This window comes from Centroberyx affinis, unplaced genomic scaffold (genome assembly GCF_046629955.1).
Source record: "Centroberyx affinis isolate AG114_WGS23_722 - 3 ecotype Tasmania unplaced genomic scaffold, CSIRO-AGI_Caff_v1 ptg002151l_1, whole genome shotgun sequence".
NCBI lineage: Eukaryota > Metazoa > Chordata > Actinopteri > Beryciformes > Berycidae > Centroberyx > Centroberyx affinis.
In genome coordinates, this window is record NW_027280468.1 from 572,867 (window position 1) to 644,955 (window position 72,089).

The following is a 72,089-nucleotide window of genomic DNA, read 5'->3' on the forward strand; positions in this document are numbered from 1 at the left end:
CCTGTGTAAGTAATATTATGACAGATCTGTGTAAAATATATATTGAATCAGTTTGATTTGATTTCTATGTTTATTTGCAGGTGATTGAGGACTGGAAGTATGTAGCCATGGTGGTGGACCGTATGTTCCTGTGGATCTTTGTGATAGTGTGTGTGGTGGGCACATTGGGCCTGTTCCTCCAGCCTCTCTTCCAGAATCAGATTGTCCCCAACCAGCAGCCCAGCTCAGAGACTCCACGCATCTGATCTGCAGCCAGCAGGACTGGACAAGATTAGGTTTTTCATAAACATTTTAGTTGTTAAGATAAACTTTGTTATATTATGAGCAGATCCTGCTTGTAGTACCAGATGGGTGGGGTTTACCACATCAGAAACACTCAGATAGTGGCCAGTAGGTTGTCAATCCAGTTTATTGTCCTATGTGCCAAATCCCACCAGTATGGCACTCGAGTGGACTAAAGCAAACTATAAAAAGTATTTGCAAACACTATGACGCCCAGGTCATTTTGTAAGTCAGTGGAACAAAGAGGGTCCTATTGAGGACATGCATTGGGAAACGGAGCATGGATAAATTGAACCTATTAATTAAAGCCACGTGGCCTACAGCAATACAAACCTCTTTGACTCTCGATGCTTTGAGGGAATGGTACAATGGCATCTATTTCTATAAAGCTGCAGGCTTGATCTGTTTTCTCGAGGTTGAAGTATGCATACATGGAGCATGTTGCACCGGCGAAGGAATAAACCAAAAATGTCAGAGATATGAGGGACATTTGTCTGCCGTCAGATGGTGTTTGACTCCTTATCTGTGTCCCAGTTATATCACCATGTTGTTGAAATGTGATGTGTTATTAAAGAATGTATAAATGTATCAAAAGGTCAATCTGTGTCTCCTTTCAGTTTGATTAAATGTATTAAAAACCCCAATAAAGTCTTAAAATGGTAGGGAGACTTGCCAAAAGTGCTTAGTAAATCTATGTTCGTGGTGATAAAATTCCTCCTCAGAGTCAATACATTTGCTGAAGATGTGCCAATTTGAACATTTCATCACATAGATAAGACAGCTGTTCGGTTGAAATGTGCAACTATGTGACCAGGCAGAATTCATGCAATAAACCTTTCCTGTTTGAAATGGTGCTGATTGTGGTTATACGTTTTCTTTTTAAAAAGCCCAATCCTCAAGACATATTAGCAAAAATATTAGCCCCGCCACAGAAAGCTGACATCTTCAAGACTCTATGCATACAAACCCATAAGTGAAGTACTCCCAAAAAATCCATAGTAAGGAAAAATATGAAACTCTTACATGATATTTCAGACATTGCCATCTACTGGCCAGTTTATGCCTGAACTGACAGAGTATGGCCATAGGTGCTTATTTGTACCCACACAGACATGCAAGTACAGACACACACATACACTGGAACTTGACTGCACACACACTGAACCTTTACTGCACACACACAACATTTACTGCTCAATAAACAGTGCTGAGTAGACTCATTAGAGATTCTGCAGACTGTTGGTTCTTTTGTGCAAGCTTAATTTAAATCAAGAGATAGGCTATCAGCATCCATGGTAATGCCGGGACTTGTTTTCCTTTAGTCTTTGTTTACAATTTACAAGATCATTCATTGCTTTTTCATTCACCTGTTGACTTCCTTTCATAAGTGAAGACAGATACCACAGCACACCACAACATAACCATCAATAATTAATCATCTATTTCCATCCAAACAAAGCTCAGGGGGTTTTCATTCTGGAGGATCCCATTAATCACCAGCCTTATGTCAGCAGTGAATTAGACTCTAATAAGAGATGCATGAAAACATTGTTCTGAGCATTGCCTTGCCACTTAGGCAACCATTCCTTTGATCAATGGCTGTACTAGTCAATCGTTTTCACAATCTGCTACCTGATCTGTTTCCAGCAAGGCTTTACCATATAGCCATTAAACATGTGAAGCTTTAACATTAAATACATTTTCACACATGCATATAATTGAGTTGCATTCTACCCCAGATTTAACAATGCAACCATAAATCAACAACAATATATAACAATATATTCAACATTTAACATTAATCCAAAAGTGATGATTCTTACATAAACAGGGTAACTTTTCCAAGATGAGAAGTTTGGAAGCTGTTTGTCATAGAAGGGAGACAGTCATGAGAAATGACCCAAGCCTTGCTGAGCTGAAAGTCTTCTGTGTGTAGGCGTACCGAGCAAACATCCTCAATGAGAGTTTCTGATAGAAAGAAAACTTTGCCAAGGTCAACTTAGCATTTGTACTTTCTGTTTTAATATAATGTAATACTTTATTGATCCCCATGGGGCAATTCTCTTTTCAATAAAGAGTAGATAAGAGTGCAGGGTTAGCTACAAAACAGCACCCCTGGTGCAGGTAGGGATTTATATTGACTTGCTCAAGAATACTTCAGCAGGGCGGTGGTTGGACAGGAGAGGGAGGTTGGGGGGTTTGGCTTGGACCCAGGTCATCTGGTTGAAGGACGGGCTGTCTAACCACGATTCCACCTTACTGGCCAAAGAGAAGAATATAACACTCTTAACAGTTTAATACAACAAGGAAAATTCAGAAAAAAGGAAAACACAGAGCAAAAATACATAGCTGTAATGCAAAGTGGCTAAACATATCACTAGCTAGATCCTGTACCTAGACAAAAAATAACAAGAATAAAAGAACAAGAAAAAAATGTTCTCAACATTTTCTATAAGCTTTGACTTTCTATTTGAAAAACAGGAGGACATTGTAGCAAAAAATCAATAAAGAGAAATACCTCAAGAGTTCAATTACGCCCCTCACCCTAAACCCCACCCCAGCCCAACCCAATGGCACAGAGTGGCCACAGCAGGCTATTGATCTTGTTTGATGAACTGAAGGCTAGCCATACAAGGGAGTCTATATGAGAAAAACAAATCTAATATGTAAACACCATTGTGAAAGGACAGAGGGTGCAGAATCACATGACAGTCAGGCCACTGTAGGTGGGGTGATAACTACAGTGGATAAAAACTCTCATAAGAACTGTCATCCTTACATATTCTCACATTGTGCTACTAATGAGTGAAATTAAGTTAGGCTTACCCCATTGGCAGATTTTTCCCCTTGTTTTAAGAACAGACTGAAATACGGGATGAAGGTGAACATTTTTTGCAGTGCAGCGTCCATCCTCAGTGATTGACTGCCTCCCTCTCCCTCCCCCTTCCTCCTCTCTCTCTCTCTCCCCCTCCCTCTCCCTCTCCCTCTCCCACACTGGGCTCCCCGGCAGCTGCGGACGCGCTTTCACTATTCCCACTTTCTCTCTGCCTATCTGCTCCACGTAGCACCTTGCACTGAATGATCGTGGATTAATTTTGCATTTGCCTTTTCAACCAGCCAGGATGAAAGCCCAGTTTTTATTCATTTTGCCCACCTGTTCCTTCCTTCTCTTTCTTCTGTCGGGTGAGTAGTTTATTATGAGATCTTGGTACTTGTTGCGTTACAGTAGCTGTATTTCCTAGTAATGCCAGGCTGAAGGAAATAGTGACAAATTTGACATCCCAACTGTGTGGAAAAAAAACAATAAATTGCTGGAAGAAGGTAATATGAATTGATTTAAATTTAACATCTCTGCCAGTCAGGGTTCTGTGCCTTAATAAAAAAATGGCAATTTATACAAGAAAGCTTTTGTTAAGTTGTTATTGACAGGTTGCTTATGTTTACATTCAAATGATTAATTTAATATAGTTCTAATATCTGCGATTTCTGAAACATCAAGATAGTAAATTATGATATTTTGATGAATGATGACTAATGGGTGTTAGTCTCATACCTTATGATAAAGCACAGCATGCAATTGCCATTCACCTTTGAACATCTTGTGAATGTAATATGTTTTTCTTGACTGTCCTGCTGCCCTTTCTGTTGTTATTCTTTACATTGCTAACCTTCAAAGTAAATCAAATCAACACTACAGGACAACTTGAGGGGAAAACTCTCAGGTGAAAAAGTAATCCAATCTGTGATTTACTGAATGGGAAAAATCTGGAGTCATACACTGCATCCCTATATTGATGAAAACTAACATGAGTCATCTGGATATTAGTCATACTGAAAACAAAAATAGTCATAACCAGCTAAAACAATCATTGCAGTGGCATGTATAATTTTCTAACCCTCTTTGCTGTGATTCAGGAGGCACCTGTTCAGAGGCAGAGCACAAGCTTTTCACTGTGATATTCTCCAGCTACAACCAGTACATACGGCCAGTGGAAAATGTGTCTGACCCAGTCATTGTGCAATTTGAGGTGTCCATGTCTCAGCTGGTGAAAGTGGTAAGTAGTCTATTCTACTTTGCCATTTGAGTGTCGCTAGGACAAATGCCCCCACTCTCCTATTTCCACTGGTTAGTGTCTATAGTATCTGTGATGCATGGGGCTGCTACGCTGCTACTTCACCACAGCTTAACATATATCACCTACCTCAATGAGCAGCCACGACCTGAGAGGACGACACAATGCATAACATAAATGAAGTACTGAGTGTGGAGACTCTGAGCATTCTCATAAAGGAATGTGCATCGGTTCATGGAAAAGCTCTCAAGAAATATGCTTGTGTGTCGATGGACCTGGGAAAAATAAGTAAGACAAATCTTAGCTATGGCTGTGTCTCATGATCTTTAATGATAAAATTAAGTGAAGAGGTGGGAGTGGTTGGGGTACCATCCGACACACCTGAGAGTCTCCCTGCCAATGCACAGTAGCTCTGTAAAGCTGAGCTTAAGTCAAAATGAGCTCGACATAGAGAGGGGCTGCGTGGGCGTTTGATTGGCCAAGACAAGATGGGAAATGTCAGCTGTCTGAGTACCACGCTCTTCCCCTCTCAGTTAAGGCAGCCCCCATCGCTCAATCACTGCCACTTCAGATGAGCACCCCTGGATGTAACGGCGTGTTTTGGCTGGAGCTGGCTGAGTGGAGATTGGCTGAGCGGAGAGACGGCTCTCTCACTTGACTCGGACAGCTCCAGAGCAAATGGAGATAATTAAACAAAAAGGCTGGCTTTGGACAGGGAGGACGGCTCCATTCACATAATGAACAGCCTTATTATGGCAAATATAATGACAGCCACTTACATGAGGTGGGTCAGTGTGCCAGGTTAAGTTATATCACATCAGTCCCTGTGCTTTTTATTCAGTCCCCCAGCTTTTGTATTTTTGGGCATTGTACCCTTTTCATTTGCATATCATTGTGCATATTATTGCCAAAGCAGCTGCCTTTATAAATATTATGCAGTGTCAGTCAAATTAATTTACATTATTTCTAGTATTCTATAAGCAGAGGAAAAATATGTTATTAAACTTCCACGGCTAATAGTATAGTATTTCACTATGTAAGCAGTAGTACCCACAAGGTGTATTCTAGACAATTTGAATGGCCCATGTGGGGTCAGAGTGACACCTTGCATTTCATCAGAATCTAATGTTTTCCTTGGCATAGTATAAGCAATCTTGAAAAAGAGCTTGGTAAGTATCCAAGACTCGTCTGGGTCTGAAGATGACACAGAGATAGAGAATATCTTATGTTCCCCTGAACTCAGCTGATCTCGGTGGCTCGCAGTGCTGATGGATGACCATTATTTCCTCCTCCAACCCAGATTCAATTGGTATGGCTCAGCCTGCGTCGATTACAGCAGGGCTATATGAGCTCATTTAGAACATCAATAGCTTATCAGCTGGGTTGGATCAGCCAACATCTCACAATTAGGAATTGTGGGGAGGGCCATAGGCTCTCTGGGCTCTGTGAGGTGATCAAAAGGGGGTGTCAGTGTGGCCTGGTGGTTATAGAGCCCGTCCCATAGGGGACAGGTTTGATCCCTACGACAGCCAATGTATCCATCCTTGTTGGAGTGTCCTTGAGCAAGACACTGCTGTAAGGTGCTGCTCCTGGCTGCCCCTGCGTTGCTGACGGTCTACAAAATCATGCTCAAACAACCTGAGGAGGAGGTGCTACCTTAAATGAAGTGCGATGGAGGGAAGACAACACTCTCGGTGAAAAAAAATTGTCCAAGCTTTAATTGTACATCATATTAAAATGCTTGGATGCTTTGGTCCAACTGGACCGTCACCAGATCTGAACCAAAACACCAGGTTTTCCTATTTTTATATGATGACAATTAAAAAATGATTGACAGTTTTTTTCAGTGTTGTGCCTTGTCTTCCCTCCATGCCCCTGCACTCCAACCCATTTGGGGAAATGAGTCTATGTGTGGCTCAGAGGGTTACGCGAGGCAACAAATTCCTAATTAGGCTGTGTCTAATGTGATTACTGTAGTGCTATAAAATTCCCACTCCCCCCAAAAGAGAATCCACAACAGGCTGTCCTGTGGCTTTCTGCCCACCTGTGCTTACCGGTAACTCTCCAGGAGACTGAACGGTCACATGAATGGTTAATGTTATGCTCTGAGTCATGAGATTGGTTCACTCACGGTCCAAGTCACACAAACCTGACCCTTCCCCACGCTTTCTCTCCCTGCTCCCATCCCTCTGCTCCAGCTTTACCGCTGAGTTGTAAGTATAAAAGTTAAGGCTGACTGGCTGGAGCTGGAACAGCCCCCTGGCTCCAACTGTCATGTGTGGTATGTTTCAGGGTTGGAGGACTCAGGTGTTCCTCTCTGAATCCTCTCATCCAGGAAACAGAGGTCGGACCCTGCATCCAATCCTCGATGGAGGATTGGATGATCGCCTGTGACAGCATTCCCCTTGTTCTGTCTAACTCAAAAACCTTAATTCAATCCTTGTAATTTGGTAAAACATTTTCATTAAGGATCAATTCTTCTTTATTCTCAGGATGAAATCAACCAAATCATGGAGACAAATCTATGGCTGAGACATGTGAGTTTACCACCCATCCATCACTGAGCATGCCTGTGCAAATAGACCTTACAAGGTCACCAACTATGGATCCAGCCTTCTGTCATACATGATTCTTCTGGGCTAGACTGATAGGTTGAATTATTCATGTGAGGAAGCTTTTTAAACACATTGATCTTTGTGGCCCTAGTTTGTTTTTTTTTGTTTTTTTCTCAAACATTATATGAACCAAATGCACATAGAATGCATGGTCAATTTTGCATTGTTTGTGAAATAAATCAGACAGTGGTCTAAAGAACATCATACTTGTCCAAATGGCTATAAAAGCCTCTAAGCGTCTCCTACAATATACTGACATAATATCAGCAGTACTTTGAGTGATCCAGATTCTCCCTGAATGAACCTCATTTTTATTTCATAATCACATTGCACGGGGCTACAAGGAAAATAAACTAGTGCCTATACCATTGCATGGCTTGATGGTTTTGTCACTTAGTTGGTCCCACATGGTGCCTCTACTGCCATGATGCATGGCACAGTGAGCCCATTCTGAATCAAATGAGGCAGGGCAGCTCTCCAGGCCCATATTACAAGCACTGAGCAAACACTCACATCTGTGCTGGAGCCACCATCATCTTTGATAACATAATCATCTTTTTTGTTTTTATATACATATCTTTTTGGACATCATCATCTCTTTGCTAAAGGCCCAATCTGTAATTGCACTTTAGTGCTGACCATTGAAACACTGTTTCACCCTGCTACTGCTTTGATTACAGAGTGATTTAGACATTTCCTGATTAAGATATTTTTTACTCTAAATTTTATGGTCCAAACTTTGGATTCAGAGACTGTAGCATGTAAAATTTTTCACCAAATGGTGTATCTTAGCATGTGACAGGTAAATACAGTATGAGTATGACAGTAAAACTTTTGTTCACATTTGTAATGTTTGTAAATAAGGGAGTAAAACAGATATTTTGACTTTGTTACGAAAGTTCCAAAAATATTTTCCCTCTACAATTCAAACTCTCCAACAACATAATTAAATACACCCAAAATTTAGATGATCATAGAAATTCAGCATGCTTACAAGGGCATGGCCAGTGAAGACATTGCCTCCAACAAAATCAAATTAACATTTTAACATTTTAAGTATCAAGTCACATACGTGATTAATGTAACTCAAATTAAATATTTATGATCATGGCTACTTTATGACCAGAAGAGAGTGCAACCTGTCTGCTATACAGACAAAAGCTACTTTTCCCCCTGAGATTTGCATCCCTCACTGGCCATCCAAATCGTACAGTGTACTGTAGACACTTCCTGTTTCTTAATTAAGTGAAATTTTTACAACTCTCTGAGGTAGCTCTACTATTGTTGTTTTATGAGCCTCATGAGGATCAATGGCTGCCCTGAGGAGAGGGTCAAAAATAGTGGCCAACAAGTCCATAAAACACACTATAAACTATGGTCTATTATATCTCCTCACAGACATATAAACTGTGTTGAGTGTGGTCACACGGTACTAGATGACTTGTTCTCACTGTTTTTATGGAGGACATTTTAGATGAGAAAGTGTTTAAAATGAGTCAAAGTAGTTTTTTTAATACTAAAAGATAATCACCAGGAGGAAACAACTAGTACACTCTTGGTTTTATATCTGGTTTTATGTCCACTGTAGCTCTGTAAAGCACTTTGTGACAAATGCATTGTTTAACCATTTATGGCTAACTGTGGGAGTTAACGGGGTGGGCACAATTTCAAGTTGATTGAGATTTATAAAGGGAAACTGGTGCACTGGAGGGCATGCGTAACTTTTATACATTACGAAGCCTTTTAGTGTGGAATCCACACAATGTTTTATACATGAGGCCCCTGATCTATTAGCTCAATGGTCAACTGGTCCATTTTGACTAAAGAAATGCACCCCATGTCCTAATGTGCCATGTCCATGCCCTAGAATTAATCAGGGCAAATTCTCAACACAGTGGTTTCAAAGTAGAATGTGAGATGTTGTATTGGAACCAACTGTTAAAATGATAGGCAGGTGAATATTAAGCCTTGTGAGCTCATCACCTGCAGGGTAGGGGTCAGGTTCAATGCCTGTTAGGCAAAGGTCAGGGGTGGAGTAGACCTAGGAATTGTGGACCTTGGCAACAGAAACTGTCTCTTGGCACATGGAACGTAACCTCTCTGGAGGGTAAGGAGTCTGAGAGCTAACAATTAAATATAGTGGGGCTCATCTGATGAGTCCCTGGCTGGCTGCTGCAAAGTTGTAGTTTGTCTGTAGTAACTCTGTAGTTTGTCTGCAGTCATATCAGATTGGTCACTTCAATGCGACTAAGACTTGGGGAGAACAAAACAGCCTAAAACAGCAGTTTGGTACTCGGCCTTCCAAGAGATGGTGAGAGAGGCGCTTGTGGAGGCTACACCCGCCAACTCCATAGTCCTACTAGAAGATTTCAACCTGATTTATAGACCCAGTGGCTGATGTATAGACCTGATGTATAGACTGTTCATGCAATGTCCCACTGGTTAGATTTAAATACCAGCCATCAAACTGTAGTTACACATTTCGATTGTGACCAGCATTCAAATTCAATTTTGTACTGTACTGTACAAAACAGTGAATGAGCGCAACTTTTTAGATTCAACATTTTGGTCGTGTATGCAGAATGTAGGGACCTTCATTTTCATTTTCTTCATTTTTAGTTTTACCAATTGAGGTGATAGATTTTCTCATACTTTGAAAGGGTTTTATTGCCAATCATTAAATAAAACACTTTATGAGTAGTGAAATGTCATTGAATGGAACAGAAAGTGAAGTAAAACAAACTATGAATAATATTAGCAAATAATATTTTGTCCAAAATGCTAAAAACAAGATGTTTGCAATACTGTCAAATATAAATAAATCACTCTGCCTTGTTTTCAGATCTGGAATGACTACAAACTCAGATGGGATCCCAAAGATTTTGGAGGCGTAGAGTTTATCCGAGTGCCATCCAACAGGATATGGAAGCCAGACATTGTGCTGTACAACAAGTGAGTTCAACAAGAAATTCAAAAGCCTGGCTCAACAACTTTATTGGTCGTTGGTTGCAATTACAACAAAGATTTGAACACTGAGTATAGGGATTGCTACACAGTGACAAGCTATCATACCAGTCTCCATTGACATGTTCGTTTTATGTGCAAATCCATGGGTTATTTATGTTCTACATATTCTTAATGGAGTGCACGTGAGGAACATCAGAAAGTGCAATTTGATGATGAAGCCACAAGGCATCTTTTTTGATTAATGTCACTGTGACACAATAGTCAATTGTTTATATCCTTCAATCTAATCTTCAATGACTCATCTGTCTGCCAACCTCCTTCCATCACCCCACTCTCTCTCTCTCTCTCTCTCTCTCTCTCTCTCTCTCTCTCTACTGTCATTCCACAGTGCAGTCGGAGACTTCCAGGTGGATGACAAAACTAAGGCCCTGCTTCGTTACAATGGTGATGTGACCTGGATCCCTCCAGCCATATTCAAGAGCTCCTGCAAGATCGACGTCACTTACTTCCCCTTCGACTACCAAAACTGCACCATGAAGTTTGGCTCCTGGACCTACGACAAAGCCAAGATTGATCTGGTGCTGATTGGCTCGACCATCAACCTCAGGGACTTCTGGGAGAGCGGCGAATGGTCAATCATTGATGCCCCTGGTTACAAACATGACATTAAGTACAACTGCTGCGAGGAAATCTACACGGACATCACCTACTCTTTGTACATCCGCCGCCTGCCTCTTTTCTACACCATCAACATGATTATCCCCTGCCTCCTCATCTCCTTCCTCACTGTGCTGGTGTTCTACTTGCCCTCAGATTGTGGAGAGAAAATCACGCTGTGTATCTCGGTCCTGCTCTCTCTAACTGTGTTCCTGCTGGTCATTACAGAGACCATCCCCTCCACCTCGCTGGTCATCCCCCTGATTGGGGAGTACCTCCTCTTCACCATGATTTTTGTCACTCTCTCCATTGTCATCACTGTTTTCGTGCTGAACGTCCACTACCGCACGCCAAAGACCCATACTATGCCCTGCTGGGTGCGTAGTGTGTTCCTGGGACTGCTGCCCAGGGTGATGTTCATGACCAGGCCGGAGAGAGACCCGGAGGGGGTGGCAGTGGCCGATGCTGGTCAGTCGCTGCATTCTAGGCCCTGTGCCATCCATTCATCAGGTACTCTGCAAAAGCAGCATAAACCTCAGGCCCTGGCCTCCAGCGTGGTGTCCAGCCTGGCTCACCGCCAACGGCTTTTCATCAGCACAGAGCTCTCCAACCTCAACAACTTGAGTGGAGACCCGGCCAAAGCTCCCGGCTCTGGGTTCCTGTGCCGCGAGGGCCGTTGCAACTGCTGCTGGCACCAGAGGTCCACCAAGCTACCTGCAGACTCCGGGGGAGGGAGTGGAGGGCTGGGCAGCCTGGGGGCCTCCTGTGGAGGCGGTGCTGTTGGGGTTGGAGGGGCCGGTGGAGGGGGAAGCCCATGCTCCAGCTCAGAGTCTCTGGATGGAGGACTAATGTCCCTGTCGTCCCTCTCACCAGAGGTCAGGGAGGCTATTGAGAGTGTCAAGTACATAGCAGAGAACATGAGACTACAGAATGAAGCAAAGGAGGTAAGTACATTCAAACAAGCAGGGGGGCATTTTACAGGGGACAAACGAGGAAGGAATCCCATGGGTTAGTACTAAAGGGATCCACTTTTTACTATTGCTTCTAAGGCATTATAGCAACTGTAGCAATAGAAAATGGAGTTCCATGTCAAAAACTCAATATTACAGCATTGAAAATGTGTTTTCACTTTGATCCTCTCACAGGTTCAGGATGACTGGAAGTATGTTGCCATGGTGATCGACAGGATTTTCCTGTGGGTTTTTGTCCTAGTGTGTATCCTGGGAACAGCTGGCCTCTTCCTCCAGCCTCTCTTACTTGGGGAGGACATTTGACTCAGTTTGACAAAATTAAGACTCCAGACTCTTTGAACTACGCAGCATTATACATTACAAATGCATTCTCTCCATGATTCAGACAGTGAAATTGCAGATTCAATCCAAAGCCAAGAGGAAAAGATAATTGTATCTGGCAAAGGTTGATGCCAGTGGTTCAGCGTCTGTTTTCCGTAGCTGGATGTTTTTGTTTGCCTCCCCTATGCTGAGGACATGGCCAACAAAAAATGGCAAAGACTAAGACCATTATTTTACTGTGTACAAGATAGTTTTACAGTAAATGGCAATACGTGCAGTTTCAAGGCTCCACTTAAATAATTGGATGAAAGGGTCTATACAAGGATACAAACAAGCAGCCTAAGAAACATCTGCAGGCTAAAAGATTATAATGTTTGTGTTGATAAATAATTGATTTATACATTGATTCATTTTATTGAAAGTTTTGAAAACAAACATGTACATAATTCCACACTGGGCAAAGACATTCATAAACGCAACAATTATGCTGCAAAAAAGTTCAATATTTCAAGTTTGTAATGGCCATTATAAACATGTAAATTCCATGTATTTCTTCTTTTTTTAAAAATGTATGCGCCACTTGATGTGCCAAGTCATGCTACAGTGAACCAGAATGTCATGGGAAAAAGGAAAATGTATTATTGAAAGATGCTGTATCCTGTATTGCCACATTTCTGAGAATATATGAACAATGCAATGATGCTGACTGTGTTCAAAGGGTGACATCATGTGGTCATTTAGTGCTACTACAAATGAAAAAAAGGCTTTCTGACAGTTGTAAAGGAATATATCACACATTTTTCATCAGTCTATATTGTTGCTGTTTCTGTGTTTTGTTTTTGTTTTTTTCAGTTACTCACAGCTAACAGTTAACTTCCCTACAGCAACTCAATATGCTAACACATCCCTAGTTGTAAAATTATATGAAATAGCAGACATTACTTTAAATGGATCAAGTGTATAAAGACAGTTGCCTTTTGATATTGAGACCATTACCTGCCCCAAAGTGCAGTGTCTAACAATGAAGATATCATCCAGAACTTATTTGACCATATAAATTGTGGGGATATTCACATGTGTTCTGAAAGCGTTTGATGTGTAAACGGAAATTCACACATAATCACAAAAATTACAAGTTTGTTTTACTCCAGTATTTATGTATTAAATCTTCAAAATATGTGTATAAAATGTTTGCATCCAAAGATCAGACAATGAATGACAAAAAATAAATGTACCATGGATTGGAACCTTAAATATATAATCAGTGTGGAAACCACTGGATGTCAACATCAATCTAGCAAGGTGTCCTAATGGCAAAGGCATTTTATGTTCTTGCTGTCCTTTGACCTCTAAAGAACTCAATTTGTTAAGTGATAATTTCTTTGAAGAACCAATACATCTCTCCTGATAAACGGAAGCAGCAGCAGCAGGATGTAGACATAATTACAAGGGGGCCACTGAGGGTCTGTGTGTATTACACTGTTCCACATCTCCTGTCCCCCCTTGGAGCTGCCTCAGCTTATTGGATCACAATCAATATGGAGAGCCAGTGATGAAGGACCTCATTAGCATCGTCTCTGGTCCTCATCTCATCTCTGCCTCTGGGCCAAAGGACAATATTCTGCGTGCAACATCATCTGCAGTGTGTTCCTCTAAACATGTCAGTACTGGCTCTACACTGGTCCTAGCCCAATGCATAGAGCACAGCACTGATACTGCCAGGGTTAAAGGCCACATCCTCCTCCTTGGGACTGTGATAACACTGTATGCATTCATGAATAAATGACATATCTTATATTATTTGTTTCCTCTGATTGCCTTTCATTTTGCTTTAGCATATACTTAGGAAAAGGAGTTTTACACTCAATCACCACAGGAGAAGGGGGTATCATGATAAAATAGCATAAATAAGCATAAATATGAGAACTAAAATGTTTTAGATAGCGGGAAGTAACTATGTAAAGAAATGTCATCAAAGACGCTGAATCTACAGTAAAGATACACATGAAGAGGTGGGGCTATGTGACAGAAACATACTCATCTCCTGCTCATAGATTTCCATCCGTACCCCAGGTTTTTAGATTGCTGGTGAATCTGCTTTGTATTTTTTGTCAGCTTGTCATGTTAGCCATTTTAACTTTGTCTCTTCTGTGAACAGACTGTCAAATGGTAAGGATCATGAACTGAGTCTGGTTGAACTGCTGTTGTCAGTATGTCAATGATTCACATTCTACTACTAAAATAAATCAGTGCAGATGGCAGGATCTGCGACTACAGGGAAACCAAACCCAAATTAATTGAATGCTGGCAGGGAAGCACAGACAGATACGAGCTTCCTGTCACATCTGATAAGAAACCCCTGGCTACTGAATTTAATTAAAGCTCACTCAGAAGTCATTTGGCTGAGCTGCAGGAGATCTCCTAAGCAGATACTGTATAAAGGACAATATGGTTGAGCTTCTCAAGATATCAGTCAAAGTTTTGTCTGGGATGTGTTTCTTTGTGTCTCTTGAGGGTTTCATTCCTGCTAAAACTGCCATGCAACTCAAGAGAGCAACGTTACATATTAACATACTGTATCACACCAGCTGAGCCAAAGGTTTCCCTCCAAAATGTTATTCATCCATTTAAGTGGAAAAAAACTGTTATTGTGCAATGCTCCATATTTCAAAAACACAGATGGTTGCTTCCTCTAAACAGTCTATGTTTTTCAAGCAAATGTTTTATGATGGCTTAAAAATATTACCTAGTGACTTTTACTTTCATGCCAACAATCATTTGCTAAAAGCAGACATTTTTTTTTAACTCTTCAGTTTCCACCAGCCACCACAAATGACGTTTGGTTAGTGCCGTTATATTTGATGACTGTTTCAGCAGAGCGTGCAGGAAGTTGTCCGTTTCCACTTTGAGCTTTCTCTTAGTTTCTACAACATTACTGAGAACCTGAGCTTATTATAGCACGTTACTTGTGGCAAACAAAGTATGCTGTTGAGTCAGTCTAAGGGCCTCACTTTGCATATAATCATGAGCATCATCGCCCTTCTCCTATGTGAGTATATTGACTACAACATTGAACTATGGATTGTTTTAATTTTAAACAAAATGTGGTGTGTTAAGTTAAAACAGACAGGATTCATTTTACTTATTTTTTCTTTAAGGCACTTTGGCAAAAGAGGTCATAAGCCAAACTTACGGTGAGCTAAAGTTCATTCATCATTAGAGTTAACTATGGATATGTGGGTATATTCAGCATTACTCAACATAATGAACAAGTAGTTAAGTGTCACAGAACCTAAAACACTATAATGTTCTATGACTAGTGAATTGCAGCATTTACTAATACTCTGTCTCTCTCTATTCCTGCCAATCAATATTTCAGATATTTTCCCTGCAAGGATCTTGACCCAAGAGAAAATTGTGCATGAGGACAGTGACCTTACAGTAACCTGCAGCACATTCGGGTTCAAGAAACAACCCATAATGGTTCATGTTTATTTGTGTAAGGATAACCTCGGAATCAAGGAACAGATACAGAAAGAGCATGAAACTGATACGACTTTCACCATACGCAGAGTTGAGACCAAACACAGTGGAAATTATAGCTGTGTTTACTCCAAAAATGAATATTCACCCTCTGACGTAACCAAGAGAGGAGACAACATGATTCCAATTCTGGTGATAGGTAAGGATCTTCTTTTTAGTGAAATGCCATCATGGTTGGAATGTGTAGAATATAACAACATTGTATTTTACAGGAACAAAACTTTGGAGAGGATGCGTGGCTTGTGACTACACAAAATTATATAAAGAAGCACAATTTTTACACAATTTTGGATGTTATTCAAGCATCTTCTCAGCGCCTTGTTTATTGTCATTGACCCAAGCAATGCTTCTCCATTCTGTTATGTGGCAATGGCCATTATGCTGTATATTTTACTACAGACACATTTGACCATTTATTCCTATCAAAGCATATGACAGTTTCATCACTCTCTATTCCTTTTCTCCCTCTGTCATGCAGCCAATTTTCTCCCCGCAGACATTTCAGTAGCTGGACCATCCACAGTCAATGAAGGAGAAGATACTGAATTCAGATGTACCGTTTCAGACATCCTGCAAACACCCTGTGAGAGTCACCTGATTCACTCTTACCTAAGCAAAAATGGGACCATAATCCAAGTGCAGGCGTTTAATGTGACGCGGATGGAGGCAATTTTCACCATCCAAGGTGCCATCATGAAGGATTCGGGTAATTACAGCTGTGTGGTCCTGCCATCAAAATGCAACCACAAGAAACTCTATGGAAATAACAATGTGTTTCTTCATATCAGAGGTGAGGATATCAATCACTGAGTACATGATAAAATTAAGTTTTGTAATAAAATGCAATAAATGTGTTTATTGCAAACGTAGGTATCGGAACAAAACTTCAAAATTGCGTTTTGCCGCAGGAACATTTCTCTCTGACATGTCTGTTTTGCTTTCCAGAGAATTGGGTCAGCCGAGTGATTGTCACTTGTACAGTGATACCCCTGATGTTACTGTTGGTTCTGTATCTCATATGGTGGCTCAACAAACAAGGTCAAGTGATGGAATCTAAAGGAAAATACCAGATTTCATATATGTTATTGTTGTAGTTCAAGACATTCAAATCAATATTTGTGAACATGAGCAACTCCCAAAGGTTTTTATTTTTCTGGTGATAAAGGTACATTGTTTGGTTCAGAACTGATAACACTTATGTTGAATAAAGCTTATATGGATATAAAAACACAAAAATATCCTCTGGGGCCATAAAAGTCTATGGAGATCCAGATTTTTAATGTTGATAACACCATAGGTACAAGTCTTACTTCTCCTATTTATGCAGAGGAATATATAGTAACATCTATGAATTCTTCAGTTGAGTGGTATTCCCATGTCATTTTTATTCTTTATGACACTAGCTTATCCACTTCCAAAAATGCGCCAAAATATGAGCTTTAACATATATGTTTACCATCACTTAGAAATGATGTTCACTCTATTTTAACAGGGTACTCAACTTCGTGCAAACAATGGTGAGTTTTGATTTGACTTGATTGTTGTGAAATGTCAATACTTGAAGGAATACACAAACTTTTCAGCAAATAAGCTCTTTGATCAACTTACAGTCATGTGACAAGAAGATTGATTGTAGTTTCTCAGCATTTTGTGTGCTACAGCATTTCTCCAGATGATGCAAAGTTAGCATCCAGCATAGTAAACTAAATACATACTGGACACACAGGTGAATCTGCTACTGACTAAAGAGCTTACTGTATCTGCCAAACACTCTGTGTATTCCTTAAATTGTACTTTTTTCTAGTGTACCACTCCAGCAGGCACATAATGACATGTTAGAGGAACAGCAGAGACAGACAGAGGGAGCATACAACGGTATGTTGCAAACTGAAATACAGTAAATGCATACTCTGTGAATTTTCTAATTAATTTGTATATTACAACTTAGAACGCAAACTTGATCTGGTTAAGTTGTGTTTTGTTTTACTGCTAAAACTCATCTCCCAAGATATACACTCAGTACACAAAACATTAGGGACACCTTCCTAATTTTGAGTTAAAGCTCCTTCTTCATCCTGTCTCCTCCAAATAATCTTACTTTCATCACTGAATTGGATAAAAGGTGAAATGACTAAAGGAAGGAAGCTTTTATCTAGATTCACATTTATTCATTTTACAATCTCATTTTTTAATTGACAGGGGAAACTTTCAGCTTGGAGGAGGAAGCAGGGTAAGGAATATAAATAATTGATAATACTAATCATTACTTTAGCATTACTTTTGAGCACATGGTGAGGAAGGAATATTTTAATGTGTAATATCAAACAGGTATCATAATACCATAAGAAATAATGAAATATGTTAAATAATGAAATGGACTGAATTCTATTAAATGTAATGAAAGATAAAATGGGTCAGCAGACAAAATACTATTGACTGTTCAAACACATTGTTAAAAAGGATGTGTCATTTTCAACACATCCACTTGGCTAGTTTGGGACGACATGTTTTTTGATACTTTCAACACGTGTATCAATATTTTCTGCTGTTGACATGCTGTATATTTATTGAAAACAGTACACATGTGTTTCATCTAAAACTAAACACTGATGTGTTGAAAAGGACACTTTGTTTTACACTCTAGGTTGAGGAAACGGAAGAAAACTCTGTATTACCTTTCAAGTTTTTATTGGATACATTTCAACCTCCTTTAACTAACTATTCCACATTGTCTGAATAACTGTACAAGTGCCTATGACAATGTTTTGTTATGCATTAAGTTTTATTGGAATTGCTAGTGCTAACCAGGCCTGAGCCTGTGTTGATGATCTATACAGCAGAATTGTTGATATAATGGCATTGTATTTATTACATGTGATGAATATATTCTGGTTATAGTTATTATTATTGTTCAGCTGACTGATTTACTGACATCATTTATCAGGTATCAGAACATTATGATTGAGGAGGACTCTTTCAGTGGCAGCAGTGAAGCAGGTAAGTGACGACCCCCACCCTCAACATTAAGCTTTATGTTGTAATTATTTCTATTATTATGTTCAGTGTTGTTACTGAAGTAGTGGAAGTTTGTTTTTCTTCCTGCATTCTGTGGGGCATATAGATGACTTTAACTTTCTAATATGCAGATGAGAATGAAGGTGTGTACCAAAACGTTGATGAGACGTCAAGTCCGACAAGCTTTGACTGAAAAATTTTGAATTCAGAAGGTACTGTAAAATGTATAGTTATTATCAAAATGCAATACTTTTCTACACTGTAGGTATAAAGGCCCAGCTAGCAGTAGCATTTTTTCATTTTTTTGGGGGGGAGTTAGATAGAATCTTAACAACGTTGTGCATACTATATTTCATAAGTCATGTTTGTTTGTTGTGTTGTTCAAGGCAGGCCAAGCAACACTCTGACCACAAGGCAACATGGGCAAAATGAATGAAAATGATCAAACATGATGGGCCCCATTTAAACGATCCATAGCGCATGGTCTAAAGCGCATGGCGCAAGTGCATTTAGGGTGTGTCCAAATCCACTTTTGCTAGTTAAACGGCGCATAATCTGGGCGCAAAGTAAGGCGCACGCCACAAAGGGGTTGTACTTAATCATAGGTGTGTTTTGGGCGTAACATTAATTCAACCAATCAGAGTGTCATCTCCCATTCCCTTTAAAAGCCAGGTGCGCTTGCACCTTGGCGCATTGCTATTTAAATGGCGGATTCAGCAAGTTGGAGAAACGAATGTCCAAAAAGCATCTATATGTCATTATAGGCTGACATGGTGTGAATTAGTCTCAAGTAGCCTAAGTGCATTACAGTCTTTTAGACCCAGTTTGTCACAATTAAATCTGACAAATTCATGGTGTTAGGCATTTGGACTGGATGTCTCAAGGTAATAAATAGTGATGTGTTATGACGCACAGGGTGCATTGGAGATGCCGGTGGCAGGTGCAGCGTCCTCTACAGCCTCCTCTTCACCGTGGTCTCACACTGTCTGATCCCCCAAGTCAGAAAACAAGAATACAGAACTTGTCTATGCATTTTTTTATTCACATCGAATTAATGTTAAATGTTGAGTGCATGGTTACGTTCACTCTTTCCAAAAACAAAAGGCACATTTACGATACCTGGGTCAGGAAGATACTGCGCCAGCTGTTGGTAACTGTCTGTCGGTTCTGAAATAACAGCGCTATGTTTCTATAGGGTACATACAATATGTATGTAGACTACTGACCAATCAAGGGCGATGTGTGTGTGCGTCGGGTAGGCCTATGTTGTGCGTCGGGTGAAGGTAAAATGCCTTTGCAGTTTATTTTCATGACTTTTTGCTGGACTGTGCTTTTTACATATTTACTGTGTTATTTTTCTTGGTTGTAGGTTGCGCATTTTACTATCTGAATAATGCGCCCTTTAAATAGTAGGAAAATACTGTGCCATTGACTTTAGACCAGGTTTTTGTTGGTCAATGGCACAATCGCTTTCTGCTGCCTCAAGATAGCAATGCGCCAACAATGCGCCTGACCACACCTCATTTTAAGACCAACACGCCCATGGGCGCACAGATGGCCGCAAGTACATTTGTTATTAAACAAAAGCGCTGGGCATGAAAATGACAACTGCGTCGGTTGGAAACTAGCAATCACACTTGCGCTGCACTTTGCGCCGGGTGTAAGATAGGGCCCGATATGTTACAGATACCAGCTTAGAAGCTGTTACACAGCACGATGCTGCCTTTTCACTTCACACTGAAGTGAAAATCAAACATCAGAGGTATTAGTGTGAGCTATTGTGAGCGATGCGCATCTTTATTTGTGGAAGAGGGCCTTTGTCATGCACAGACGTGACGGACAACAGTGTGTGGTTGACTCTGTCTCACAGGAGCTGTCTATCACAGAAACTAATGTAGACCGGTAAACAGAAAAAGAGCTAAGAATAAACACATATGCACCTCAAAATGGAGAATGCACTGGGCCTGAATATTTAACTGTCTGTCCTTTTTGTCCACAGACGATGCAGCTGCAAGGCCCAGTGCAGAACCTTTGTATGCAGTGTCATTCAAAAGGATCCCACCAGCACTGACCACCTGATCATACTGTTCATTCAATGCACAGAATAATTGGATGCCTTCCTATGTTGCACCCCCATTTTTGCTCAATCCACAGTCACAGCTGTCTGAAGAGAATACGGAAATCTCTCTGTTTAAAATCAACGGTAGAAGAATTTTTCCGGAACTGTGGTGGCGGTAGAACATCTGTGCTCTGTACTATCACAGACAGCGATGTTCCTAGTAGTCCTGAAGGAGAAGCTTCTTCCAAGCTCATTGTACAAAATATTAGGACCATCTTCCTAAAATTGAGTTGCAACTGATTTTTTTTTTCTGAACTCCTTGTGAAAAGAGGGAAGCAAAAAGAGAATTTCCTCATGCATCACATTTTCACATGGATGCTTTATTCATACCAGAGGGGAAAATTCACTTTTCACGCCCCCCCCCCTCCACAGGGAGGACAAAGTGCTTGAACTCTGCGTGAATTCCGGCCCCCCACTATGTCATCCAGGTCTCAACTGCCTTCAGGCTTAAAAATTCCTCTTGAACCCGTCTCTCTTGTGGGCATTCAATAGACGTCTAGATTTTTATTTCAATTGTGACCAGCAATGTGGGTAACAAACAAAAAACAAAAAAACAAAAAAAACCATCTCACTTTAAAGCCTCTCCTTCCTCAGAAGGGATAGGCCAACTCAAAGTTGTATTACATATTGCAATCACTAGGGGGCTCACTTCACAAAACTATATACTGTAGTATATGTCTATATATAAAATCAAACTATGTATGAGTTACTGTCTGTGATAATAAATAAACAAGACTAGACTAGACTAAAATAAAATCCTAACTGCTCATCCTATTTTTATCTCAAAAGCCGTAACGGCAAAAATTGCCATTACGGAAACAAAGCCTAAATCCACCAATACCATCCTATCTTATCTTTATTTCAGGATAGCCAAAAATGCATTAAGTAACTGTTATTTGTTAACTGTTATGATCCCTTATTGAATCCATATGTTAAATCCAAAGATGTTATTTAAAGCCCCTACGTGTAGAATATTTACCTCAATATATTATTCCCAAATACATGTTGATAGTATAGTATAATGGCTTTAGACAAATGAGACCATCACGGTGAAAATTGGTTTATTCTATGTGTTGCTTTCTAGATTTTTATTCTATATGTCCCTGTGTCGGGTATTATTTGGCGAAAATGTGTGACTGACTTACGGCACAATGGAGGAGCCTCAACCAAAATATAATATGATATGATGTGATGTGATGTGATATTTTTTTTTAATACTTTTTTATTGTCATCATATCATTTCGTACATCTTACCCATGTTATATAGCCTATGTAGTGATGACAACATTTTTTTTTTATGACATACATAAATGACGTGTGTCATAATAACAATCAATCAATATGACAGTAAATTAAGATAAATAATGACAATATTTACAGTACAGGTTTAAATTATTACAGCATGTTATAGTAATTTTGAATTTATAGAAAAACATCTTTGGTCCTATTTCATATTTGAAAATCTGCCTGCTGTATTCCATAAATCCATAGGTTTTTATTATATCAAAATTTCCCGCCTTCCTCAACAACAACAGAAAGCTAAGATAAAGAAAAAAGAAAAAAGAAGACAATATATATATATATATATATATATATATATATATATATATATATAAATAAAAGAAAATGCAAGGCCTTATTCAAAGTAAGGTACATGTAGTGCTCCCCTAAGTGACTGTCAGCCCTAATATGGAGAACCACAATCCAGTAGCTTCAATTCATTATTATTTTACCATATGATAATAACTTGACCACTTAGACCATCTTTTTTTCAAATAGTTTCAGGTTTCCACTCATTTTATAAGTTAAGTACTCCATCTGATATATTTGTTGAACCGTGTCTCTCCATTTGTCTACCAGGGGACGTGTTTTTTGGAGCCAGTTTCTTGTTATCTGTTTCAGTGCTGTTATACGCAGTATCCTTAACAAATATTTATCATTTTCATTTCGTATTTTGTCTACCGTTTTTCCTAACAGCACAAAGTCTGTATTCAAATGAATAACCCCATTTAAGATAGTATTGATTTCCTTCTGTATATTGTTCCAAAACAATTGTAATGATGGGCAAAGCCAGAAGATATGACCAAAGTTGGCATAAGATTCACCACACTCCCTCCAGCAGTTTGGTAATATTTTATAATTATATTTAGCTTGTTGCGCTGGTGTTATAAAGTAATGTGATTTTCCATGCGTACTCTCTCCAATAAGGAGATGCTGTAGTTGTGTGTATATTCTGATTAATTTCCTTCCAAGTGTCCTCAGATATGTGTGTATTAAATTCTTCTTCCCATTTTAGTTTTGCCCTTGTGTCTTGTTGCATGTGATGTGATGTGATGTGATGTGATGTGATGTGATGTGATATGATATGATATGATGTGATGTGATGTGATGTGATGTGATATGATATGGGTGGAGAGTTGTCTTTGACAGCTGATGCAAAGTTCTACCACTAAGGGACACAAGGGGTCACTAAAGTAATCAAGTTTAAAATTCTAGTAGCTTTAAGGGGAGGAGACATATTAAAGAATGATCATTGAGACATGGATTGTGCAAAAAAGTGGGGTAAAACAAAAAAATTATGAAGGTGTTCCTACAATTAATATATATTAATCCTTCCTGTAATTCTATTTTATCCTATAATCACCCTAATACCCTTCCCATACTACCCTAATCCTATAATTCTAAATCCTATATAATAATCCTCCCTATAATTAATATAATCTTTGCTCACTGAGTGTAAAACCAGCAGCATACACAAGTCTGATAGACTATTATAGAAAAAGGCATACAGCACAGAAGCATGTATGACTTACCAACTGGAACCCTAACACTCCTGTCTCTGTTTTCTCATTTTGTGATGATTCGATAGTGTGAGATTGCCATTTTTGCTCTGTAGTTGCCCACCTACTGTATACTTTGCATATTAAATTGTCTATTTTCAATATATGATATTGGATGACCTGCTGTATCTGACAGGGTGGGCACTGGAAGGGGTTGATGTATGGTTTGTGCTAGCTTTTGTATTGTAAATAGAACAGTTTTGTGTCTTTTGATGACAGCTGGGTAAATGTCATGTCACCATTACTGTTACACCCAGTGCAAGTCGCTCCAGATAACAGCATCAGCTAAAACATGAATATAAATGTATTGAAATGTGATGACTGGAGCAGTGGGAGGTGGTGGGTATAGCTCATGCTCAGATCATGATGGATCTTTGCACCACAAGGTGCAAAGATCTTAGGTACCTTTTTAGACACAACCCTTTTCACAGGTTCCTGGATAAAATATAAGGAGAAATTTACACATGCTGTTATGTTTTCCAAGCAATATTAGGAGGGCAGCTTGTTCGATTCAGGCTATCATAATCATTCATTAGGAACAAGAATATCAAGAATGGTTTTACAGCTAAGCTCTTTTAGTCACCCTATCGAAAGGTTATTTCACGCAGGAATCTGTCATGGATTAATATTTGGTTCCCTTATGGTGGCAATCTGAAGAATCTCTAAAGGTTGCTCAAAGGCTTTTTAATTTTTAGTGTACAAATATACAGTGTAGAAGTGTATCTCATACTTGTACCTATAGCTTTACATGCAATTCTCAGTTGGTATTCATTTATCTTGCATACAACACACTCAAAAATATCAACATTTCTCCTAAGGGGGATTTTGGGATAATATTCCAGAAATAGGTGGTCATAGCATAATAAGGAGATAACACCTTTCTTCCTGAGGTTGAGAAGATATCCTGGTAATCAACAACGATTCAGAGAGGGGGTGGTTGGGGGGGGGGGGGGGGGGGGGGGGGGGGTTATGGTAGGACAATATTATCAAAGCTCCACACATGAATCAAGAAACAAAAATAAAAAAATATATAAATACATGAACCTAGTACTTGTATTACATGAACCTAGTACTTGTATGCCACTTTTGAAAATAGGGTTGCAAAGTAAAGGGCAGTACAAAACAAATAAAAAAAGGAATTTCACAAATTGATTTCCAAGACATTCTGGATATTGATTTTTTTTTCTCCCCTCCATACAGCATCTCTGGGTCCCATAATATGCTGTCACCATGGAGGCAGGCACACACAGAGAGATAGAGAGAGAGAAAGAGAGGGGGGGGGGGTGAGAGAGAGAGAGAGAGAGAGAGAGAGAGAGAGAGAGAAAGGGAGGCAGCATGTAAAGAGCTGTAAAGGATGGATAACATAGAAAATGTAATATGAATGCAAGGTAGAATTTGTGCAGCAGGGCTGCCTCTTTCACGAGGCTGTGGAGAGGCAGTGGGGTGGCTGCAAGGAGGGGATGGCGATGCCTGCCTGTGATTAGTGACCACACTCCTCTGGGAGACTGGGGAAAGCGGGAGGGGGGGAGAGGGGGTGGGGGGCTGGGCTGGCTTTCTGAAGGAGGAGGAAGAGGAGGAGGAGGAGGAGGAGGAGATGAGAATGTGTTGCCTGCTGCACATTTGGAGGCAGCAGGGACTGAAACGGCATCTGTATGAGGCAAGGGAGAGAACCTGCACGGAATGGAGGAGCACTAGAGCAGCACTGTCGCTGTCGTCAAGACTCCCACCACCACCCTGGATTGTGTGTGAATGGCAGAGACTCAGAACAGGTGAACATATGTATACATGTATGTATGTGCATGCTTGTATGTGACGCACGCATGTAATCATTATCCCGCCTTGTGTGTAAGGTTAGTAAGGTGAGGAAGGCGTGTATTCTTGTGCAGAATGTTGTCTGTAGAAGGTGTGAGATAAAACGTCCATTCAAATGTGTGGTTGTTTTTGCATGTGTGTGTTTACACCACTTTGTTATTGAGTATTCCTAGAATGTTTTTTGCTACAGGCTACACAGCCTATTCACTGAAATCCATAACCTATGTCATTTTTTAGATGCTTTTATGCAAAGTGCCTTGCAGAACCCTCAACCCAAGGCAGTGCCATGCTCTACCAATTGAGCTATACAGCACTGATGTTAGACAGCCTATGCTTTGCCTGATGTACACAAAGAAATGGACGTTGTTTCTGAATTTTCAGGTTCCAGTTCTGTGATGCCCGAGGGACCAGCTGTGTGGATCTGGTGCCGCCTCTGATATCATGCTGAGAGCAGGAGGGGCAGCCACCTCTCTTGCCCTGCTGCTGCTGCTGCCGTTGTTGTGCTGTTGCCACCTGTGCCACTCACTGCGTAAGTTATCCTAACAACTGGAACTGCCTCATCAAACTGCCAAAATAGTATACAATAGACACTCTCAGTGTGATGGATGGCATAGGGAGCTGGACACTAGCAGATCGAGAGACAGAGGAAGTGGAAATTGGCAGATGGACAGAGAAGAGATGGTCAAGAGAGCTCGCCAGTTCAAAGTGAATTGTGCAAACAAACAAGCAATTAGTGTCAGCGTGACCACTTAGTGTCTCAAACCTAATTTTACCTTTGTGCAGGCCCAGCAAAGCATACCACCAAGTGTCCATTTTAGGACAATTCATGTGGAATGCAAAACTGTGCTGCATGGAAATCATGACAATGGAGCTCAATATTCAGTATTCCTGAACTACAATATTCAGCCATTGAAGGAGCAACACAGATTTCTAATAGTCCATGAGTGAAAGACCACTCAAAAGGGGGTCTAAACAAAACCGCTCTCTCCTAAAAGCCATAAACCCACCAACCAAATCTCTAACAGGTGATGTGATCAAGAGACAAAACCTGGAGCTTATCCATTGGAAATTAATGGGAGACTGATTTTGCAGATTCATAGTGTTTGTTGGAGCCATAATGTAGTTTTTTGGTCCAAAGCGAAACACAGAAATCCAACTATGTCCAATTGATCAGCTGTTGAATCCCGTGCACGACGATCCTTACGAGTTATACTGAAGCTAGTTTTCGACTTAAATGTAGTGACTTTCAACAATAATAATAAACCCACTGAGGGGCGAATGGGGTGAACTTGTTTCAGACGCGTGTTCTAAACATAAACCAATGTCCAGTGCGCTGTATATCTTTTTTCTATCCATTTATTCACAGTTCGGCATACACATGCTCACCTTAGCATAGATAACAGCATTGTCCATATTCAGACACAATAATCTTTCCATTCAGCAATATCAGACTCAAGCACTGACACGCTGATATGCTGTCATACTGGCCCCCTTTACACCTTGCATTAAAATGCGTTTTGGGTGATCGGATTGCAATCGGATAGTGCTTGACCACATGAAAGTACAGGTGTAAATGCACCCAAGACGCATTGAGGACGGATTGTGATCCGATCGGCCAAACCACCTCCGGAGGTGGTCAGGGACGCATTGTGACCACATTGAACACAAGTGTAAATGCAATTTCGTTTTCAATCCACATACAACAACTACGTTGTCGGAAATACGTAATTGCGCGCGACTTTCGTCTTCGGCATTCCAGTTGTTGAAGACGGCTTCTTCCCCCGCTTCCAAAAGCAAGCATAAGTCCATACAATAGCACGGCTTCACGGATGGGTATCATCTTTTTTTTTTTTTTTTGCACCCACGCAAACGAGAGGAGGATGTGACATTCGGTTGTTTGAGCTGGACAGAGTGATCAGATCTCAATCGGATCTCAATGTGGACACTGGAGACACATATTAATACCAGGTGTAAATGTAATCAGGTTAAATCATATCTAGATACGCATTTTAATGCAAGGTGTAAAGGGGGCCACTGACATGGTCAAAAACTGTTTGCCTCCCCTTCCGCACACCTGATTCTCATCACCTGGAGCTTAGCTATATACACTTCCTACATTAATGCTCCACCCCGTGTTCAGTATCAGAACTGCATGTGTAGATATATATAGTCATATAATGTTTTAGATAAGGATAAAAATAAAACAACCAAAAAACTACATTATGGCTCCAACAGTGTTTGTTAGAGACTTTAGGAGTAACTAAATCCTAGACCACTTTTGTGGGTTTGCTGCCATGTAAGACACAATAGCAAGTGACATCACCTGGCAACAAAGATCAGCCAATAGCAGATGGCAATTGCAATAGCACACTTTTAACCATTGGATGGCAGGGTTTAGTATCCCATCAACTTTGCTTAATTCTAGTGCTATCAAGTAGGCGGTGATAGTGAAGCAACTTGGTGAATGGAAGGTGTATAACCTTTCCTCCCATTGCAACCTCTCCCCTTGGCCACTGCTGTATATAGGATGGTGTTTTTCATCAACTTGCTGAATTAAATAAGACATAAATAAACAAGTATGAAGAGTGTGAATTTGAAATTAGTAAGAATCAGAAAAAATGTAGTAATGTTCCCATAAATTCACTGTCAATATAGCAGGCTCCAAACTTTATTTCTTGATGGAATCATAGAGAGTCTTGGTTGTCTTGTTTCAAGATTTTGAAAACTCTTTTTTCATGACATATCACTTCTCTTTTCTAATAGGCTACACAGTTATTTTCTAATACACACATAGCCCCCTATGTACTGGAAAGCCTGGTTCATATTGACAAATCAAGACTGAACTGCTCATAATCATAGAAAATGTGAATTATACTGTAGGGTGGATTTTCCCTTTAGTGGCGCCACTGCAAACTGGAGCGCAGGCTAACATCTCAGTCCCCGTTGAGAAATAGGCTCACTGATGACTGTGGAACTCCACTTCTTCGAAGCACTTCTCTTTGTTAGCTAGCTAAATTAGAGTGAAGCATTACAGTGCAACAATATGTGGCGGCTAGCAGACCGCAGACAAGTGTTGACTCACGTCTCCTTGAAAAAGTAGGAATGAGTAAATGTTAATTCATGTTATTTATTCAGCACTAAATGCCCCTCTATTTAAGGAAAACACATCGCTTAAACATTGTTAATACAGCTATTGATACATTGCATTCCTGGGTCCATTGGGTCCATTTTGTTGTTTGGTGGTGTATATTTCTTATTCACCTGGATAAGTGGCCAGACATTTCCAGCACAGCTACAGGCTTCTTTCTAGACTCTCCATTTTGCACCGATGCTCAGCAATCATACAGGGAGAAATCCATCATAGAAGAGTCAGAGACACCAATTTCTCCACCAACAGTAGCCTCAATAGACCAGAATGCAATGCAGCCACAAGACATGTTGCGTTTTGAGTAAGGGGCACGACTCACACTTTTTCTCAATTGGAAAAACCCTCTCTTGCTGTTACTATCACTACCGCTATCCCTGATGGTATTGCTCTCTCCTCCTACACCTAAAACCAATGGCTGGATGCAACAAGTCCAGGCAGGTTCTCTGGGGGATGTGAAAGTCATTCTGGGAAACACGGGAAATCACTAACTGAAGTAGAAGTAGATGTAGAAGAGTTGAGGGAAATGGTTCAACAGAAAGGTAGATTACAATACAAAATAAGACCTGGAATGCACCGAACATCACAGATTGATGATATGTAACAGTGAATCCAAATGTGGAATTTCCCTTTTAAGACTTACATTTTAAATGTCGGCTCTCTAGGCATTTTTAAACTGTTGCTATATGTGAAGAACAGTTTATTTCAGATACATAGCTGCGAGACTCCCTAAAACAGATTAAGTTGAACTTTTTATTGTCACCAAGGATAGCATTGGAGGCCAAATATCAATTCTGCAGTATGCTTTTCAGGCAGGCAAGATGCTGGTGATAGTGGGAGAGAAGCCGAAGAGATGATGAATCTGCTGATCACACAGTCATTGATTGAGGACGTTGCAGCCTCATTTCTATTGATCCGCAGCCTGAGAGGGTGACACCATGGCATTAGTGTTTGTTGCCTCTGTCATCCCTGAGGTGGATTTCCAACTACATTCTCCACCCATAAAGAAGCTCATAACCATCTTGGGAATGATTTAAAGAGCGGGCTGTAAGAACTTGTGCGTCATTCAAAATGTAATCAATATTTCTGCACTATAGAACTCTGCTTCAGCAAAACAATGAAGCAGTTTGCCTGCTCTCATTTAGACTGTGGTATTGCTGTGTGAAACGGTGGATCTTAACATCCTGAAGTCTTAACACCCTGCTTTTAATGCTAAACTGCATATCCTGTCACCTGGTCAACGCATGTTTTATTTATAGGCAAGTTTATTTATATAGCACATTTCAGCAACAGGGCAATTCAAAGTGCTTTACATAAAACATTAAAAGCATCGAGACAAAATGAAAAGGATAAAATTCAAATAAAAGACTAAGAAAAATAAAGTTCATTAAAGAGCTAAGAGAATAAAAAGCAAAAAAAATAGGCAAAAATAGAATAGGACAGGTGTAAAATACAAGAATAAAGGTTACAGTGCAGTGCGAGATGAATAGTTATTTGATGTCATAAAAGGCAGCGGCAAACAGAAAAGTCTTCAGCCTCGATTTAAAAGAACTGAGAGTCGCAGCAGACCTGCAGTTTTCTGGGAGTTTGTTCCAGATATGTGGAGCATAAAAACTGAACGCTGCTTCTCCATGTTTAGTTTTGACTCTGGGGACAGAAAGCTGCCTGCATTGATCAATGGAGGCGCATTTACATGGGATCTCTATAAATCAGACCGTCAGGGAACACCCCACTGTCCTTGACACACAAGAGGACTCCACAGTCTCTGTGACTAATATCTGATTTACACTGAGTATTGAAAATACTGGAAAAACCTGCTCTTTCAATTAAACAGACCGACCACATGTACCCAAATAAAACCTATAACATTTTACTGATTTCATCAATTAAATCCCCCCTCATTATGATGGGGTGATGTAGATAAAGGGGAAGAGAAATGTTTAAAATGATTTTTAAGCCATAACATAGGCTACTAGCTCTGGATGGAGACAGACAAGCAGCCAAATTATGTAAAAGCATGCAAACTTGACACTGAATAAATCCCACACACAACAACAGTCACATTCAATCTTCTCCCCTCTGAGAATGAGTCAGTCAGTTACTGAGGAAATTAACCAGCAAATAGAAGCCTGTCATCTCTGTGTAGTGGTGCAAACCTTGAGAATATTGCTGAAATTGCGTAGAGTTGGATAGCAGACAGTTGTCAAATATAATCATTGTGAAATTGATTTCCAGGCTTTCCTCCATAGAATGGTTGAAGGTGATTCCCAACTACAGTGCATATTCAGTGTGTGTCTGGGTTAAGGTTAGGTTTCAGCTGTAGATATGGATACTGTGGTAAAGCCAGGGATGAGTGCTGCGCTGTTTGAGAGCAATGCTATTGATACAGGTATTAACAAGGCTCCAGGTGCCAGGGACTATGAATCAAAGGTGTCATGTGGTCTTTGCTGAACAAGCTCATGTGTTGTTACAAGTTTAATAGTATCTGTATTTCCACACCTCTCTAGGGATCCCAAAACTCTCCTCCTATGCAAAAACAGAGGACAAGTTGTTAAAATACCTCTTCAGAAACTACCAGAAATGGGTTCGTCCAGTGGAATACCTAAATGAGACGGTCCGTGTGAAATTTGGACTGGCCATCTCCCAGCTAGTTGATGTGGTAAGTTTAGAAAAGCATTGATTATTGATGGATATTGGTGTGTTTCAGATCACACTGTATGTTGTTCGTCACCTGAAAAGCAAAATACTTGAAATCACAAATATACAGATCTAAGCATGGAGATTGCTGGTTGCTTAGATGAGACATGTTTATTATATTTGTGAAATGTGGACGCAGTAATAACCCAAAGGTTAGAGAAGCAGGCTAAAGACTGGAAAGTCAAGGTAGAATTCAATGTTCTCCTTTGCCTCAACAAGTGCCCTTAAGCAAGGCACTTTACCCCTATTGCTCCAATGGTTATACATTTCAGCGTGTGAGTGTGTGTAATTGAGGTGTGAATGTGTGTGAGTGCATAAATGTGCAGCAGGGTGGTACTGAAAGGCCTCTCTAGATAAAGGCTACAAAAACTGTTTCAAGTCGCCTTTTTAATTTAAATTGTTGTTTCTCCATCCTAGAATGAAAAAAACCAGTTCATGACAACGAATGTGTGGATGAAACAGGCAAGTAGAAGTACTTCATACTATTGAATGCCCAGATAACTGTGGGAGAATACACACACACACACACACACACACACACACACACACACACAAATGAGGCAGCACTGCATCTCACCATGTGCTGTAAATAGGGAACAACATGACGAAAGTTGTGTGTGCAGGTAGAGTTGTTTAGGCAGGGCTGTCAGTGCTGTTTCCCGGCTATGGAGATGTTCTAAAGCAAACTCTGGCTTGCATGGCATTTAGAGGGACAGCCAGTCGGCCACCGCCCCAGCCATCCCATACCCCTTTTTAATCTGGTCTGGTGGCATTTCACTGACAGTTCTCATCTATTTTACTCCCTTGGGCCCGTCACCCTGCCCTGTGCCCACGCATCCGCCTCCACCTGTCACCTCCTCCCCTCCCCTCCCCTGTCAGTCTTATTCATGGTCTTGGGTGTCCTGTGTGCCACGCAGCCGGCGAATTATCCCTACAGACCAGCCACTGCCATTGGGGTCAGCTGCTGCCTTTCACAGTGATGGATTACATCATACAAATAAGGAGATGGAAGGGCAGTGGCCGCCATGGTAACATCTATCTATCACAGCTGTTGTGGACAAAGAACAATATCAGGATTTTTTTTTTTGTACTTTTTGTTTCTTAGCTCCTGCATTTGGTGTTCACCTTTCTTGTTGAAAAACAAGGAAGTTACTCAGCTCAAGCTTTTTCTTGGATAACACAGAGCAAAGTTTTCCAAAGACCAAAAATAGGCTGCTGTAAGAATAAACAGCCCCCACCCACATTATTCTAGAGCTATCAAAAGGTACTCGCCACCTACGTCATGTTTCCCAAGCCTTCTTAAGTCTATGCAACATAAGTTAATAAAAAAAAATAGGCTTGTAGGTTAGTAGTCTAATACTGTATTTGCCTGCACACCACGCCACTGCCTAAGAAAAAAAAATTAAAATGATTGACCATGGATAAATGAGATGCTAGGGGAACTTATGGCACACAAACAACATAAATAATATTCCCATGTAGAGCTGAAGGCGATGACTTTCCGTTTTTTCCTCGATGTAGGAATGGCTCGACATGAAGCTTAGATGGAACCCTGATGACTACCTGGGCATCACAACTATCCGAGTCCCATCTGACACCATCTGGATCCCTGACATTGTGCTGTATGATAAGTATGTGTCATGATGTATGAAAATTAAACGCTATGCATGTTATGCATTTTGCATTTTCATTATTCATACAAAAGGTATTTGAAAGGTAGTTATGACCATACTTAGATGTTAGCCTTACTGTACACTAAACGTCCTGAAAAGACTTCTTCTACAATGATAAAGAAGTCAGTCTGAAAATTGCAAATGTATAGAGAAACCAAGCATTTCTCAATATAGTCTACCTTAAAAGAACCTTAAAAGAAACACACAACTCTGCACAAGACCCAAGACACAGTTGTGTAGTAGCTATAACAATGACTATCATAAAAGCTATTTATAACCATGAGCAAAAACCGTGACCAATGCTTTCATCTTGTAGATAAAGAAATGTTATCTTATCCAACAGTGCAGATGGGCGTTTTGAAGGTACTGTCACCAAGGCTGTTGTTAAGTATGACGGCACCATATCATGGACGCCACCGGCCAATTACAAGTCAGCCTGCACCATTGATGTCACCTTCTTCCCCTTTGACCTCCAGAACTGCTCCATGAAGTTTGGCTCCTGGACCTACGATGGCTCACAGGTTAGTTTACACTGTGCACTACAATTTATTAGAAACACTGGTTCTTTCAATAAATAGATGCACCATGTGAATCCAGGTAAAAGCCAAGATCACTTATTGATTTAATGAATTGATTTCATTTAATCATGAAGGGGAAATGTAGATGAAGGGGAGATGACAGTTAAAGAAACACTTTTAAGCCTTGAGACACTTGAGTAATGCTTATATGGATTGTGCAAAATGGGCTGCAACTCAACTATTTGCCAACTGAGTGTAACAACAGACATTACTCTCATATCTATGCCCACCCTACATAAAGGCATAATGACTGACATGATTTTCCCATCTCGATTTAACAGGTGGACATCCTTCTGGAAGACTTCCACGTGGACAAGCGGGACTATTTTGATAACGGTGAATGGGAGATCGTGAAGGCCACAGGTAGCCGTGGTCTGAGGACGGATGGCAGCTCTTCCTATCCCACCATCACCTACTCCTTCATCATCCGCAGGTTGCCGCTCTTCTACACCCTCTTCCTCATCATCCCTTGCATTGGCCTGTCCTTCCTCACTATCCTCGTCTTCTATTTGCCCTCCAACGGCGGCGAGAAGATCTCCCTCTGCACCTCGGTTCTGGTGTCCCTCACCGTTTTCCTCCTGGTCATCGAGGAGATCATCCCTTCCTCCTCAAAGGTTATCCCTCTCATCGGGGAGTACCTGGTCTTCACCATGATCTTCGTCACGCTCTCCATCATCATCACTGTCTTTGCCATCAACATCCACCATCGCTCCTCTTCAACGCATCACGGCATGGCGCCCTGGGTGAGGAGGATTTTCCTGCATCGGTTGCCTAAGCTTCTGTGTATGCGCAGCCATGTGGACCGTTATGCCACAGCTGGAGTGACCAAGGCAGGACTGGCAGGGAGAGGGGGAGCAGGAGGAGTGCTAGGATTGGGTACAATGAAGGGTTCAGCACCAGAGTCGGCCCCTCTCCTTTACACCCGGCACAACCTGCAGTCAGCTTTGGACTCTATTCGCTACATAACCATGCATGTGGTTAAAGAGAATGAGGTCAGAGAGGTGAGTACATTGGATTTACTGTGTTTGTATATATCCATAAGAAGTAATAACTGTGGTTAGTAGCAGTAAACACAATGTTTTGTTAGTTTGTTAAAAGCTGGCACAAAAAAAGTGTGTAACCACACACTAAAATTCATTTTTGAGTTGTAAACTGAAAGATGAGACTTTTTATGGTGAAATGCATCGATCCTTGTCATAACCTCAACATTTCTGAAGAGTTGAGGCTATGACAAGGATCAGTGTAGTTCACAAACATAACACCACTACACCTACTGGTTGAAATCAGCAATTTGCCAGCTCTGCAGTGTGTAATGCAGAGCTGGAAAATGTTACCCGCTAAAATAGATTTGGTAACTGAATCCACCATAAAACAACCTGCCCGAAGTTGTCTCTGTACATAACTATTAGGTATTTGTCTAAATCCAATGCTTATCACATGGAACTGCAGGAGTGGAAATTGTAAGGAGTGGAGATTGATTGATGTGTTCCTTTTGATACAGGTGGTGCAAGACTGGAAGTTTGTAGCGCAGGTTCTGGACCGGATGTTTCTGTGGGCCTTCCTTCTGGTGTCAATCCTGGGCTCCGCTCTACTCTTCATCCCTGTTATTTACAAATGGGCCAACATCATTGTCCCCAACCATGCTGAGAGTAGCGTCTAAAGGCCAAAGTAAACCACAAATAGAGGCAAAGCACATTAAGGGCTTACTGTGGGTCATATTTGAGGTATTGATCATGTTTTAAAAGGGACTGCTACTCAGATATGGGACTGCTCTGATTATCCACAGTCATTCTTTAAACTACAGCTGTGCTAAAGTTCAAGCTGCAGAATTTGGGCCTTGTATGCTGAGTACATCACACAGAGAAATGTTTTTGACGGAATCCGACTATATCAGAGTTTGAAGATAAGTGAAAGAACTCAAATGCTAAAAAAACAGAATGTTCTACCACTTCCATATTCAAAGATTTCCTATGCATTTTTATCCACATCTCACAAATCAATAAATTTGAATACATTCATATTCCTTACATTTACTTTTACTGTTATTACCCCAGTAATAGCATAGAGTAGATAGTTGACGTTGAGTCTGATACAGGTAGATACAAAATGATGAGAACAATGACTCGCAGGCCCATTCAAGATAAATGTCTCACAAATGGATAACAGTGCTGCTTGTGTTACAGGACGCAATGATGAATACTTCTCCTGTAACAGATGAATACGGCAACGTGGCTAGATGTTTGACAGATGTTTGACACACATATGAGGAAATAGCATGTGGGAGGTGGCCTATTTGCAATGAGACCTGTGTTTCCTGCTTCTGCACAAACATTCGTAGCCTACACATTCCACTGTCACCTTACAGATAACGCCTTTAACCTATTATAATGTCATTTTTCATGTACTGCTTTTTCTCTGCCTATTTATTATCCATAGTCTTTGGCAAGATGATCACTTTAACACCAGAGCATAATTTAAGGAAGATTGGGGAATCAGCTCTGCTTTTCTGTAATTCTAGTTTCATAAATCACCCATACATATCCTGGTACCAGCAGCAGCCTGGAGAGTCGTTAGAGTTTCTAGCGAATATTCTTGCAGATTCTTGCACGTGAAGCTCGGCAAAGACCTCAACAAGACAGGGAGAATAGAGCTCAGAAAACTTCATAGGACCTCAGGATCTCTTCTAATAAAAGACCTGCATCTCTCAGACAGTGCCGTGTACTTCTGTGCAGCTTCGCAAGGCCACAGTGATACCAGTGCACCCATAGAGGTAACATAATTCTGAGTTCATTCAACAGGTCAGCCACCCCACTAGAGGGAGCCATTGTTTGGTCGAGAAGGGTAACATAATGGCTTGGTCTGCTTGACATTATAATGAAATCCTTTGGTTTGCTGGCATGCTCATAAATATTCATGAGTGGGCGGCTGGCCTCAACATTGACGTAGCAAGGAATGAATATCAACCATGAGTCTCACATATTCATGAGAAACTTTATATAGCACTTTGCAACTACAAACAGGACTGCAGTTGTTTCCATTTGCTTTGTGAAATGTATCCCCTCCATTATAGCAGATTTTTTTTTTATCTATACATATACTGTACCTTGAAATGTGAACATACAATACAATAGATTTTTTTTTTAACCAGGTAAAATCCTGTTGAGATCAAAGATCTCTTTTTCAAGGGAGACCTGGCCAACATGGCGGCATAAAAAGTTACAGACAGGACAACACTAGACAACAGTTAAAAAGAGAAGCCAAAGCACTAAACAAACATCTTAAAAACTAAAAACACAAAACTTACATCAAACTTAAAACACTAAAAACAACAAAGGAACGTAAAAGAGCAAAAGCTATTTACTAAGTGGGTCACAATCCTAAAACAAGATAAAGTACCTAAGAACAGAGACAGGTACCAATAGAGTCATTCACCACAGAACTTAGAAGAGTTTTAAATTCCGACAAAGTTACTAATTCTCAAACCTCTGAAGGCTGTTCCAAGCAGGGAGCAGAGAACATAAACCCTTTCACCCCCCCCCCCCCCCCCCCCCCCCCCCCCCAACTGTCTGAGCATTAGGGACAGACAGCAAAAATATGTCTTGGGATCTCAAACTATAAGTATATTCAGATCTCTGTACAATAAATGTGCATAGGTAGGATGGAAGTTTACCCAGAATAGAATTGTAAATAAAAGTATAGCAATGACTGAGTCTACGCATGGACAGAGATGGCCAACCAGCCCGAGTACAATAATAATGTACAATAATGAGTGAGGGTTTAAAAATCTCAAAGCACTGTGATACGCAATATCTAACATGCAAAGACATTGCACTAATGGTCATCATAATCAAGAACAGGCAAAAAGGTAGTAGAAATCATTTCATCATCATTTTTTTTTTACAAGATTATTTATATGAGGTATAAAAGAAAGACAGTCATCAAGCAAATGCCAAGATATTTATAAAAGGAGACAACCTCCAGTACTAATAATTTATTCGAAACCAGAATAAATTAAATCAAAAATCCATTTACATGATTTTAAAATGTAATCGTTGCAGTAAATATGTTCAGTTGATGATGTCAGATGTGCTACTTTTTCATTGATGTCATAAACAGCAAACAACTATAATTCAAGGCTTTTAGGTTGCTTTTCCAACCCCCTTTTTCATCAGTATCTCATCTGACTCCCAGTGTGAAGAGGTGTCAGTAGTGCCTTTGTTTTTGAATAACAGTCAACACTGTGGGCAAGGACCACAGTGATACAACTACACAGAATGGTTGGACCAGAACCTGTCGCAAGCAGCAAACTAGGACAGGGAGACATTCTGGCTTTCAGAACAAATCAGGCATTCACTAAGCTTTTGGTTTTAGCTTTGGGTTTAGGATTATGCACCTGGATATCATTAAAAAAAACAAAAAAACAAACAGCTTAGTGCGGTACATACTGGATTCACTTGTATATGGCAGATCAGACAGTTTGTGTGACTGAAAACAGAATGGATATAATTTGAAGCTTCTATATTAAGATATAGTGATTTTCAAAACTATTAAATAATTAAAAGGACTGGTTTGAATATACAGTAGAAGTAACATTGTGTAAAGAAGCCTATTTTGGAGAAGGTGCTAAACTCACAGTTTTAGGTAAGTTCCTTCTTTTCACAACCCTTACTAAATAATTTTGCATTATCGAATGATGGAAATGGAAGCAATTGTGAATTATTTTCATAAAATATAGTGTTTTTAAACAAAGCTGTGGAAATGCTATACCTTTGAAAATAATATTCTCAGATGTTTGTTTCAGGTGATGATATTGTACGTATAATTGATAGTTGAATTTTGAATTTCAACACCTAAAATATGATGAGATCAACGGCAATATGTGATAGGGAACAGCATTGGATACATCTACCGACACCTTCTCATTCCTACTTTGAATTTCACCTCAATTACAGCTATGGCCAGTTGTAGATTCTCTGAAATAGGCATTATCACATGCTGATCCTCTGACATGCCCAAATCAAACTCCAATGCTGTTATTCCTCAGAACATGATGTATGGGAGCCTAAGGTGGAAGTCCTTCCTCCATCCATGAGGGAGCTGAGGGAGAAGCAACGTGTGACCCTGGTGTGTGTGACCACTGGCTTCTACCCTAACCATGTCTCAGTCCTCTGGTACATCAATGGCCAGCAGGAGCAGGGTCAGGCTATGACAGACAGCCAAGCACTGTGGTCAGAGTCTGCACGCTCCTACAGCATGACCAGCAGGCTGCGTCTGTCCTGGAGAATGTGGCTGGACAGCCGCAATACCTTCATGTGCTCTGTGGAGTTCTTCAATGGAAATGCCACCATGGCCTACAATGCATCAATCAAGGGAACTGTCTGTATGTGACCAAAATATCTAAGTTGGAATAAATAACTGATATATTGTCATGTTGTGTGGAAGTGAAATACTAGTGGTATGTTGTAATTTGGCACCTGTGTTATCTTGCAGACTGTGGGACCACAGCAGGTAAGAAATATTGAACACTGTTGAATGGTTGAATACGTTTATCATTAAAAAACAGAAAATATCTATCTGTTATTTTCTCTTTTAGATGAAGGTAGACGAATGAGAAAAACAGCAGAATTTTCCTACATTCTTTTCCTGGTGAAAAGTATTGTCGTTTCCTTTGTCCTGTCTGCCCTCATATTAATATCAAAGGTGAGTCTTACTCTGGACTTTTAACAAGAAAACAACAAATGCAATTCACAAAACTAAGATAAATGTTTTTATTCTGAAAGGGCCGAGCATCACAGCACTGCATAGGATAAAAGCTACAGTAATCAACTGGAACCTGGATGAAAAGGACAAATTTAACGGAAGCCTACGGAACATGCTCTATATTATGTTGTTTATTAAGGGATTATGCTATAGATTACAGTACTGAATATACTATGTTGTTAGATTTAGACTAATCTAATTACTCTTAAAACGCCCACTGTGTCACTCTCAATGACCTTGTCCCATCATAGCCTTTCTCATTTCCCTGTAGTTTCCCCATCTTTTGCAGGGACTGCTTTGCAATGGAATGTTTTTTTAGTTGATATGTTGTGATAGTCCTTGTAGAATGTCATGGAGTAAAGCATACTGAGTGAAAATACAGTTTTTCTTTCAAACCGCTCTTGAGTACATGTATAAACCACTGAAGGCTACAGCTACTAACTACTAGCTACTAATTAACATTCTAGATAATAATCTACAAAAGGAGCTGCAAGTAAGTAGTCGTAACACATTTCTGCCAATCTCCTCAACAAAGTGGCCACATTGTCTTGAAAGCATTACTGAATGAAGAAAAACAAGCTCAAAAAATAAGAGCTTATTCCTAATCCACTTATGTGAACTTTCCTGGAATTAAAAGTTACGTATTCAGTTGTATCTACGTTTTTTTACAACTGATGTTTAAGGAATAAGTGTATGAGCCGCACACACGGAGCTGCTTGATGCGAAACAGGTACGTCAAAAATTAATCCTATATGTAATTTCATGTTATGGAATTGGTATTTATCCAGGGCAATTCTGAATATACAAAATACTTATTTAAATTCACATTTTAGGCATTTAATTGGTGTTCTCATCCAGAGCAACTCACAATGGTGAGTTGGTAGTGTTTCAGTGTCAAGTAGCACAAGGACACTTCGAAATGACACATGATTCTTGTTGGAATCAAACCTGAGACCTTATGCATGCACATCATTACTTACTGTAGTGTCAAAGCTTTCTTCTTTTTTCTTTTGTTTTTCAAATTTCAGATTAAAGATGGTCCCACGTGGAAATTTAAAATTATGTCTTCTCTTATCATTTATTCTATTTATGTCCTGGAGAATTTGTCAAGGAGGCAAGATTTTGATTGTTCCTTTAGAAGGAAGCCACTGGGTGAACATGGACATCTTCATCAAAGCTCTCCACTCTCAGGGACACTCTGTTACAGTGATACGGACAACTAAAAGCTGGTACATCAAAGAAGACTCTCCACACTACGATGCAATCACCATTCCTGTCACTGAAGGCTTTGATCGTGACTTTGTTAACCCAATCCTCAGAAAAATAATTGATATAGAAAGGGGAGAGAGCTCAATGATAAACTTTGCAAGTTTAAAAGTACAGATGTTTACTGCAATGTTTAACATTCATAGAATGGTGTGTAAAATGGCTACAAACATGTTTAAAGACAAAGACTTAATGAATAGTCTAAAGGAGAGTAAGTATGACCTCGTCCTCACAGACCCAGCTTGGGGTGCGGGTATTATGTTGGCTCACTCTCTTCAACTTCCTCTAGTCTATAATGTGCGGTGGATAATTAATGGGGAAGGACATTTGGCCATTTCGCCTTCTCCTTTATCTTACATTCCAATGACTGGCTCAGGACTGTCAGACAAACTGACTTTTGTACAAAGAGTCAAAAATCTGATGTTTTACTTTCTCTGGCAAGCTCACGATAGGTTTTTAATCCGCCCTCAGTATCAAGCTGTTTGTGATGAGTTTTTTGGAAAGGATGTTGACTTTTATGAGTTATTACAGGGGGCTGACCTGTGGCTCATGAGAGTTGACTTTGTGTTCGAGTTCCCTCGCCCAACAATGCCTAACGTTATCTATATGGGAGGGTTTCAGTGTAAACCTGCTAATCCTCTTCCTCAAGAATTGGAGGATTTTGTCCAGAGTTCTGGGGAGCATGGAGTCATCATCATGTCTCTTGGGACTTTTGTCAGTGAACTTCCTGGTGACATAACAAATGAGATAGCTGCAACTTTTGCCAAATTACCTCAGAAAGTCATCTGGAGGCATAAAGGTGACAGACCAGCCACTTTGGGCAACAACACTTTACTAGTTGACTGGATGCCACAGAATGACCTTTTAGGACATCCTAAGATAAGGTTGTTTGTGGCTCATGGAGGAACAAATGGAGTTCAAGAAGCCATTTATCATGGGGTTCCAGTTGTGGGTCTACCTTTGTTTTTCGACCAATATGACAACCTCCTGCGTCTGAAAGAGAGAGGAGCAGCTAAGATGTTAACATTAGCCACAGTGGACAAAGACAACAACTTCCTTGAGGCCTTAAAGGAAGTCCTCCATGAGCCCTCCTACAGGATGAACATTCAGATACTCTCCAGGCTGCACAGAGATCAGCCAATGAAGCCACTGGACCGGGCCCTCTTCTGGATAGAGTTTGTCATGAGACACAAAGGTGCTGCTCACCTGCGAACAGAGTCCTACAGAATGCCTTGGTATTCCTACCACTCTACAGATGTAGTTTTGACTTTGCTGGCTACTGTTGTACTGATTTCTTTTCTACCTGTTGCATTTTTCAGATTTGTATGTCTTAAGAAATACTTGAAAAGAAAAACAAAAAAAGAATGACAATACACAGTACAAAGTCCCACGCTTTCTACTGTGGTAGTTTGACATGTTTATTTAATCTGCAGTGTTGAATATTCATGATCATGTTAATACAGATAGAATATAACAAAGCTATTGGTCAAAAAGTATAAGGTCATATGAACAAGAATGAACAACCAATGATAATAATAACATTTCTAATATGTAAAGCTCCCTGCAGTGACAGCATCACCTGTTTTACTGTTTTTCTCATTATCTGTCCCAATACTGGAGGAGACGAGAGAAGTCTCCTTCTGTGGAGGATGCACAGGTGTATCCTCGCCAGGAAGTCTTTTTAGGCTGTGTGTGGGTGGAAGGAAGGCGTGTGTGTGTGGGTGTGTGTGTGTGTGTGTGTGTGTGTGTGTGTGTGTGTGTGTGTGTGTGGGGGGGGGGGGGGGGGGGGGGATTCATTTACATTTACATTTTCATTTATTTAATTGTAGGCTGAGGAAAAAAGTTTATTGATGATTGCATGTTAAGACTACATAAACCCAAAAACAGGAGAAAAAAAAGAAGGTTCAGGATGGCAACATGTTACCTTCAATCATTTATTGGATGATTGCGTTTCAATGCGTTTCAGAGCAAGGTCCTCATTCAGGGAACAATACATAAATGAAAAACAATGTGCAGAGCTTGCTCTGACACGTGTTGACCAATATATGATTGAAGGGAACATGTTGCTGTCCTGAACCTTTTTTTTTTCCTGTTTTTAAATCCCTAGGACTGAGTACTCCTTTGGCGGTCAATTGTATCTATATTGGATGGTGGCATCCGCCAGAGAACATGGCGGGTTAATGTCAAAACCACTTATCAAATCAGATAAGGTCAATTAACTCTTTAGTTTAGACTCTCATAAGGGCGCATTCTGTTAATGTTATGGATTTATTATGAATATCATAAAAATAATCTACAGTGATACATTGATTTAAAGAATATAGTTTGCTTTTTAACAGTAGTGAATTTTAAATATTAAATAGGACATCCATGAAAAAGTCAGTGCAAACTGTAAGAGTAAAAAGTTACAAGCAAATCAAAATGTCAGCAATAGCACTTTGACCTTTGCTCAGAAAGCAAATTAAACATGGCCATTGTGCAAAACTATTTGTAACTCACTCCACACAACATCCCTTGACAGTAACAGATAGTTTTTCTGTAAGTAACTGCAGTCCATTACTTCTTGTCTGCAACACGTTTTGCAAAGATTAATCTATATTTATGGCTATAAGATATGATATTGTACAATTACTACTTTTGAACTTTCAACTAATATTGATTGCATGACTTTCACAAAGTCCAAGGGAGATGAGTGTTAGGGTTGAATAAGGCTATGATTTTATGAAGGTATGAAGGTATAATATTACGTTTGGCACTATTCTCTCTGGAAATGTTTAAACTATATTCCTATCTTTGACATGAGAACAGATTATGTAGCCACGTAAAGCGTAAATCCAACCTAAAATAAAATTAACATAAATCATTCATATGGTCTTTATCGGTTAAATCAACAATTTGTGCAAGAGAACATTGATTTCACACAGTTACAATCAATACCTCTAATCTGTGATATTATCTAATGTTGCTTTGTGGAGCTGCTTTTTTGACAATAAATGATAGGTCAACATTGCAGACATAGAACATTTGAACTGTACCCAATCTAATGAGCTGTATCTTATAGTGGTGCTAGCAAATCCGGCACAAAAAAATTTACTCATATACCTAGAAAACCCTCAGTACTCTTACAGTGCCTATCAATGTGATCTTCCATTTATTGTCTATGATTCACATGCATGTACATGAATACACTGTATATGATGTAATTAGTGGCAAGTAGAAGTAGAAACAAGAAGCTCCTGTTTATATCTGTGTGTTTTGGAAAATTTAATGTGGTAAATAAATTGTCAATTATTATAGGACTGATAATTAAAATATTCTGTTTTGTAATTGTATATGTAAGATGTAAAACCTGTCATTAATATTGCTATATGTGTCAGTTGTTTGACTGAAGACCTTTGACAAGCCCTATTGAGTTTCAGTAGCACATATTCTGTGCTATCTTTCACTCACTGCTGTTTTATGTCAATTTCTCATTTTGTTTAAAATATCTAACACAGAGGTGACTTCTGATTTAGGGTAGATTTACAAAATTGTGTAGAACATGTATGGAGTTACTTGTACGTGTTCATGCTATGCCAGTACACTTGTTATCTATTACCAGTCACATCACAGGAGGCCCATCCTGTCAGTCATTCACAGGCTGTCAGCCACTAGTAGACCTTGTACGTTTATGCCTGGGTGCTCTTGTGGTATGTGGCACTAAGGGAAAGTTGTGTCAGGTTACATTGCTTTGGGCCATTACATGCTCTCTCTTACCTTGTTCTCTGAGCATTGGATCAGCGTTAACATTTTCCTTTGTCCAAGCATAGGCTATAGCCATAAAGAAGCCTGTGTAGTATTGCTAAAGAACGCCCTATTAGTGCATTTGATGGAAACCAGTTGCACTCCTGTATCTCTGCCTTTACAATATTATGCTATCTGAGTGAGGCCTTTTCATTAATCATTTGTAAAAGTAGGAATAAAACAGACCAATGCAGCAAAGCTCAACAACTTCTTTGACTTGAGGTACTGAAATTTATTTTTATCCATATTGCAGGAAAGCAATGGAACATTGTGCAGGAACCATGACCTACTGTCTCCTTGTGACATTTTGCATGGCTCTCTGGCCAGCCTGTCATGGAGGGAAGGTTCTGGTTGTTCCTATGGAGGGAAGCCACTGGGTGAACATGGACATCCTCATCAAAGCTCTTCACTCTCAGGGACACTCTGTTACAATAATACGGAATAATAAAAGCTGGTACATCAAGGAGGAATCTTCATATTATGACTCAATCACTATACCTGTTATGGAGGGCACAGATAAAGAATTTCTCAAGCAAATTTTAAAGAACATGGTTGACATAGAGAGGGGAAATGTTTCTGTAATAAATTTTCTAAGTTTACAAGTAGAGATGAGTTTTGCTATGTATAAGGCGAACCGAATGACATGTGATTTTGCAAGGAATATGCTGAACGACAAGAGATTTTTGAGTACCATTAAGAATAGTCAGTATGATTTGGTTCTCACTGACCCAGCATGGGGCGCAGGGATTTTGCTGGCTCATTATCTAAAGTTACCTCTAGTCTATAATGTACGGTGGGTAATAAGTGACGAGGGACATTCGTTTATCGCACCTTCCCCTTTATCTTACATACCAATGCCTGGCTCAGGACTCTCAACAAAAATGACTTTCCCTCAAAGAGTAAAAAACATGTTTTTCTACCTGCTAGTTAAGTTTCAGGTCAATTGGATAGAGCAGCTATACCAAGCTGTTTGCAATGAGTACTTTGAACCAGGAGTTAATTTCCATGAGCTAGTGCAGGGTGCTGACCTGTGGCTCATGCGAGTTGACTTTGTGTTTGAGTTCCCTCGCCCAACAATGCCTAACGTTATCTATATGGGAGGATTCCAGTGTAAACCTGCTAATCCTCTTCCTCAAGAATTGGAGGATTTTGTCCAGAGTTCTGGGGAGCATGGAGTCATCATCATGTCTCTTGGGACATTTATCAGTGAACTTCCAATGGATTTATCAGAACATATAGCACATGCCTTTGCCCAACTCCCTCAAAAAGTAATATGGCGCTATACTGGAGACAGACCAGCCACTTTGGGCAACAACACTTTATTAGTTGACTGGATGCCACAGAATGACCTTTTAGGACATCCTAAGATAAGGTTGTTTGTGGCTCATGGAGGAACAAATGGAGTTCAAGAAGCCATTTATCATGGGGTTCCAGTTGTGGGTCTACCTTTGTTTTTTGACCAATATGACAACCTTCTGCGTCTGAAAGTGAGAGGAGCAGCTAAGATGTTAACATTAGCCACAGTGGACAAAGACAACAACTTCCTTGAGGCCTTAAAGGAAGTCCTCCATGAGCCCTCCTACAGGATGAACATGCAGATACTCTCCAGGCTGCACAGAGATCAGCCAATGAAGCCACTGGACCGGGCCCTCTTCTGGATAGAGTTTGTCATGAGACACAAAGGTGCTGCTCACCTGCGTACAGAGTCCTACAGAATGCCTTGGTATTCCTACCACTCTGTAGATGTTATTGTGTTCTTGCTAGCAACTGTACTTCTTTTGATCCTACTAGCTTTTGCCTTGATAAGGTTTTGTTTTAGGATGTGTTGTAAACAAAAAATTAAACGTGAATAAATGCACTAGAGACATAAATTCCTGATAGTAAAGTGCAGCTCACCTGCACTCCAGGTCCCACAGAATCCCCTGGTAGTCTACTCCTACTGTGGATGCCCAGACTATTGGCTGTTTCACTGCTTGCTTTGTTTCAGATATGTTGAAAATGTAGAAATATAGATTTGGGGTGGAAACAAAAGGAAATCCAGAAATCCTAATCAATATTGATTTTGTAGTTTGTACACTTCATGTTCGACTAAGGCCTTTACTGGATAGACTGTGAGACCTTGAAATGTGACCCAACATGGAAAAACAGACACATTGTGGGTGATAGTTTTTGTTGTTTGTTGTTGTTGATCTTTGTATTCAGAGCTTTAAATGGTATATTCCATAATAGGGGTCAATTAATTATTGTTTGAAATACTAATTATTTAATAAAAAAGTGAATTTTCATCAAACTTTTTTGGATGTAAAATGGATCTGAGAGTTGTTCTGTAAAGTTAAATCAGTCTGGTTTGCTGGCCTTTGGTCACAAAGATGCCCTCACTCTGTTTTATTTATGTACATACTTGTACATGTATCTGCTGTTTACCAAACCTAGATACCCGACCCAAAGCAGTTCAAAAGGGTACACTTTTCATGTCAGTGGTAATAATGCACTAGGAATTCTCTTTGCCAATTCTTCAGCGCCCTCTAGCCACAATTCTGCAGTAAGGCAGGACAAAGTTATCTTCTCTGATAATACTGAATTAACTTTGTATGTTTTTGTTAAGAAATTAAAGCTAAAAATACATAGACTAAAGAAATGACTCAAGAAACAGATATGAACAAATCATGGATATCGACATAATGTTGGCAATTCAAATTAATGTCATTTTGAATTCAGTAAACATTGCATTGGAACTAAGCTAAGCTATAAGAAAACAGCTAACAACATCTATTACATTGATTACATTTCATATCCGATTCCATATAACAGTCTGAAATCACTATCACCATATGATAGTAAGCAGACAAGATAAATTAGGAACCTATTTGTCCCATCATGGGTGCAGGCCTGGCCTAATCATTAACTAGGGTAGGGATATCATTTTAACATATAAAAAAACAGAATAAATAAATGGATAAATAATTGAGAGTGAGTGAGTGAGTGACCGAATGTGTGAACGAATGAAATAATCTGTTTTAAAGCATAAACTGGTAAGCAAAGATGATAGGGAATTATGAATGGAAATAATCAAAACACATTTCATTGCATATAATCTTTGACCATTGGCGATTTTAGACTCTTTTTAGGGGTGCTCAAGCCCACGTAAATTTCATCTCAGCACCCCTAAAAAATATTAATAATTAAACCCGACGTAGCTCCAAAATAAGTATGTTTTTGACAAAGGTAAATGGGCATGACTATTTTCAAATGGGTCCCTTGACCTCTTACATCAAGATATCTGAATGAAATTGGGCTCATTAGAACCACAAGAGTCTTAGCTTTACAGCCATGTCTGACATATGTCAGCTACATAGGGTATATGAGCACCAGGGTCCTAAAGACACAGTGTTCTGCATGCAGTGAAAAGATGTTATTCTCACCTTTTTTTCTTTTCCTATTTCTGCACACTGTGGTACCTAAACAGTCATGGAATTGTATAAATTGGGTATGGCTACAAAGCTGAGACTCTTGTAAATCCAAAGAGCTTGATTGCATTCATGTGTGATGAAATATGACCTCATAGTAACCATTTCACTGTGATGATAGCATTTTTTAAAACTTGACCTTACTGCATAAAATGACCTATTGTGAGCTCTAGGATAATCACAGCCTCATGAAACTCTAGACACCTAGACCATTCAGAAAATGTATGGGATGTCCAGGTGCATTGAAGATAAGTGGGTTTTTCTGAGCCATTTTCAGAAAATAGTACTTGTCATCCAATCGTCAAAATTGTCAAAATCGCACAAATCTCCAATTTTCAAAAGTTATTGATACTGCATCACAGCATTAAGTTTTCTAAAGTGTTTTTCAAGGTCATGAGGTCTTCAGGTGGTATTTTGGGGAGATTTTAACTGATGCACTTTATTATTTTAGTTAAAGTAGTCACAATGTTTCTTATTCTGATAGAATTGGGCTTCATGTTATATTTACAGTACATTTATGGACAGAGAATTGAAGCATTGGAACAAACCCTCACTCATTGGAAATGTCTGTTTTTCCATAGATGGATATACGATTTTCTTTTTTTCAAGAAAACAGCCAGGTTCAGGTGAGAGACTAAGGTCAAAATGACGTTACCCGACTGCATTGTCCACAGCAACCCAATGTGCAATTATAAAAATGGTATAAATTAATATGGATCAATTTATACCTCTTATTAGATTATAAATACTCTGTTTGGTTGTTATATTTGCATTTTGGTTGACAGCACAAAGAGGGAGAGAGGAGGATAGAAAGGGAGAGAAGGAGAGAGCAGGATGGAGTCGGCACAGAGAGAGAGAGAGAGAGAGAGAGAGAGAGAGAGAGAGAGAGAGAGAGAGAGAGAACCAGGTGAGAAAGTGGACAGGTAGTCAAGACCACATAGTTATAATGTCGAGGCAGCTTCTGTTTTGCCCACATTCATTCATTGCTTGATGATATGATGGACTGTCCCCATGTGGTTCAGAGACTGAAACAACGTTTTGTACATTTCTCCTTATATCTGCTTTGCTTGATCTTTTACTTACTTTGGAAAGTTCTGGTCATTACGATTGAGTCTTTGCCTCAGGTTTTATTAACTACCTGAGGGTCCTCTCTAAAACAGGTGTATTATATTGAAATATGTGATTGTTCATTCTGAACCATTATTATTATAGACCACCCAAATAATTAGGTTGCTTCTGAAGGTAACATTGTGTACCTAATTGGACTGTTCGTTATTTATGAGAGGGAAGAGGGAAGAGGGAAGAGGGGGGGTGGCCGGTCTCTGACTTCGTTTTTGTTTTTGTTTTTTTGTTTTATCTTGACCCTCCTCGGAGCTACAAATACCGATGAAAAGACGTTCAAAACAGGTTCAAAAGTGAAAGTTTTTTCACCGACTATTTGAAGACGTTGATTGAACGTTCACATTTAGACCATATTTCACCGCGATATTACACCGGTGAAATATGGTCTGAACGTTCAACGATCAAAGACAGGAAAAATAAACGGAGAGAGAGAGATGGGGGGCGACATGCAACAAAAGTCCTCAGCCGGATTCCTACCGCAGACGTTGCGGTCCTGAGGTATGCATCTTAACCAGTAGGCTACCCGAGCGCGCTGCGTTTTGTTTTAAATATTTTACAACAGCACCGAGTCTTCTCTGGGGGTTTTTCTACAGCCTTAACGCAACACCACGAATGATCACAAAACAATTGCAAGTAATGCTAAATATCTGTCCAAGTGGCGAGTGTTCAGGGACCGTGGTAAAAGTGCAAAATGTGTTTCAACTTGCAGTAACATGCAGTTAAGGATATAAAGACAGCATTCAGGATATAAAGAAAACACAAAAAACATTGTGAAAATAATGTTGCATTTGCTTGTTTATTGGGCCATTACATGCTCTCTCTTACCTTGTTCTCTGAGCATTGGATCAGTGTTTAACATTTTCCTTTGTCCAAGCATAGGCTATAGCCATAAAGAAGCCTGTGTAGTATTGCTAAAGAACGCCCTATTAGTGCATTTGATGGAAACCAGTTGCACTCCTGTATCTCTGCCTTTACAATATTATGCTATCTGAGTGAGGCCTTTTCATTAATCATTTGTAAAAGTAGGAATAAAACAGACCAATGCAGCAAAGCTCAACAACTTCTTTGACTTGAGGTACTGAAGTTTATTTTTATCCATATTGCAGGAAAGCAATGGAACATTGTGCAGGAACCATGACCTACTGTCTCCTTGTGACATTTTGCATGGCTCTCTGGCCAGCCTGTCATGGAGGGAAGGTTCTGGTTGTTCCTGTGGAGGGAAGCCACTGGGTGAACATGGACATCCTCATCAAAGCTCTTCACTCTCAGGGACACTCTGTTACAATAATACGGAGTAATAAAAGCTGGTACATCAAGGAGGAATCTTCATATTATGACTCAATCACTATACCTGTTATGGAGGGCACAGATAAAGAATTTCTCAAGCAAATTTTAAAGAACATGGTTGACATAGAGAGGGGAAATGTTTCTGTAATAAATTTTCTAAGTTTACAAGTAGAGATGAGTTTTGCTATGTATAAGGCGAACCGAATGACATGTGATTTTGCAAGGAATATGCTGAACGACAAGAGATTTTTGAGTACCATTAAGAATAGTCAGTATGATTTGGTTCTCACTGACCCAGCATGGGGCGCAGGGATTTTGCTGGCTCATTATCTAAAGTTACCTCTAGTCTATAATGTACGGTGGGTAATAAGTGACGAGGGACATTCGTTTATCGCACCTTCCCCTTTATCTTACATACCAATGCCTGGCTCAGGACTCTCAACAAAAATGACTTTCCCTCAAAGAGTAAAAAACATGTTTTTCTACCTGCTAGTTAAGTTTCAGGTCAATTGGATAGAGCAGCTATACCAAGCTGTTTGCAATGAGTACTTTGAACCAGGAGTTAATTTCCATGAGCTAGTGCAGGGTGCTGACCTGTGGCTCATGCGAGTTGACTTTGTGTTTGAGTTCCCTCGCCCAACAATGCCTAACGTTATCTATATGGGAGGATTCCAGTGTAAACCTGCTAATCCTCTTCCTCAAGAATTGGAGGATTTTGTCCAGAGTTCTGGGGAGCATGGAGTCATCATCATGTCTCTTGGGACTTTTATCAGTGAACTTCCAATGGATTTATCAGAACATATAGCACATGCCTTTGCCCAACTCCCTCAAAAAGTAATATGGCGCTATACTGGAGACAGACCAGCCACTTTGGGCAACAACACTTTACTAGTTGACTGGATGCCACAGAATGACCTTTTAGGACATCCTAAGATAAGGTTGTTTGTGGCTCATGGAGGAACAAATGGAGTTCAAGAAGCCATTTATCATGGGGTTCCAGTTGTGGGTCTACCTTTGTTTTTCGACCAATATGACAACCTCCTGCGTCTGAAAGAGAGAGGAGCAGTTAAGATGTTAACCTTAGCCACAGTGGACAAAGACAACAACTTCCTTGAGGCCTTAAAGGACGTCCTCCATGAGCCCTCCTACAGGATGAACATTCAGAGACTCTCCAGGCTGCACAGAGATCAGCCAATGAAGCCACTGGACCGGGCCCTCTTCTGGATAGAGTTTGTCATGAGACACAAAGGTGCTACTCACCTGCGTACAGAGTCCTACAGAATGCCTTGGTATTCCTACCACTCTGTAGATGTTATTGTGTTCTTGCTAGGAACTGTATTTCTTTTGATCATACTACCTTTTGCCTTGATAAGGTGTATTTGTAGTATGATGTGTTTTAAACAAAAAATTAAATGTGAATAAATGCACTAGAGACAAATTCTTGATACTAAGGTGCAGCTGACCTGCGCTCCAGGTCCAACAGAATGCCCTGGTAGTCTACTCTTACTGGTCTGTGGATGCCCAGACTACTGTTTCACTGCTTACTTTGCTTCAGATATCTTGAAAATTTAGAAATATAGAATTGTGGTGGAAACAAAAGGAAATCCTACAGAATGCCTTGTTATTCCTACTACTATGTAGAAGTTGTGTTCTTGTTTGGAACAGTGCTGCTATATTCTTTTGGGTGTTTTCATCTTGATAAGGTGTTTACACATTACAATGTGTTGTAAACGTAAAATTAAACGTCAGTAATTATTCAAGTGACATAAATCTTGTATACTAAAATCATAAACAATATGAGACTGGCTTCATTTTAAAATGAAATGCAAAACATTGTGGGTATTGCTATTATTTTATGCATTTCTATTCATGGTTTTAGCTACAGCTAATGTCCTGAATTGAAAATGATAAAAGCATCAGATATGGACCAAATACGCATGTTTGACTACCAATCATGTGACAGTTTTGAAAATTACTCTGCAATGGCATTCATTCTTTTCTAAGCTATTCAAATAAGATTGTGATGTAACTGAAAACTGAGTTTTTGTACAGGTTTGCAATTAAGAAACTAAAAGGATGTTGTGACCTTTTTCATAACAATAGTTTTTATTTTCAGTACAACACAGTTCATCTAGCACCACCAGGAATTAATGTGGGGAGGACAACTATTCAGATGACAAATAGGCCTACCTAAAATACAAAAATACTAGATCAAAGCTCATAAGAAATACGAAACATGCATGCACACATATTCCAAAACTAATTTAGTTTTATTTTACAGCTTATTAACATTGTATTTTGAGATGCCTGTATTTCTAATAGACAAGGTTCTACTGCACTGCACTGAATGTAGTGTATGTGTCATAATATAGAGAGGTCAAACATGTTGAAATAAATCACATGCTTAAGTATAATCATGGTAACATAACACATTCCTGTTGATAGCATTGCAGTGCTGGCTTATTGCACTGCAATGACTGAGTTTGCCTTGGTAAGAGATAACCATTTGTAATCAGTTCTGCAGAAGTGCCGTAATGGGCGGAGCAAATGTCCCAAAAGAAATCAGTAAGTGGCTTTTCAGCTGCCAATTTGCTTAGGTATGAAACTACCCAAGGGATAAGTTCAATACAGGTTGCTGACAAGAATGCAGGATTAAAAGTCTGGACTGTAAGTTTGACATAATAGGTTTTGTTTTTAGGAAGTTTTATGAGAAAAAATGTAGGCTAAGTGATCTTTATCAAGTGAGTTATAAACATACCCCTATATGGACTGAAGAAACATCCACACCAAAATGTAAACATTTACACTTAGGTTTGTTTCTACCTTTTGCAAGCTAGAGATACCAACTGGAACAACCACTGCATTGAGTCAGGTACATTCCTCAAGGATCATATATTAGAACAATTTCTTCTATCCGGGCGATGCGTTTTATTTTTTTTTGTTTTTTTGGGAAAACAACTGAATACAAATTTTTCCAGAAACAATTTAGTTGTAGTGGTTATTTAAAAAATGAACTATGCACTATCTTTGACTGACTTTGGAGTTTGATACAGAATCCATGCAATATATTGAGCTCATAACACCCAAAAGACACACCGTTTTCCTGAATTTGGCTTCATACACTATAACCCAGTGAAGTGGCCAATATGGTTTCAACATTTTTCTGCACAACTGTTAGGCGTAACGCCTCACAGCTATCAAGTGTTATTAAGGTGTTGTAACATAGTTCTCCTTTTTTGGATTGCTCAACCATCTACTGTAACAGCCTCCGTCCCTCCCTCCCTCCGACTGTTCATGGTGAAGCCCATTTTGCAATTGCACCCTCCCCGCTTTCCTATGTCCCATTTCCAATTGCAGAATTAACTGATGAAATGACTTTTTTGAGAGGGTCAAAAATGTGGTTGTTTACACTATAAGGATGCATCTCTATAAACGGACGGTGGGGCCACACTATTCTGAATTGTGCAACCGCTACTTTGGTCTGGATGGAGACTACTTCTCCCTGTTTCAAGCAGCAGACTTGTGGCTTATGAGAGTTGACTTTGTTTTTGAGTTCCCTCGCCCAACAATGCCTAATGTTATCTACATGGGAGGGTTCCAATGTAAACCTGCTAAATCTCTTCCTCAACACCTGGAGGAGTTCGTCCAGAGCTCTGGGGAACATGGTGTCATCATCATGTCTCTGGGGACTTTAGTTGCAGAGCTTCCCAGTGACCTAGCTGATGAGATAGCTGCAGCTTTTGCCAAACTACCACAGAAAGTCATCTGGAGGTATACAGGTGAGAGGCCAGCTACACTGGGCAACAACACTTTACTAGTTGACTGGATGCCACAGAATGACCTTTTAGGACATCCAAAGACCAAAGTGTTTGTGGCACACGGAGGAACAAATGGGATTTTTGAGGCTATATATCACAGTGTTCCAATTGTAGGCATTCCCCTTGTGTTTGATCAAGCAGTCAACCTCTCTAGAATGAGACTGAAGGGTGTGGCGACGGGTGTGGCTATTTCTGGATTAGATAGGATCATGTTTTGGAATGCGTTACAGGAAGTCCTTCATGCCCTCCTACAGGATGAACATGCAGAGACTCTCCAGGCTGCACAGAGATCAGCCAATGAAGCCATTGGACCGGGCCCTCTTCTGGATAGAGTTTGTTATGAGACACAAAGGTGCTGCTCACCTGCGTACAGAGTCCTACAGAATGCCTTGGTATTCCTACCACTCTGTAGATATCATAATATTTTTACTAACAGTTGCACTACTTATTTTGTTGATTTTTGCAGTTTTAATAAGGTCATGTTTTGGGCTGTGTTTAAAAAGAAAAGTGAAATCTGACTAACCATGAAGGAGGCATTGTTTAGTCATTTGATCTACATTTTATTTCAGTCAATCAGGAAATATATATACAGTATAATACAATTAATAATACAATTATGCTGTGGTCAGTTAAAGAGGAAAAGGAGAAGATATTTAAATATCAATGATATTTACTTGAACTGTGCTTTGAGTTGAGTGCAGGTCTCCTACTTACTAAAACTCCTACTATGACCTTTCTGTTTATGTAATAGTGACATTGCTGCACTATACTGTTGACCTTCACTGGTTTCATTAGAGTGAAGAGGTTCTGTTTTATATTTTATTTTACTTTGAAAAAGTAGTGTCATTTCAATTGATCTGTACCTAAACCAATAAGAGAGTACTCCATACACAGCAAATGATCAGGTTAATGTTTTTCAGTGTTGTTTTCAACCAAATTCAGTTTTTAGTTTAAAAGGGACTTCAGATAGGCTAATTACGTTTATTATATGATTAAATGAGCCAAGATACACATTTCATTTCACCTGTGATATTATGAACATTATGCTAAAAGCACCCTGACCGAAGAGAGGGTCCCAACAAAGGTTTGTTGAAATTTTCAGTTAGTCAGATCAGCCAGCAGGTGACGTTGTTTGGCCATTTGTTTTTCCACATTAGGTTTTAAGAGAAACACTGTGTTTTAAAAAACTGAATATTATTAAGACGGTAATAGAACATAGCGGAAGAGACACTGCGCATCATGGTTTGAAGCCACGGCCTTCTAGTGGGAGAATGAAAGGAGTATAGAATTTCAACAATTTAAATAGACCTTCTGTCACAATATAAATGTATCTTATACAGTATGAACAATAAACATTTATAACAAAGGAAAACAATGCCATAACTTTCTGAGTTATTTCGTTTTCCAAGTATTTCATTTTGATAGTGATATTTGCTGTAGAGTGAAACACCATGGCCTATAGGTTAATCCCCTTTGTGCTACTTTATTATCGCTTGAGGGTTTAACAACATGCAATTACAGTATCAAAGTCCTGCTGAAGTTGGAACATGGAAGTGATAAAGGGTTCACTAGTTCTGCTCAAAGTGTTTTCTACATCACGACGAAGCAACAAAGGAGATATATTGAGAGCAAATAGAGTTGATGTCCATTAAAGGTAACATTAGGCTACTAGACAACATCTTTTACCAATAAATAACTACATGAGGAACAGCTATGGGATTGTCTATTACAAAATGTTACTTTCAAACTGAGCATTTGCACTACACTGGCATGCAATGCCTTTTTTGTTGCAGATGTATAGTTGCTGTAGTGAAAATTACACAGATCAGCTAAATGCATACTTAAATTCTCTCATTTTGTACAGGTTGTGTGCTATCTTTTCCCTGTACACCTTTGTCTACATCTGTTGCTGCAACACAATTGTTTTATAGAATTAGTTTCAGATGTTTCTTGCTTCTTAGAATTTGAAATGTTATAGGTAAAACAGTTGCTGCAGTTGATTAGGGTTCTGTAATTAGTACTAATTGTATACACATTTACAAGCTTGCATATGGACAGTAAAATTAATGTATATAGCCCATCATAACTCAATATATAGATCTACTTTATTTCAGTAATTATAAGAATTACACATGGAAACAAACCTCTTGGAGCTCGCCATCAATCTTATGTTTGACTTTCTATGATGAGACTTACTACAGTACATATTAGTATGCACACCTTTCAAGATTCATTCCAAAATGAGATATCCGCCATTTGAAAAAATTACACATACTCTTACAAAATGATTAATAGCAGAAATTAAAATAAGTAATGCTATTTTTTAAAGGATAGTAGGTAAATTAAGCTTTCAGTTGACAGGATAGTGCTTCTTAAGACTGCATCTTCTATGTTTTAGTGATACTAAATGATGAACTGGAGCAGATTCTTATTGGAAATATAGTGTTTTGTTAAACTATTTGTACTGCCAATTTGGCCTTTGATAAGGTAAATTTATGCTTTCTTCCCAGATTACTTTAGAATCAAGAAATGCATTGGCCTATGATTTGGATCGCTCTCCACTTCCTCTGTCCAGCTGTTGTTTATGCTGGGAAGGTACTTGTTGTTCCACTGGATGGGAGCCACTGGGTCAACATGAAAGTCATTATTGAGGAACTACATTCAAGGGGCCACCATGTTTCGGTTATGCGATCATCAGACAGCTGGTACATCAAGGAAACCTCCCCACTCTATACTTCGATTACGCTCGATATGGAGAGTGGATTTGATGAAGATTTTATAACTCTGATGGTGGCTAGACTTTTGAAAATTCAGAGGGAGGAAAAGTCTGCCTGGGCACGTTTCAAGATGGAAATGGAACAAGCACAAAAGGCCTCTGAGATCCATGAGAAAACATGTAAACTGATAGAACACATTTTTGAAAACAAAGATTTGATGCGGTCTCTTTGGGATGCAAAATATGACCTGGTCCTGACTGACCCTGTCACACCAAGCGGTGTTATGCTTGCCCACTACCTTAGTTTACCCTTGTCTTTAATGTGAGATGGACCTCTCATGGTGAAGGCCATTTTTTTATTGCACCTTCTCCTCTTTCTTATGTTCCAATGCCAGGGACAGAGCTATCAGATAAAATGAGCTTTCTCGAGAGACTTCTTAACATATTGGTTTTTGGCTTCTCAGAATTTCAAGTCGCACAGTATGTCACACCACATTATGTTGGCTTGGTTGAAAAGTACTTTGGTCCAGATGTAGACTACTTCTCCCTGTTTCAAGCAGCAGACTTATGGCTCATGAGAGTTGACTTTGTTTTTGAGTTCCCTCGCCCAACAATGCCTAATGTTATCTACATGGGAGGGTTCCAATGTAAACCTGCTAATCCTCTTCCTCAACACCTGGATGAGTTTGTCCAGAGTTCTGGGGAACATGGAGTCATCATCATGTCTCTGGGGACTTTGATCGGAAAACTTCCCCATGACTTAACAGATCAAATTGCTGCAGCTTTTGCCAAACTACCACAGAAAGTCATCTGGAGGCATACAGGTGACAGGCCAGCTACACTGGGCAACAACACTTTACTAGTTGACTGGATGCCACAGAATGATCTTTTAGGACATCCCAAAATCAAAGCATTTGTAGCACATGGAGGAACAAATGGAGTTCAAGAGGCAATCTACCATGGAGTTCCTATAGTAGGACTTCCACTGATTTTTGATCAACGTGATAATCTGTTCAAAATTGAAGTAAGAGGAGCAGCGAAGATCATTGATATTTTCACTATGAATCAAGACATCTTTCTCCAGAGTATTCAGGAAGTCCTCCATGAGCCCTCCTACAGGATGAACATGCAGAGACTATCCAGGCTGCACAGAGATCAGCCAATGAAGCCACTGGACCGGGCCCTCTTCTGGATAGAGTTTGTCATGAGACACAAAGGTGCTGCTCACCTGCGTACAGAGTCCTACAGAATGCCTTGGTATTCCTACCACTCTGTAGATGTTATTGTGTTCTTGCTAGCAACTGTATTTCTTTTGATACTACTAGCTTTTGCCTTGATAAGGTTTTGTTTTAGGATGTGTTGTAAACAAAAAATTAAACTTGAATAAATGCACTAGAGACATAAATTCTTGATAGTAAGGTGCAGCTCACCTGCACTCCAGGTCCCACAGAATCCCCTGGTAGTCTACTCCTACTGTGGATGCCCAGACTATTGGCTGTTTCACTGCTTGCTTTGTTTCAGATATGTTGAAAATGTAGAAATATAGATTTGGGGTGGAAACAAAAGGAAATCCAGAAATGCTAATCAATATTGATTTTGTAGTTTGTACACTTCATGTTCGACTAAGGCCTTTACTGGATAGACTGTGAGACCTTGAAATGTGACCCAACATGGAAAAACAGACACATTGTGGGTGATAGTTTTTGTTGTTTGTTGTTGTTGATCTTTGTATTCGGAGCTTTAAATGGTATATTCCATAATAGGGCTCAATGAATTATTGTTTGAATTACTAATTATTTAATAAAAAAGTGAATTTTCATCAAACTTTTTTGGATGTAAAATGGATCTGAGAGTTGTTCTGTAAAGTTAAATCAGTCTGGTTTGCTGGCCTTTGGTCACAAAGATGCCCTCACTCTGTTTTATTTATGTACATACTTCTTACTCCGTCTTCCTTGCAATGAGACAAATATGTATCTGCTGTTTACCAAACCTAGATACCTGACCCAAAGCAGTTCAAAAGGGTACACTTTTCATGTCAGTGGTAATAATGCACTAGGAATTCTCTTTGCCAATTCTGCAGCGTTATCTTCTCTGATAATACTGAATTAACTTTGTATGTTTTTGTTAAGAAATTAAAGCTAAAAATACATCAAGAAATGACTCAAGAAACAAATATGAATAAATCATGGATATCAACATAATGTTGGCAATTCAAATTCATGTAATTTGGAATTCAGTAAACATTGCATTGGAACTAAACTAAGCTATAAGAAAACAGCTAACAACATCTATTACATTGATTACATTTCATATCCGATTCCATATAACAGTCTGAAATCACTATCACCATAAGCAGACAAGATAAATTAGGAACCTCGTCCCATCATGGGTGCAGGCCTGGCTTAATCATTAACTAGGGTAGGGATATCATTTTAACATATAAAAAAACAGAATAAATAAATGGATAAATAATTGACAGTGAGTGAGTGAGTGAGTGACCGAATGTGTGAATGAATGAAATAATCTGTTAGAGGAATTATGAATGGAAATAATCAAAACCTATTTCATTGCATATAATCTTTGACAAAGCTCCTAATTGTTGTAGTGCACACAAAGCCTATTTATTTTATCGTCCAGGAATTCAAGTCAGACCATGATGCTTATTTTTCTTAGCTCCTCCCTCCAGAAGGTACGCATCAACTCATCTACATTTAATTACACTGTTTAAAGCAGTTTTCAAACCCCGACCGTGATTTGATCTTCCCGTTTGGAGTATCACAATATAGCCCTAGAGTAAGTAGAAAAACTGTAACAATGTTTAAGCAATGTGTAACTATGAGCCTATTGCCAAATAGAGACTGTCATTTACAGATGTAATATTGTAGCTCAGTGAAGAAGTGGAGATTTCCCAGTTGTTGTGTTTCTAATCAGTGAATTGCAATCAGAGCTGTTACACACGCCATCCTTAAAATTATCATGTTGTTTGCAAAAAACGTAGGCTACCCGTTGTGTTTACCACGGGTATAGTGTAGTTCGCTTTTCGCCGGTGTTATAGTTCAACTCGTTTCCAGATGAACTGGTGACCGTAGCTTGAATGCGTCAGTGGTTTAATTTAATTCACAGGTATAATGCAATTTTCGAACCCCGACCGTGATTTGATTTTCCCGTTTGGAGTATCACAATATAGCCCCACAGTAAGTAGAAACAAATTTTGAACAATGTGTGACTATGTTGCCTAATAGCGACTGACATTTATAGATGTAATATGCAGCTCATTGAAGAAGTGGAGATTTCCCAGTTGTTGTTTCTAATCAGTGAATTGCGATCAGAGTTCATACGCCATCTTTAAATTCTCATGAGTTTGCAAAAAACGCGACATTGCGTTTACCAGGGGTATAGTATTTGAAATAGGTTAAGGGACTGTTCGTTATTTATGAGAGGGGAGAGGGCAGAGGGGGGAGGGGGGTGGGGGGTGGCCGAGGTCTGACTTCGTTTTTTTTTTTAGGTTTTTTTTTTATCTTGACCCTCCCCGGAGCTACAAATGGGGGGGGGGGGCATGCAACAAAAGTCCAATCAACGTCTTCAAATAGTCGGTGAAAAAACTTTCACTTTTGAAAAAAGTTGGAAAAACCCCAGAAGAATGAGGTTGGAAGCTGAAATATTCCAGCAAATATCGAAACTAATTTCACTCGGTGAGTGAACTGTGGGAATATTGCCATACTCCTTGTTGGGAGTACTTTATCATCAACTCTGTGGTTAATAACTGGTTAAGAATGATTACAGAACATTTCCATTGAAATTAGTTGTTTTTCCTTTGTTAATTGAGTTTCTGTTATTTTGGATTCAGATGAGGCTGATCTACTGTTGCAGCGCTTTGCTGCTGCTCACCATCATCCCCAGAGTTTGTCAAGGCGGAAACATCCTTGTCTTTCCTATTGAAGGCAGTCATTGGATAAACATGGATATCCTAATCCAAGCCTTGCATTCAAGAGGACACAACGTAACTATAGTGCGTTCTAGCAAAAGCTGGTACGTCAAGGGTAACTCCTCCTATTACAATACTCTCACAGTTAAAGTAGAGAAAAGCATAGATCAAGAGTTAATTACCGAAATATTATTACAAACCATTGGATTTGAAAGGGGATCTATTCCCTTGATGACTTTCCTCCATTTGGTTATTGGTATGTTTGACAAATTTGTTGAAGTGCACACAGTGATAAGTGAATTTGTATCATCAGTGTTTGATGATCAAGAGTTGATGAGAAGCATGAAGGACAGCAAGTATGACCTGGTAATCACTGATCCCTGTTGGGGTGGTGGAACCATTTTAGCCAAATATCTGAACCTACCTTTGGTTTATAATGTTCGCTGGATGACAGTTGGAGAGGGTCATTTTGCCATTGCTCCTTCACCTTTATCATATATTCCCATAACAGGAACTGGCCACACTGATAAGATGACCTTTGTTGAGAGAGTTAAAAACATGCTGTTCTATGGGATTTCCCAAATCCAGCATAACCACTTGGTTGCACAAGTATACCAGAAACTATGTGATAAATATCTTGGGCCAGATAATAACTTTTATCAGTTAATGCAGGCTGCAGATCTGTGGCTCATGAGAGTTGACTTTGTGTTCGAGTTCCCTCGCCCAACAATGCCTAACGTTATCTATATGGGAGGGTTTCAGTGTAAACCTGCAAAACCTCTTTCTCCAGAATTGGAGGATTTTGTCCAGAGTTCTGGGGAGCATGGAGTCATCATCATGTCTCTGGGGGCTTTTATCAGTGAACTTCCAATGGATTTATCAGAACATATAGCACATGCCTTTGCCCAACTCCCTCAAAAAGTAATATGGCGCTATACTGGAGACAGACCAGCCACTTTGGGCAACAACACTTTACTAGTTGACTGGATGCCACAGAATGACCTTTTAGGACATCCTAAGATAAGGTTGTTTGTGGCTCATGGAGGAACAAATGGAGTTCAAGAAGCCATGTATCATGGGGTTCCAGTTGTGGGTCTACCTTTGTTTTTCGACCAATATGACAACCTTCTGCGTCTGAAAGTGAGAGGAGCAGCTAAGATGTTAACCTTAGCCACAGTGGACAAAGACAACAACTTCCTTGAGGCCTTAAAGGAAGTCCTCCATGAGCCCTCCTACAGGATGAACATGCAGATACTCTCCAGGCTGCACAGAGATCAGCCAATGAAGCCACTGGACCGGGCCCTCTTCTGGATAGAGTTTGTCATGAGACACAAAGGTGCTGCTCACCTGCGTACAGAGTCCTACAGAATGCCTTGGTATTCCTACCACTCTGTAGATGTTATTGTGTTCTTGCTAGCAACTGTACTTCTTTTGATCCTACTAGCTTTTGCCTTGATAAGGTTTTGTTTTAGGATGTGTTGTAAACAAAAAATTAAACGTGAATAAATGCACTAGAGACATAAATTCCTGATAGTAAAGTGCAGCTCACCTGCACTCCAGGTCCCACAGAATCCCCTGGTAGTCTACTCCTACTGTGGATGCCCAGACTATTGGCTGTTTCACTGCTTGCTTTGTTTCAGATATGTTGAAAATGTAGAAATATAGATTTGGGGTGGAAACAAAACTAAATCCAGAAATGCTAATCAATACTGATTTTTATAGTTTGTACACTTCATGTTTGACTAAGGCCTTTACTGGATAGACTGTGAGACCTTGAAATGTGAAAAACATGGAAAAACAGACACATTGTGGGTGATAGTTTTTGTTGTTTGTTGTTGTTGATCTTTGTATTCAGAGCTTTAAATGGTATATTCCATAATAGGGGTCAATTAATTATTGTTGAAATACTAATTATTTAATAAAAAAGTGAATTTTCATCAAACTTTTTTGGATGTAAAATGGATCTGAGAGTTGTTCTGTAAAGTTAAATCAGTCTGGTTTGCTGGCCTTTGGTCACAAAGATGCCCTCACTCTGTTTTATTTATGTACATACTTGTACATGTATCTGCTGTTTACCAAACCTAGATACCCGACCCAAAGCAGTTCAAAAGGGTACACTTTTCATGTCAGTAGTATTAATTATGCACTAGGAATTCTCTTTGCCAATTCTTCAGCGCCCTCTAGCCACAATTCTGCAGTAAGGCAGGACAAAGTTATCTTCTCTGATAATACTGAATTAACTTTGTATGTTTTTGTTAAGAAATTAAAGCTAAAAATACATAGACTAAAGAAATGACTCAAGAAACAAATATGAACAAATCATGGATATCGACATAATGTTGGCAATTCAAATTAATGTCATTTGGAATTCAGTAAACATTGCATTGGAACTAAACTAAGCTATAAGAAAACAGCTAACAACATCTATTACATTGATTACATTTCATATCCGATTCCATATAACAGTCTGAAATCGCTATCACCATATGATAGTATGCAGACAAGATAAATTAGGAACCTATTTGTCCCATCATGGGTGCAGGCCTGGCCTAATCATTAACTAGGGTAGGGATATCATTTTAACATATAAAAAAACAGAATAAATAAATGGATAAATAATTGACAGTGAGTGAGTGAGTGAGTGACCGAATGTGTGAATGAATGAAATAATCTGTTGGGAATTATGAATGGAAATAATCAAAACCTATTTCATTGCATATAATCTTTGACAAAGCTCCTAACTGTTGTATTGCACACAAAGCCTATTTATTTTATCGTCCAGGAATTCAAGTCAGACCATGATGCTTATTTTTCTTAGCTCCTCCCTCCAGAAGGTACGCATCAACTCATCTACATTTAATTACACTGTTTAAAGCAGTTTTCAAACCCCGACCGTGATTTGATCTTCCCGTTTGGAGTATCACAATATAGCCCTGGAGTAAGTAGAAAAACTGTAACAATGTTTAAGCAATGTGTAACTATGAGCCTATTGCCAAATAGAGACTGTCATTTACAGATGTAATATTGTAGCTCAGTGAAGAAGTGGAGATTTCCCAGTTGTTGTGTTTCTAATCAGTGAATTGCAATCAGAGCTGTTACACACGCCATCCTTAAAATTATCATGTTGTTTGCAAAAAACGTAGGCTACCCGTTGTGTTTACCACGGGTATAGTGTAGTTCGCTTTTCGCCGGTGTTATAGTTCAACTCGTTTCCAGATTAATTGGTGACCGTAGCTTGAATGCGTCAGTGGTTACTCGGAGCGACGGCAGATGTTGCAACCAGGACGAGAGCACATAGCTGACCTCGCGAATGCCTTAATAATTTCTGTGCCATTTGCAACTGTCATTTCAATAAATATTCATCTGATTGTGATGTTGATCTGTAAGTTCGTTAATGCAGCTGAGCTTGTGACATTCGTCAACCGCATTTTGAATGTTTCCCCCAAACAAACAAAAAATAGACTCCACACGGGATTCGATCGACCAGGGACAAAATCTACTACAGAAGCGTGGCACAGGTTACCTGTTATTATTTACCTGCGCTACACGGGTCAGATAGCAATGATCCAGATTTAAACTTAAATAGAGTTATACCGACACATCAACGCTCGACACAACACAAACGTTTCCTTGTCTGAACAAAACAGCCAGGTTAATTTGTGACCACGCGCAGAGCTTCTCCAACAAATACGATGTCATTTACACATTCATTTTAGAGAACTGTGATTTAGTTCTGTATTTATCAATGCACGGTGTAAAGTTTTTAAGGTTAATAACAAAATAAAAGGTTTATCGGGCCATATTAAATTTGTCATGAAAATAACTGAACGACTGATTGAGGACAGCATTTTCCTGTGGCTTGAGACTTCAACTGTTAAGAGTTATACCAGCGTGCGACTAGTTGTAGATTGCATGGAAATTAATTTACAAGAAACCTGACAGTTTCAAGTGAGTAGCAGAGAGTTTACACTGCGACTGAGATTCCACTCGGTTTCAAGTATGGTTTCAAGCAACTACAGTGATGTGACTTTCAAATGTCTTCCTGGTTGCAACATCTGCCGTCGCTCCGAGTAACCACTGACGCATTCAAGCTACGGTCACCAGTTAATCTGGAAACGAGTTAAACTGTAACACCGGCGGTAATTGTCGGCTTGGCAACAACAGCACCGAGTTTTTTTTACAGCCTTAGTGTTCAGGGACCGTGGTGAAATTGCAATATGTAGTTTCAACTTGCAGTAACATGCAGTAGGCTAACTCATACCAATTCTATTGTGATCACTGACAATCCCTCTTGATTTCACAACCCTGGCACTGAAAGCAGCGGGCACGCCTTTCGAAGTAGCTTGAATGATTGAAATTTAATTCGACCAAAGTCTAGTAGCTTACTTAGTACATTCTCTTTATTTTTCACAGTTCTTGGATTGTCCACCAGGGGTCGCCAAACATTTTATATAGTATGATGTGTTGTAAACAAAAAAATAAACGTGAATAAATGCACTAGAGACACATTCTTGATACTAAGGTGCAGCTCACCTACGCTCCAGGTCCTACAGAATGCCCTGGTAGTCTACTCGTACTGGTCTGTGGATGCCCAGACTACTGTTTCACTGCTTACTTTGCTTCAGATATCTTGAAAATTTAGAAATATAGAATTGTGGTGGAAACAAAAGAAAATCCTACAGAATGCCTTGTTATTCCTACTACTCTGTAGATGAAGTTGTGTTCTTGCTTGGAACAGTGCTGCTGATTCTTTTGAATGTTTTCATCTTGATAAGGTGTTTACACATTACAATGTGTGTAAACGTAAAATTAAACGTCAGTAATTATTCAAGTGACATAAATCTTGTATACTAAAATCATAAACAATATGAGACTGGCTTCATTTTAAAATGAAATGCAAAACATTGTGGGTATTGCTATTATTTTATGCATTTCTATTCATGGTTTTAGCTACAGCTAATGTCCTGAATTGAAAATGATAAAAGCATCAGATATGGACCAAATACGCATGTTTGACTACCAATCATGTGACAGTTTTGAAAATTACTCTGCAATGGCATTCATTCTTTTCTAAGCTATTCAAATAAGATTGTGATGTAACTGAAAACTGAGTTTTTGTACAGGTTTGCAATTAAGAAACTAAATGGATGTTGTGACCTTTTTCATAACAATAGTTTTTATTTTCAGTACAACACAGTTCATCTAGCACCACCAGGAATTAATGTGGGGAGGACAACTGTTCAGATGACAAATAGGCCTACCTAAAATACAAAAATACTAAGCTCATAAGAAATACGAAACATGCATGCACACATATTCCAAAACTAATTTAGTTTTATTTTACAGCTTATTAACATTGTATTTTGAGATGCCTGTATTTCTAATAGACAAGGTTCTACTGCACTGCACTGAATGTAGTGTATGTGTCATAATATAGAGAGGTCAAACATGTTGAAATAAATCACATGCATAATCATGGTAACGTAACACATTCCTGTTGATAGCATTGCAGTGCTGGCTTATTGCACTGCAATGACTGAGTTTGCCTTGGTAAGAGATAACCATTTGTAATCAGTTCTGCAGAAGTGCCGTAATGGGCGGAGCAAATGTCCCAAAAGAAATCAGTAAGTGGCTTTTCAGCTGCCAATTTGCTTAGGTATGAAACTACCCAAGGGATAAATTCAATACAGGTTGCTGACAAGAATGCAGGATTAAAAGTCTGGACTACAGATTTACAGAATCCATGCAATATATTGAGCTCATAACACCCAAAAGACACACCATTTTCCTGAATTTGGCTTCATACACTATAACCCAGTGAAGTGGCCAATATGGTTTCAACATTTTTCTGCACAGCTGTTAGGCGTAACGCCTCACAGCTATCAAGTGTTGCAACATAGTTCTCCTTTTTTGGATTGCTCAACCATCTACTGTAACAGCCTCCGTCTATGTGCATTCATACTTATTCCGGATTATTTTGTAATGGCTATATTTGTCTATTTCAGACTGCACTAACTGCATGCTTGTGAGAAGATCTTGAAGATGTTTTTTTCTTGGGCTTCCATCATCTCTCTTTTGACCGTCATACTTCCAGCTGCCCAGGGTGGGAAAGTTCTGGTATTTCCACATGATGGCAGCCACTGGGTGAACATGAACATACTTGTCGAGGAGCTGCATTCAAGGGGCCACAGTGTGACAGTAGTTCGAGCTTCAGACAGCTGGTACATCAAGGACACCTCTCCCTTCTACAGTTCAGTTGCAGTGGATATTGCTGGAGGTTCTGACGAGGAATTCTTTCGCCTATTTGTCTCTGAAGTTATTCAGATAAAACTAAGGGGTAGGTCTGCTTGGACTCGTTTTGCTTTAGACATGGAGTTGAAAGATAAGTTTTCAGAAATGCATAGGAAAATCTGTGAGATGGTGATTTATATGTTTGAGAATAAAGAGCTGATGCGGACCCTTAATGATACCAAGTACGACATGGTTTTGACAGACCCCTCTAATGGGGGAGGAGTAATGCTGGCTCACTACTTGGGATTGCCTTTAGTGTTCAATGTAAGGTGGACTGTTCATGGTGAAGCCCATTTTGCAATTGCACCCTCCCCACTTTCCTATGTCCCATTTCCAGTTGCAGAATTAACTGATGAAATGACTTTTTTTGAGAGGGTCAAAAATGTGGTTGTTTACACTATAAGGATGCATCTCTATAAACGAACGGTGGGGCCACACTATTCTGAATTGTGCAACCGCTACTTTGGTCTGGATGGAGACTACTTCTCCCTGTTTCAAGCAGCAGACTTGTGGCTTATGAGAGTTGACTTTGTTTTTGAGTTCCCTCGCCCAACAATGCCTAATGTTATCTACATGGGAGGGTTCCAATGTAAACCTGCTAAACCTCTTCCTCAACACCTGGAGGAGTTCGTCCAGAGCTCTGGGGAACATGGTGTCATCATCATGTCTCTGGGGACTTTAGTTGCAGAGCTTCCCAGTGACCTAGCTGATGAGATAGCTGCAGCTTTTGCCAAACTACCACAGAAAGTCATCTGGAGGTATACAGGTGACAGGCCAGCTACACTGGGCAACAACACTTTACTAGTTGACTGGATGCCACAGAATGACCTTTTAGGACATCCAAAAACCAAAGTGTTTGTGGCACACGGAGGAACAAATGGGATTTTTGAGGCTATATATCACAGTGTTCCAATTGTAGGCATTCCCCTTGTGTTTGATCAAGCAGACAACCTCTCTAGAATGAGACTGAAGGGTGTGGCGACGGGTGTGGCTATTTCTGGATTAGATAGGATCATGTTTTGGAATACGTTACAGGAAGTCCTCCATGAGCCCTCCTACAGGATGAACATGCAGAGACTCTCCAGGCTGCACAGAGATCAGCCAATGAAGCCACTGGACCGGGCCCTCTTCTGGATAGAGTTTGTTATGAGACACAAAGGTGCTGCTCACCTGCGTACAGAGTCCTACAGAATGCCTTGGTATTCCTACCACTCTGTAGATGTTATTGTGTTCTTGCTAGCAACTGTATTTCTTTTGATCCTACTACCTTTTGCCTTGATAAGGTGTATTTGTAGTATGATGTGTTATAAACAAAAAAATAAACGTGAATAAATGCACTAGAGACAAATTTTTGATACTAAGGTGCCCTCTTCTGGATAGAGTTTGTTATGAGACACAAAGGTGCTGCTCACCTGTGTACAGAGTCCTACAGAATGCCTTGGTATTCCTACCACTCTACAGATGTTACGCTCTTCTTAGTAGGAGTTGTGTTGCTTATTCTGGGGACTTTTGCTGCCTTAATCAAGTGTCTATGCTCTAAGCTGTACTTGAGAACAAAAAGTAAACATGATTAACGGCAGAGTAGGACTTGTTTGCTGTCTGATTTTAATAATGTCAATTGCAAACAAATTGTAATCTAAACTGCAATGTAATCTAAACTGTCCATGTTTTTCATAGACAGAGAAGGTATCTGAATTAAATTTATGGCTTAATTACTTGTCCTGTGGTTTGATTGGGATAATTAAAAAAAATCTGCTATGAAATGCAAAGGACCTTGTCTGGTTCTACAACAAAGCACCTATAAGTGACTGCTGACAACTTTGATTGGGACATGTTCTCTTAAAGTAATACATGCACAATCTGTTTCACAAAAAACACAATCAATTAATGCTTTATTTGTGCATGGAATAATAGTAGATCAGGGTATGTGTAAAGCTGATTATATTTGACTTACTCTATTATTGCATTATTGATCTTTACCAAACCAACCATTTTCAAATTCAAAGTATGTGTTTTGAATAAACAAACTGTCATAACTCTGGCATGCTATTCTTTCTTCTTTGTAGGTTGGCAGGTACATCATTTTTTATATTCTTTTCAGGGTTTAGAGGAAAGTGGGGGACATACAAGGTTAATAGCAAATAGAATAGATGGAGCTTTTCATCCTGTGCCTCAAGGGAACACTAAGCGTGAGCATAGTGGATGTAGACTAAAGTATGCCAATGCAGCTTGAATCAAATGCACTTTTGGGCTTTAGAGGCCTAAAATACTCACCCAAATCATAACACCCAAGATAAAACAGAAAATAAAAAAAGAGATTTGGCACCACCACAAGGATCTGCATCCATGAATAGTCAGCCTCAAGGCTAACTTCATAGTAATCCCTTTTGTCTCAAAGATGAATATGCTTCAGCCTAGTATGAAGGCCTTCCATGACTGTATATCATTATAAAATACAGTTGAAATGATGTTATGTTCATCAGTAATACAAAACATGAATAACCTTTTACTTTAAATCAGATTTTATTTGTGAGAATGTTGCAATAATTTTAAATAAGAACTGCTAAAATGATAAAATCTGGGGGCATGTTCATTTATTGCAGTGTGCCCACTTCTGTCCCAGGAATGTATACTGCTGTTGTTTTCATCACATCCAAAAAACATTGACAGTACACTGTGAATGTGTGACCCCATCATGATATCTGTAACATAGGAGGTTACAGTCTACACAGGTATAACTTTGAACTTTCAGAGGAAAGATAAATAAAGCAGATAGACAGTAACATTACCACTTTAGGAGGAAGTAAGACACTTAAACAATGCATAGTGGAAGCTTGTCAGAAACCTTCGGTGTGATGTTTTAGGTGTGTTTTTTTTTTTTCTTTAATGATACTTTGTCAGTGGTAATTGTTAACTAAAAGAAGCTAAGAAAACTTAGCCCCGCTAATTTCTAGGGCTGCATTCGGATCCACATTACTGTTGTCTTCCCTTGAGTGAGCCCTCTAGTGACGAAATGCCTGACGTACAACAAGTAAACCTCTGGTTCTCAGCAAGGGAAGAAAGGTGAGGGATCTACACAAGTCAAAACTGAATAGCCCTTGCAACTTTATAAAAGAAGCAAGTCCTATACATTTACTCTCAGAAAGGCTTTTCCAATGAGAAGTTTTACTCATGTTTGAAACCAAATAAAAGGGCAGCTAAAATGGTTTAATCTATATAAATCAAATAAAGCCTTTTTGAGGATATTGGGTTATTGAAATACTTGCTGCATCTTTTGACAGTCTGCCCACTTTTGAATGGTGCAGCATTACGAAACATTTAAATGCAGAAACTACTGTATATCAAAACTGGAAGTTGCCAAATCAGCTTACATTTATTGGATATGCACAATTTCTATCAGCCTCTCTCTATTACATTCAGCACAGATTCAGCGACCGGAGCAGAGCGGTGGATTGTGGGATACACTTTATCTTGGAAGCTTGCATTTTTTTACCCTTTGTAGAAAGGAGGAAAAACAAGGGAACGAGGGAAAATAAATGCTCCTTTGTTTAACAGAAGTTGGAACCAAATTGGGCATTTTGGGGATTCCCCCCTTGATTCAAGGGAAGAGAACATCCAGAAGAAAGTATTTTACGTGGAACCAAATGCAGCTCAGGGATTTCCCAGTAGGCTCTGATAGCACCACAGAACAGATATTACATTTCTAAACTATTCAATTACTTCCTGAATAACATACGATATTAAGGATTCATATTCTTATCTTGACATGGCCAGGTTTAGGTTAGTATGCGTGTAACATGTACACATTTACAGACAATGATTAGAGCTGAACCAGGACTAAATTAGGGCCTAAATTAAATCCTTAAAGAAGGATATTTAACTAAATATGGGCTGTATGAGTCCAAGATTAAGTCTGATCATCTTCATAAAAGTACACCAAATTTAAACCATGTGCATGAAAGCCACATCAATATTCTAATGCACTAAATATGACAAAAAGGGTTAACTCCTGGATTAATCTAAATCATGTCAAGAGATGTTGACTGATGAACTTCAAGGAATGATTTTACCCATATGGATATATGGCTTTTTGGAATAAAGATCTTGAAATGACTTTAAATGCTATACCTTTAACCAATACTGTATCTCTCTTTGCCTCTGTGGCATGCAAGTTAGGAAATAAGTTTGTCTCCTTGTGACATTTTTCATGACTCTCTGGCCAGCCTGTCTTGGAGAGAAGGTTCTGGTTGTTCCTTTAGAAGGAAGCCACTAGGTGAACATGGACATCTTCAGCAAAGTTTTCCACTCTCAGTGATGCTCTGTTACAATAATATGGACAACCAAAAGCTGGTACATCAAAGAAGGCTCTCCGCATTACTATACAATCACCATTTCTGTCACTGAAGGCTTTGATCCTGACTTTGTTAACCCAATCCTGAAGAAAATATTCGATATAGAAAGGCGCGAGAGCTCAGTGATAAAGTCAAGATGTTTACTGCAACGCAACGTTTAACATTCATAGAATGGTGTGCAAAATAGTTACGAACAATGTTTAGAGACAACTAATGAATAGTCTAAAGGAGAGTGAGTATAACCTGGTCCTTACTGCCCCAGCATGGGGTGCAGGTATTATGTTGGCTTATCTGAAGTTAACTGTAATCTATAATGTCTGGTGGGTAACAAGTGGGGAAGGACATTCAGCCATTGCGGCCTTCCCTTTATCATACATTACATGTTATGAGACACAAAGGTGCTGCTCACCTGCGTACAGAGTCCTACAGAATGCCTTGGTATTCCTACTACACTGTAGATATGTGTTCGTAGTGAGGGTTGCAGTGCTTATTCTGCTCATTTTTGCTGCCTTAGTCAAGTGCCTGTGTTTCAGATTGTGTTTTAAAAGAAAAGTGAAATTTGACTATCAGCGAAGGCTTCTTTAGCAATTTAATTTCTGGTTTGATTTTACACATCAATCAAGAACATAATAAAGAAGGAAACTATGGTTTTGTTTCCATTTTTGGCTATGTTATTGGATGTATGGCATTTAAAATAAGCTGTAATAACCATTAAAAAGTGGAATGGATATTCCCAATGATTACCATACAATTACTATCAATGTATTTTGAAATGGCAGTATTATTTAAATGTGACTAAATTTGTTATTTTTTTGTCCAATAGCGTATTGGGATTCGTAAAATTTACTTGCCAGACAGATGTTGTATCAAAAAGTCTCTGGAGTTGATCGCACTGTAAGACAAACTAAAAACCTCATGAGACTCATCTAGCTTGCAAGGCTGTCAAAAAAAAGCAAATCTACCTCTATGCATAATGGACTGTGGAGTCCATCAT

The 72,089-nt window shown here is 39.5% G+C and overlaps 5 protein-coding genes and 5 pseudogenes across 6 annotated transcripts in view; all 10 read left to right on the plus strand.

The window, feature by feature from the left end:
• chrnb4 (cholinergic receptor, nicotinic, beta 4 (neuronal)) overlaps positions 1-500 on the plus strand; it is an 8,757-nt gene extending 8,257 nt beyond the window's left edge. The window contains exon 6 of the mRNA XM_071531974.1: positions 81-500. Coding sequence (XP_071388075.1) covers positions 81-245 — 165 coding nt within the window. The 3' untranslated portion in view covers positions 246-500. The remainder of the gene's footprint in view (positions 1-80) is intronic.
• A 2,904-nt stretch (positions 501-3,404) lies between these two features.
• Positions 3,405-11,868, plus strand: chrna3 (cholinergic receptor, nicotinic, alpha 3). Its single transcript, XM_071531982.1, has 6 exons — positions 3,405-3,465; positions 4,198-4,337; positions 6,848-6,892; positions 9,813-9,922; positions 10,326-11,538; positions 11,740-11,868. The coding sequence occupies exons 1-6, from the start codon at positions 3,405-3,407 to the stop codon at positions 11,866-11,868; spliced, it is 1,698 nt and encodes a 565-aa protein (XP_071388083.1).
• A 13,788-nt stretch (positions 11,869-25,656) lies between these two features.
• On the plus strand, positions 25,657-34,968 carry chrna5 (cholinergic receptor, nicotinic, alpha 5). The gene is made up of 7 exons (XM_071531983.1): positions 25,657-25,744; positions 30,868-31,019; positions 31,475-31,519; positions 32,579-32,688; positions 33,074-33,251; positions 33,590-34,309; positions 34,810-34,968. Exons 1-7 carry the CDS (start codon positions 25,657-25,659, stop codon positions 34,966-34,968), a joined length of 1,452 nt encoding a protein of 483 aa, XP_071388084.1.
• Positions 34,969-40,211: 5,243 nt separating this feature from the next.
• LOC139654792 (UDP-glucuronosyltransferase 2A3-like) lies at positions 40,212-41,702 on the plus strand. Its single transcript, XM_071531962.1, has one exon. The coding sequence runs from the start codon at positions 40,227-40,229 to the stop codon at positions 41,700-41,702; it is 1,476 nt and encodes a 491-aa protein (XP_071388063.1). The 5' UTR covers positions 40,212-40,226.
• Positions 41,703-44,461: 2,759 nt separating this feature from the next.
• LOC139654791 (UDP-glucuronosyltransferase 2C1 pseudogene) lies at positions 44,462-46,019 on the plus strand (annotated as a pseudogene).
• A 3,908-nt stretch (positions 46,020-49,927) lies between these two features.
• LOC139654790 (UDP-glucuronosyltransferase 2B13 pseudogene) lies at positions 49,928-51,415 on the plus strand (annotated as a pseudogene).
• Positions 51,416-53,561: 2,146 nt separating this feature from the next.
• On the plus strand, positions 53,562-54,333 carry LOC139654787 (UDP-glucuronosyltransferase 2A2-like; annotated as a pseudogene).
• Positions 54,334-56,430: 2,097 nt separating this feature from the next.
• LOC139654793 (UDP-glucuronosyltransferase 2B17 pseudogene) lies at positions 56,431-58,044 on the plus strand (annotated as a pseudogene).
• Positions 58,045-59,249: 1,205 nt separating this feature from the next.
• On the plus strand, positions 59,250-62,331 carry LOC139654801 (UDP-glucuronosyltransferase 2C1 pseudogene; annotated as a pseudogene).
• Positions 59,261-68,661, plus strand: LOC139654802 (UDP-glucuronosyltransferase 2A2-like). Of its 2 annotated transcripts, XM_071531975.1 has the most exons (2): positions 59,261-59,320; positions 66,458-68,661. In XM_071531975.1, the coding sequence occupies exon 2, from the start codon at positions 66,495-66,497 to the stop codon at positions 68,073-68,075; it is 1,581 nt and encodes a 526-aa protein (XP_071388076.1). In that variant the 5' UTR covers positions 59,261-59,320; positions 66,458-66,494; the 3' UTR covers positions 68,076-68,661. The 2 variants fall into 2 exon arrangements, with proteins under 2 accessions (XP_071388076.1, XP_071388078.1); XM_071531977.1 differs by lacking the exon at positions 59,261-59,320 and having other exon boundaries at positions 66,565-68,661.
• The last annotated feature ends 3,428 nt before the right edge of the window (positions 68,662-72,089 follow it).

Bases quoted from the DNA above. Each gene is read 5' to 3' on its own strand.
- chrna3 (XM_071531982.1), top strand. From the start codon at position 3,405: ATGAAAGCCCAGTTTTTATTCATTTTGCCCACCTGTTCCTTCCTTCTC. The intron at 3,466-4,197 runs GTGAGTAGTTTA...GCTGTGATTCAG, and splicing joins CCTTCTCTTTCTTCTGTCGG to GAGGCACCTGTTCAGAGGCA. The intron at 11,539-11,739 runs GTAAGTACATTC...ATCCTCTCACAG, and splicing joins TACAGAATGAAGCAAAGGAG to GTTCAGGATGACTGGAAGTA.
- chrna5 (XM_071531983.1), top strand. From the start codon at position 25,657: ATGCTGAGAGCAGGAGGGGCAGCCACCTCTCTTGCCCTGCTGCTGCTG. The intron at 33,252-33,589 runs GTTAGTTTACAC...TCGATTTAACAG, and splicing joins GGACCTACGATGGCTCACAG to GTGGACATCCTTCTGGAAGA. The intron at 34,310-34,809 runs GTGAGTACATTG...CTTTTGATACAG, and splicing joins AAGAGAATGAGGTCAGAGAG to GTGGTGCAAGACTGGAAGTT.
- LOC139654792 (XM_071531962.1), top strand. From the start codon at position 40,227: ATGGACATCTTCATCAAAGCTCTCCACTCTCAGGGACACTCTGTTACA.
- LOC139654802 (XM_071531975.1), top strand. From the start codon at position 66,495: ATGTTTTTTTCTTGGGCTTCCATCATCTCTCTTTTGACCGTCATACTT.